This window comes from Miscanthus floridulus, chromosome 3 (genome assembly GCF_019320115.1).
Source record: "Miscanthus floridulus cultivar M001 chromosome 3, ASM1932011v1, whole genome shotgun sequence".
In the NCBI taxonomy this organism is placed as follows: Eukaryota; Viridiplantae; Streptophyta; class Magnoliopsida; order Poales; family Poaceae; genus Miscanthus; species Miscanthus floridulus.
This window is the reverse complement of record NC_089582.1, coordinates 134,702,402-134,772,188: the sequence shown is the minus strand read 5'-3', so window position 1 is coordinate 134,772,188 and position 69,787 is coordinate 134,702,402. Positions and strand designations below refer to the sequence as shown.

The 69,787-nt window shown below is 47.2% G+C and overlaps 6 protein-coding genes across 7 annotated transcripts; 3 read left to right on the top strand and 3 right to left on the bottom strand.

Annotated features, from left to right (window-relative positions):
- Positions 1-25,996: 25,996 nt before the first annotated feature.
- Positions 25,997-27,781, top strand: LOC136547053 (protein CYSTEINE-RICH TRANSMEMBRANE MODULE 13-like). The gene is made up of 3 exons (XM_066539021.1): positions 25,997-26,206; positions 26,335-26,506; positions 27,452-27,781. Exons 1-3 carry the CDS (start codon positions 26,158-26,160, stop codon positions 27,495-27,497), a joined length of 267 nt encoding a protein of 88 aa, XP_066395118.1. The 5' UTR covers positions 25,997-26,157; the 3' UTR covers positions 27,498-27,781.
- Positions 27,782-30,042: 2,261 nt separating this feature from the next.
- On the bottom strand, positions 30,043-41,111 carry LOC136547052 (probable amino-acid acetyltransferase NAGS2, chloroplastic). The gene is made up of 10 exons (XM_066539020.1): positions 40,752-41,111; positions 40,040-40,127; positions 34,136-34,344; positions 33,662-33,813; positions 32,927-33,443; positions 31,877-31,974; positions 31,425-31,536; positions 31,149-31,308; positions 30,751-30,823; positions 30,043-30,596 (listed from the first exon to the last, which is right to left on the bottom strand). Exons 1-10 carry the CDS (start codon positions 41,052-41,054, stop codon positions 30,443-30,445), a joined length of 1,866 nt encoding a protein of 621 aa, XP_066395117.1. The 5' UTR covers positions 41,055-41,111; the 3' UTR covers positions 30,043-30,442.
- A 3,905-nt stretch (positions 41,112-45,016) lies between these two features.
- LOC136547051 (uncharacterized) lies at positions 45,017-46,696 on the top strand. The gene has a single exon (XM_066539018.1). The coding sequence runs from the start codon at positions 45,642-45,644 to the stop codon at positions 46,608-46,610; it is 969 nt and encodes a 322-aa protein (XP_066395115.1). The 5' UTR covers positions 45,017-45,641; the 3' UTR covers positions 46,611-46,696.
- A 249-nt stretch (positions 46,697-46,945) lies between these two features.
- LOC136542519 (NADH dehydrogenase [ubiquinone] iron-sulfur protein 4, mitochondrial-like) lies at positions 46,946-54,276 on the bottom strand. The gene is made up of 5 exons (XM_066535001.1): positions 53,980-54,276; positions 52,640-52,728; positions 51,493-51,622; positions 50,463-50,492; positions 46,946-47,309 (listed from the first exon to the last, which is right to left on the bottom strand). Exons 1-5 carry the CDS (start codon positions 54,142-54,144, stop codon positions 47,250-47,252), a joined length of 474 nt encoding a protein of 157 aa, XP_066391098.1. The 5' UTR covers positions 54,145-54,276; the 3' UTR covers positions 46,946-47,249.
- A 2,290-nt stretch (positions 54,277-56,566) lies between these two features.
- LOC136547050 (uncharacterized) lies at positions 56,567-57,752 on the top strand. The gene has a single exon (XM_066539017.1). The coding sequence runs from the start codon at positions 56,736-56,738 to the stop codon at positions 57,558-57,560; it is 825 nt and encodes a 274-aa protein (XP_066395114.1). The 5' UTR covers positions 56,567-56,735; the 3' UTR covers positions 57,561-57,752.
- A 622-nt stretch (positions 57,753-58,374) lies between these two features.
- Positions 58,375-61,726, bottom strand: LOC136547049 (uncharacterized). Of its 2 annotated transcripts, XM_066539015.1 has the most exons (5): positions 61,121-61,726; positions 60,894-61,038; positions 59,946-60,105; positions 58,990-59,169; positions 58,375-58,635 (listed from the first exon to the last, which is right to left on the bottom strand). In XM_066539015.1, the coding sequence occupies exons 1-5, from the start codon at positions 61,638-61,640 to the stop codon at positions 58,630-58,632; spliced, it is 1,011 nt and encodes a 336-aa protein (XP_066395112.1). In that variant the 5' UTR covers positions 61,641-61,726; the 3' UTR covers positions 58,375-58,629. The 2 variants fall into 2 exon arrangements, with proteins under 2 accessions (XP_066395112.1, XP_066395113.1); XM_066539016.1 differs by lacking the exon at positions 58,375-58,635 and having other exon boundaries at positions 59,007-59,165.
- Positions 61,727-69,787: the final 8,061 nt, after the last annotated feature.

The following is a 69,787-nucleotide window of genomic DNA, read 5'->3' as shown; positions in this document are numbered from 1 at the left end:
TCATGATATATACTTTATTCGGCACGTGAATCCCTGTATATATCATGACAACAGTGATTTAGAGTAACAGGTTAGATAATTAAAATATCGTTAGTAATATATTAGCGTTCAATAGAGCCCGTACTGACACCATGACAAAGAAGTTAAACATTGGAATAATTTTTTTTTGAGGGAGACATTGGAATAATTTTACTGGTATGGAATTTGGTGACATGGCTTCCTTTACCTCTTAATATTAAAAAAAATAAACAGATCGGCCATGTCTATAGCTGCTCTGACGAAGAACTACAAATTAGCATCAAAGAAAGGAGCCAAAATCCGGCAGGGATGGCACAAACCCCTAGAAGGAAAGGTGAAGTTGAACGTTGATGCATCCTTTGATGAGAGTAGAGGGTGCGAGAGTGTTGGGACTATCAGTAAGAAACAGTGTGGGGGCTGCTACAGCGGCGTCTCACAGCTATGTTCCTCATCTCGTAGATGTGCCGATGGCGGAGGCGTATGCCTTGAAAGAATGTCTGATTCTTGCGCAATTTATTGGATGCAATCGGCTTATCGTCCAATCGGAATGCATGGAGGTTGTCGAAACGATGAAGGATGGAGGTTTCTCGACAACGTCCGCTGCATCTTTGTATGGCGAATGCAAAATTATCTGGAGTGGTTTCCAGGAAATATCCATTGAGCATTGTAATAGGGATGCAAATCAGGGTGGCGCATGAATTAGCAAAAAGAGTCATGCAATCTAAGCAAAATTGTACTTGGGACGATGAGCCCTCTAGCTTTATTCTGAACTTTCTGATTAATGATGTAACCACTCTCAATGATTAATGAATAAAGCTTGATGATTTTGTCAAAAAAAAAAGTCGCCCTTAGTCACAACAGTGAAGCACTGATGACTCATTTTCTACGCTCAACGGCCATAGTCATGCCACTCAAACAGTCCAGCTCTCGTCGCAAACGAGCGGATTGGATACACAACACTCTTGTTCGTTCTGAATTTTACCATTCTTATGGGTCTATTTAATTATCTAACTTAGTTATCAATTCAAACTAAAAACTAGTCGTTTAAAGATTACCTGAATTTTACCACTCTTATGGGTCTATTTAATTGTCTAACCTAGTTATTAATTCAAACTAAAAATCAGTCATTTAAAGTTTACCTAAGTGAATTCTAGTTGGGTGATGTTTGGATCCCTAACTAAAACATTCCGTAATAAACAATTAGTCCCATTAGCTAGGTTTGCCCACCTAATGGATTATGTATGGACTGAAAAACTAGTCAACCTATTAGTTTGATGTTTGGACGGATTAGTACTATGCTTTAGCTACTACTCCCTCTAGTTCAAATTTTAAGTAAATCAGACTCTCTAATTTTGACAATTTTATTAAAAAAATACACAAACATCTACTACTCCCTCAGTTCCAAATTATAAGCCGTTTTGACTTTTTTTGGTTCATCCATTTTGCTGTGTATCTAGACACATTATTATATCCAGATGCATAGCAAAAATGCATATACCAAAAAAGTCAAAGCGACTTATAATTTGGTGGAAATGCTTCTTATAGGGCGTCCGTCCAGGATAGACGAACCCCGCACTCACCCACGCCCGCATCGCTCACTCCCTCTACTCCCGGGACGGATCCCGTCCTCGCCCGCGTCGTGCCCGGCGAGCCCAACACGCTAGGCGCTCGCTAGCTCATTCCCGGACTCACGCCTCTCATCGTGGCCATGCTCCATCCGCCTACCCTACCTTTGTCGAGGTCCGCTGCCACCGACGAGCTCCACACCAGTGACCTCCGCGCCACTACGTGGCTTCAAACTTTGTGCCGACATCGAGCTCTGTGTCGACAAGCCTCCATTCGTCCAAGTAGTAAGCAGATACTACGCTGAAAGCGCATGTTGCAATAGTATATTTCAAGTGTTTCAGATGTTTCTGAGGTTTGCTGCAAGTGTTGTATATCAATGTTGCAAAAGTAGATCGGGATGTTGTTGAAAGCCCTAGCTTGGTTTTGGATAATTGATGAAACATATGTACTAACATTTGTCATAAGTGTTGATTTGAGCAAGGTTGGTACATCCAAGTGATGGAGCAAGTAAGAGGTCCATGAAGATGAAGATGGAATGTGATTTGTGGTTGGCAATATAGAAGCAAGGGTGTTGAGAAAAGGAGTTAAAAGCGTTGGTCATAGGGTGACCGGACATGTCCGAGATAGGGACCAGACGCATCCGGTATGTCACCCAGGCTCGGGCAAGTGGAGCAGACAAGACCGGACATGTCCGGTATTGGGACCGGACGCGTCCAGTATTTGTCCCAGGCGTGATCAGCTGAGGCAGTGGTGACCGAACGCTGGGCTGCGTCCATTCACGTTCGATCTGACGCGTCCGGTCATGCTCTAGACCTCTCGGTGTTGATTTTCATCGTGACCAGACTCTGAGTGCTTCGAGTGACCTGACGCTGAGAGTCGCGTCCGGTCAGAGGTGATTGGCGCGTGGGGTTTCGGTGACCTGACGCAGGGGTGCATCCGATCGGCTATACCGGACGCGTCCAGTCGTTTCTGAAGAGGCTCTGGGATCGTTTTCAAGTAGTGCGTCCATTCGTTCACTAACATACTGCGCAGAAAGATCCATTGGGCGCCAACGGCTATAACCATTTGAACGAGACATGTGGCAGTCAGGCAGGGACCAGACGCAGCGACCGGAACGTCGCCATACCGGACATGTCCGGTCATCTCACAGACAACCCAGTGAGGGGCATAACGGTTGGATTTGTTTGAGGAGGTCTATAATAGACCTTGGACTGGCTTGGGCTTATCCCTCTTGGCACTTTGACATACTTGACATCCTTGTGAGCCCAAGCAAACTCCTCTCACTCATCTCCATTCATTGATTCATCATCATAGTGAGATTGGGAGTGATTCCTAGTGCATTTGCTTGAGTAATTACATCTAGTTGCACTTGAAGAATCGTTGTGGCTGTGGATTTCTTGTTACTCTTAGGTGTTTGCCGACACCTAGATGGCTTGGAGCAGCGGAGGAGCATTGGCATGAGTTGGTGATTGTTCATGGTCATCTCCTAGTGATTTGTGAGGGGTCTTGTACCTTCCTCGGCGGAGAGCCAAATGGTAACTCTAGTGGATTGCTTAGTGTCATTGAGCTACCTCACTTGTGGGTAGGTTCTTATGGCGCCAAGTGTTGGCTAGGTGTGTGATACCTATTAACTGCCCAAACCACCAAGTGTTGGTCGACACAACGGGGACTAGCATGCCGGCAAGCATGCGAACCTCGGAGAAAATTGGTGTGTTACTTGTCTCTTGGATTTCTCCCTGTGATTGATTTGGTATTCTTTGATTGGTTTATCTCCCTCTACATAGCGGTATAATCATCCTACTCGCTCTTACATTTACTTTCTAGTGTGGCTAAGCTCTTTAGTGTAATTAGTTTTGAGAGCTAGCATATCTTGTGTAGTTTGGTTAGTGAGGCTCTTTAGTTAGTCTTTAAGAGCTCACTAGCTTAGAGAGTAATGACATAGCATTTGATTGTGCCTAGAGATCATAGCAACTAGAATTGTTGGGATAGGTGGCTTGCAACCCTTGTAGAGCTAGAGCAAAATTGTATTTCACCTTTTAGGTTACTAACCACTTGCTCTAGTATATTTATAGAGACTTTTATAGGTTATTCACCCCCCTCTAGCCAGTTAGGACCTTTCAGTTGCACATGTTATAATGGCTATAAACATATGTTTCAAGTGTATGTTCCAGATGAATGCTGCACGTGTTTATCTGGATGTTGCAAAAGTAGATCTACATGTTGCATATACATGCATGTTGCAAGCATATGTTTCGAGTGTTTTCAGGTGTTTCATATGTATACTTACAAGTGTTTCATCTAGATGTTGTATATGTTTGCAATGGTTTTCAAATGTTTTTCAGGCATTTTCGTAAGTGTTTTAGATGCTTGTTTCAAGTTTTTCATATGTCTTCTTTTGTATGTTGTAACTATTGTATTTGGATGTTCCAAAAGTAGATCGGGTATTGCACATGGGATGCACGTGGGAAGCGGCCGGCGGCCCGGACGAACGACCGGAGGCAGCGTGGGCGACGTCCAGGGCAGTGCGGGACCACTATCCCTTGTAAGCCCGACGCGCTAGGCAGCTCATTTGCTCCCTGTGCTGGCAGCATCCGGACGCTAGCGCTCAGATCGGACGTCCGGGCGCTAGTAGGTCCGATAATTTGGAACACAGGGACACATTGAATATATTTTGATAATGTACTTATTTGATATTGATCTATAATTTGAAATGGGTGGAAGCCAGTGAGCGGTCGAACAAGACTACTATTGTATTGACAAGTGCCTGTGCTTAGAGTGATACGGGCATACGGCACTGAAGGTGATCGATGGGCAATGCGTCGTGCTTGGGCTTGGAGAAAAGGCTTGTTGTGCTATGCCGGCTAATGGTCCAATCGTGCCTAGTAGTTAAGAGAGGCGTAGAAGGGGGTTGAAAGGGGGCCTGGCACCACCAACATCCTAGCTTACCCAAACATTACATTCACTAATTAGCTAGTTGATGATGGTAGTTATTGCTTTGCTTGATTTCTCTTCCTTTGTAATAACCTCCAATAAATGTATATGTGTGATTTTGGATTAGTGTTCCTGTTATCTTCACGCTCTTCTTTGTTCCTATTGTTGATGTGTTTTTATTTGGTGGCCTATGAACTAGATTGGTTGAGTGGAGGGATAATATCATATATGATGTATAATTTGTTAAGCTGAGGGATTAGTGTTTGTTTCCGTAGTGTTTCTTTAACTTATGTTGCAATGTTTTATGAGCTTTTGCAATGCTAATACTAAGGCTATATCTTAAAACTCTAAAAACCACTATTTTCTCTAGTTTTTTAGCTTTCCTTTTATATCACAAAACAAACATTGATTTGGTTGTTATGTATGCTCTCGCCAAGTCAATGTAAATATGTGTAGTTTTCATATATAATTGTTGTTTCTGTTATTAGAATGACCCTACGTATGCCAAATCTAAGAAATTTCCCTATTTAGCATTGGAAAGATGACACAGTTTCTTATTTAGCATCAAAAGATAGAATTTTCTAATATAGCATTGGGTTTATTTTTGTTCCCTATATAGCCTTGTCGTTATATTTGACCTCTAACACCCATAACTGTAATATTTTGTTGCACAGATGTTTTTTACGGTACCATTTTCTTACATTCAACTTTTTTTGATAGTATATTTTTTTATCATAAATATTTTTTGGCAGTATAATTTTTTCTGCATAGATTATTTATGACAGTACAATTTTATGAACAGTGCCATACACACATTTTTTTGTATATGTGAACTTGGTGTACATTTGGTACTATAAAAAGAGTTCATTGTCCACAAAAATGTATTTTCATAAATAATCTGTGAAAAAATGTACCGCCAAAAAACATTCATGGTAAAAAAAAGTTGCACTGTCAAAAAACATTCTATGTAAGAAAATGGTACTGTCAAAAAATCTATGCAATAAAATATCACAGTTAACATGTAGATGGTGCTACGCATGAAACAAGGGTAAAGTGGTCTTTCCTTCACAGTTGATGGTCTTAGAAGCCACGTCTAACGGCAATGCTATATAGGGAACCAAAAAAATGAACCCAATGCTATATTGGGAAAAAATCATTTTTTTTTGCTAAATAAGGAGTTATATCATATTCCGATGCTAAGTAGGAAATTTTTCTCCCAAATCTTAGCTCGGTCCCTAGGAGTTATGGGCGCCCAAATTCCACCTCAAGTTCTTAATTTTCTCTAATTTTGTTATGCCAACTTTTTTATAGTTAATATATTGCTTCTGCCAACTTTTATAGTATTTTTAGATATAGTTTTGTTTTTCGTATATTTAGATGTATAGTAAACCAGTAATTCAGGATGGATTGAGCAGTAACTGTCACGTTATGACCATATAAAAAACTGTCACGTTATGACCAAGCTTATGGCAGACGTGCTGCCTTACACCACCAGTCCATCAAAGGAAACAAGAATCCGGTGACCACCACCCTAGGCAACACGCTGCTTTTTCACCCAACTCTCTCCTATGGCGGCTAACACGCAACGCAACACCGCCAAGCCAAACAAAAACCTAGGTCAACAACGGACGCGCAAGGTGATTAGCAAAACGACCCACCAACAGGGACCATCTAGACGTCGGGCCACCACCACGTTCATGACGCGGTTCACCGGAAGGCCACCCGGAGAAAGCACTAGGAAACATCCCCGTTTGCTTCCCTTGTATAAAGAGCCTTTTCGTTGTGTGCCATTATGAAAGTGCTCCATTCCTATATGTCACTAAAAATTCACACGGACTCTAGTGCCTTGACGCTAAACTCTTTTGTTTAACATGCCATTCCGTCTCCATTCTGTTTGGTTTTGACCATTTGGCAGCTCTTACATGTGGGACCAGGCAGAAAAAATGTGCATGTTGCCCTTTCAGTCATGGGCATATGTGGAGGCTGTGTTGACCGATATTGACCGGCATCTCTCTCAGTCTCTCACTCTCTCTCCTCGCTCGACTCCCTCAGTTTCCTAACCCTAGCGACAGAGAAACCCTAGCGGTGGCAGATCCGGCGACGAAGGTTGTAGCGGCGGCTGGGAGAGAAGACGACGAATCCCCTATGCTTGTGGCGGGCATGAGGTAGTGGAGCGTGGATTCAACCATGGATCTAGAGGATAGGTGTGGCATGGTAGGGAACAAGGGCGTGGGCGAGCGACCGAATTGTCTTCCGGACGGGTGAGTTCACTGCTTCCTCCCTTGGTTTCATGGTGCCCCGTGTTTGTAGTGTTGATTGGTATTTAGTGCCCTATGTTTGTGCCCCATGTTTGTAGTGTTGATTGCGTGCTCCTTGCTCATCTATAGGATGAACATAGAAAGTAGCTACAACTTAGAAATCCAGATTGTTGCTCCCAATTCTCGTGTGCGGTGGTTTTCGTTGAACAATGTGGTGGATGGTGACCGCACTAACTTCATAGACCTAGTTGCTAAAGTTGTCGATAAGTATCCTCATGACTATGGTGACATAGTGAGATTGTTTTATTTCTGCATGGATAGTAAAGTGAACATCCAAGTCTGCACTGACCAAGATTTGCTTGAAATGTTTACAAAACATAAGGCTTCCAAATGCTGCTTGTTGATTGTTGCATATCATAGCACAAGTAGTGAACCCCCTATGATTCCCGATTGGGATTCTGGTAGCACTATGAACTCTGTTGAACCCCATTCATCCCTTCAATTGCTTGTCCAAACTTAGCAGAACCAAGCCATGCCACACACATTCAATCTGCTGAACCTAAATACCTGGCTAACCCAAACCCAATGAATGAGCATGTGGGTGTTGATGAGGAAGGGTTATATATTGACCTTGGTCCCCAATATCCCCCACCTCCCCCCAATCCTTAGAGCCAAGGTGGGAGTAAAGAAAGGGAAGGTGAGAGTTTTGGTGCTGATGAATCCTCTGAGACAGACTCTGATGATGAATCCTCTAATGATAAAGTAGAAGACATAAATGATATGGTTAAATAAAGGGAGCCTGAACATATGCCTAATGTTGATTATGATAAGGACTCTCCTATGTCAGTAGGAACAGTGTATTCAGACATAGATGCTTTTAAGATTGCTTTAGCTACTCATTCTGTTAAACATGAGTTCAACTATGATATTGAGAAGAGTGATACAGGGAGGTATAGGGTGAACTGCTCATAGCAGAGTGAGGGCTGTAGGTGAAGACTTCATGCCACAACTCTAAGGGATGGGCACACTATGAAGGTAATGTGTTAGTACACTATTTTCATTGACTGCTCCCTATTTTTCTTGCATTGTGTGGCTTGTAATAAGTGCATTACTTGACTATTTTGCAGGTGAAAAGGAACCCTTATCCTCATGAGTGTTAGAGCACTAGGAGGCAAGGAATCTATGTAGGGGTAACATAGTTCTGGGTATGCAGTCAGGTGATTGATTGGCTGAAGGAAGATAGAACTCTGGGTGGAACAGAACTGCAAAGGAGGTTGAAGGATGCACACAAAATTATGGTGCCTTACAAGATAGTGTATAAAGGTAAAAATCTTGCCATGGATAAGATTTATGGGCCTTGGGACAAAAGTTTTGATAACCTGTATAGTCTTAAGGCACAGTTAGAAGAATCAAGTCCTAGATCATTTTTTGTCATTGGTAATCACACCATCAACAATAAGATCAAGTTCAATAGGCTATTCTTTGCACTGAAACCATGTGTTGATGGATTTCTTAGAGGCTGTAGACCATATCTTGTAGTAGATAGCACATTTTTAACAGGAAGGTTTAGGGGACAGTTGTGCATTGCTTGTGTAGTAGATAGGCACAACTAGATGTATCTAGTAGCTGTTAGTGTAATTGACTCAGAAACCAATGAGAATTGTGTGTGGTTTATGGAGAGATTGAAGGAAGCAATAGGCACCCTAGAGGGCCTGACATTCTACATAGATTGTGGCCAGACAGTCATGAATGGGGTTAGTGAAGTTTGTCCAAATGCTGAACATAGAGAGTGTATGTATCACTTAGTACATAATTTCAAGAAGAGGTATAGTGGAAAGGTATTTGATGATCACTTATGGGCTTCTTCATATTCATGGAGCCCTTACATGTTTGAGAAGCACTATCAAGCAATGGCTGCAGCCAAACCTGAGGCAATGAAGTATCTACAAGAAACTCACAAGAAACTTTGGACCAGGAGCTAGTACATGACATTGTCAAAGGTTGATTGTGACTAATAATTTAGCTGAGGCATTCAATAATTGGATCAAGCCTGAGAAGGTAAAGCACCTAGATGACTTGCTGTACACTATAAGACAGAAGATTTTGATCAAATGGAACCATAGGAAGAAGGTAGCCAAGAAGTTGGAAGGAAAGATTCTGCCTCACATCCAGCAGAAAGCTAAGGGAAGATAGTTACAACATATACATTGAAGTGATTACAGCCTCCCCTGATGGTGTGGCAGAATTATGTGCTAAGGGAGGTAGTGAGTTTAGGTTTGTGGATAGCCTACTTGATAGAACCTCTTCCTGTAGGGTTTGGCAGGGGTCAGGAATCCCATGCAAGCATGCAATAGCCTACATTATTTCAATTCCTAGTGAAAAACTAGAAGACCATGTGGATGATTACTTCTCTATCAACAAATTCAGAGCTGCATATGAGGGTTCCATCCCTTGTATTCCTGACAAGAGCATGTGGCCCAAAGCTACTCATGGCCTTTTCATGCACCCTCCCTGTCTTAGGTCCACAGGAGGTAGAAGGAAGAATAGGATGAAATTGTCACTTGAGGGAGGCAGCATCAAGAAGAGGACAAAGAAACATGAGTGCCCCATCTACCATGAGTTAGAGCATCACCGGTACACTTGTAAGAATGGGTGTCCAGAAGATATAGCTACAATGGAGGCTAAAAGGTAAACTATGTAACTAAATTACTTTATAGATACATGTACAGTTCAATAACTTAGTTAACTAATGTAACTTTTCCTATGCAGGGGTCTTCCAAAGAAAAGGCTAAAAAAAGCAGTAAGCTGTAACATAGAGACTAGCATTGTAGTTGCTACTCCATCCTAGATGGTGTTCCCATATAATGAGGCAGTGGTCAATGCTACACACAAAAAAGGAAGACGAAATCTTCTTCTTCTTCTTCTAGTGCCAAGAAGAGCAAGGGGGCAGCTACCACTACTACTTCAAGCTTAGGTCCAAACAATGTGTCTAATAGGTATGTTTACCAGCTCTTTAATTGATCACAACACTTCTATTATGACTGCTAATGCTAATGCACACTCTGTCTTTTTGCCACAAGGTCTGCAACTGGTTCTAATGAACCAGTTCCAATCTAAACTGTGCACCTGGCCTCTTTTCATGAAGACTCTATTACAATAGAGATAGAGCCACTAGAGACTGTGTTGCCCCAGGCTTCACCAAGGAGGAAGATAGGGACCAAGAAGAAGCTTACACCAAAGAAGCTCCAAGTTGCAGCAGCCATCCCATCCAGCCCAGCCAGCCTTGCTTCAAATACCAGAAGCAAGAAGAAGATCTAGCTACAGTGAAAGGTGTATGTTCAATGTTATTTTGGTGATGTGGTTCTGAAAAACACCTGCTATGTGATGGCATGACTGTTTTTTTGCTCTGTGATGAAAGTTCTGTGATGACATGACAGTTGTCGGTGTTTCAAATAAGCACCAGCAAGTAAATTTATAGTAATGCGTGTTAGGCCTGGATGGTGCACTAAAGGACATAAGATTTATACTGGTTCGGGCTGAATATCCCTACGTCCTGTCTGTTGCTGCTCGTGTTATTAGCACCAAAAATGGTTCGTAGTAGGGGGTACAAATAGTCGAGAGAGGGACTGGTCCCAAGTCTCTGATGGAAGGGTCGAAAGGATGTCAAGAGCCTAATAATAGCTTGATTGTGTGTGATGTGTGTTGTTCGTCAAGAGTCGGTAGGCTCCGACCGAAAGGGTCGCGATCAGAACTTGGTAGTCCTGTGGTTGGGAGCGTCGATGTCGATCTAGTGAATCTAGGCTTCCAGAAATTGATCCCCCCTTTGGGGGAGGGAGCGCATCCCCTTTTATAGATGAAGATGATGGCTTTATAGGTGAGAGGGGGAGAGTGCAGATATTTCTAAGTCTTGCTGCCTACGGTGATGAAAACTGGATAATGGTTGAAGCCCCCTAATACTGTCGATGTCGCTGTAGGATGTTGGATGTGCATGGGAGGTCGAGCTATCTTCTTCAAGAAGGATGACACCGGTACCTGCAAGATACTTCTTGATGCCTAGTGTCATGTGAGGAGCCATGCTACGTTCAACCGGTATGGCAAATCCTGGAGCCCATACCGCGATCGATGTCCAGAGACACACGAGGGGCTTATCATATGGGAGTTTCTAGCAGCCCCTATAATACTTTGTGTCAGGGTGGCTGCAGAGCACTGCTTCGTGCAAGGTAAGGTCCCTGGTACAGTGGTGTTGACTTGTGAGCCATGCCTTGCCTTTCTCCACACGCCTTCTGGTTCTTTCTGAGCGGGCGTCCTCGGTCGAATGGCTCCAGTCGACCCTCAGTGCGTCGGTCGGAGAAGAGTGGTGAGCATGCTTCTCGTGAGCCTTGGATGCGGGGTCGAAGTCGTGGGGTTGGAGCAGGAAGTAGTGCTATGGGCAAAGCCTTTTGATCAGAGGGGGCGTCCAGAGGCTGAAGCGAATACTCCGATCTGGTGGACCCTAGGGGCCACGAAGCGAGTGCCGCTCCCTTGGGATCATATCGTGGTGATAGCATATCCTTCATTTGTGGAGGACACGAGTCTTTTTTTGGACTGTAGTGGTTGTCGTATGTCTATGTCGGGTTCCATGCCTGAGAGCTGAAGGCGGCGCCCACAACTCTGTAGGGCGAAGAGCATGTGCCCACAACACTATTCAGGCTCTGCTACGCCTAAAAGGGTCTAAAGCATCCATCTTGTCGTTCCCTAGTAGTACTTTTCCTGTCGAGGCGCAGGGTATGGACTCTGGTATAGTGGTTTTGACTTATGAGCCATGCCTTGCCTTTCTCCACATGTCTTCTGGTTCCCTCCGAACAGGGAGCCCCTAGTCGGATGGCTCCAGTCGGCCCTTAGAGCGTCGGTCAGAGAAGAGCGGTGAGCAGGCTTCCCGTGAGCCCTGGTCACGGGGTCAGAGTCGCGGGGTCGGAGTCGCTGAGTCAGAGTAGGAAGCAGTGCTGTGGGCATCCCTCGGGCGAGACCGAGCCTGTCCCTCAGGGGTCGGGTGAGGCGGAGTCAATCCCTAAGCTCTCGGGCGATGCAGAGACTAGCCCTTAGCCCTCGGGCGAGGTGGAGCTAGCCTAAAGGTGTCGGGCGAGGCAGAACCAAACTCCCGTCGTTCGGGCAAGGAACGTAGCGGCAACCTTATCCATCCAGAAGTTTTTAACGTTCGATGGTTATTAGTTCCACCTCCTTGGGTACCCCGGTATTAGGTCCCCGACAGTAGCCCCCGAGCCCCCGGGTGATTCGGGTAGAGTCGTCCAGGGGATGTATTCGATTTCATCGAAGTCAATTCGCTAGAGGGTGCGTGCGAGCGCACCCGATTGGTGTAGCCCCCGAGCCCCCGGGTGATTTGAGTAGAGTCGCCCGAGGGGTAGTATCAGACCCTCCGCGGTTAAGGCAGTAAGACTTGGTTTTTTGTCAACTGGAAATTTTTAAAGGAAACATGGTATTCCGTTCGCGGGAATTTTATTCAAAACTGGCCTGGCCGAAACCCAACTGCGGATCAAGGCCCTGGTGACGCTTGCGTCCTTGAGTTCTGGCTTCTCGTGGGCCTATCCTTCATTGGGGCGGCCATTGAGTTGGTTTGGGCCGACCCCCGGTCGTTATGGGTCCAGACGGATCAGAGAAGAGATTTTTCTGGTCTACGTCCCCTCTGTGGGAAAAGAGTCTGGTCGCTTCGGGAAGGCGAACCGTCCAGCATGATTTTGGTGGGAGAGGATAGGGATCACGGGCACGTGTCCCGCGACGTGATGCGGCGGTGTGCGTGGCAGGCTCAGAGATCGAGGCGGACGACTGCCCTTCTTGCATCCGTTGCCCCTATAAAACCACAGGGTTCGCCCCCAGGGTTTCGCATTTTGCCTCCTCGCCTTCGCGTCCTCAGCCTCCGCCACCAATCGACTGCGCCTCTTGCACTCATACTGCCTCTACCATCAAACTCGCTGCTGCCTTATTCCCTGTGCTACTCCCATTGTCGTAATGGACCCAGGGTACAAATCCAACATCTCCCTTCGGCGCCTAGAGGGCCTCATCCGCCGAGGCCTCCTTTGCCTGTTGACTACCGCCGAGGAGTGGCGACTGCCCGGTGAGGAGGAGATCGCCAGGCTCTGAAAGGAGTGAGATGAGCTGCTGTAGAAGAATGTTACGGCTAGTGAGCGGGCTGGCGAGCTCCTGGCGGAGCTACAGATGGAGCGGGACCTCAAGCTGAAGGCTGAGGAGAGGTCCGCGACGTTGTAGGAGAAAGCGAACCAGGATGCCATGGTGGTCGATCAGGCCACCCGAGAGCGCGACAAAGCGCGTTGGGAGGCCGAGGCATGCCAAGCAGATCTTGGAGTCGAGGTGGCCCGATGGCTGGATGCCGAGGAAGTTTCTGCTGGTCTACGCGTCGATCTCGCCAAGGCGCGGGGGCTTCAAGTCGAAGGTGATGAGTATGATCGCCTGTCTTCCATTGTCCTAGCAGTCCGTGACGACCTGCGGGTGACACAAGAGGAGGGGGCTGGTTCCCTCATGGTCCATGCTGCTGGTATCACGACGCACATGGGCCAGCTTGAGGAGAGCGCCTTTTGCCTCGGGATCACCCAGGCCTTCACTATCGCCCATTCCCATTATGCTCAGGAGATCAACCTGGGGGTGATGAGCCAAGGCTTCGCGCCTGTCTATGAAGACACTGAGCTAGATGAGATGGAGAAGGTGGTGGCTCCCCTTACGCGGAACCTAGCGGACAAGCTGAAAGAAGAGGTTCTCCCTTCGCGGAAGTATTTAGTGGAATTGGTTTGATAAATACTTATTCGTAACATGTGAACAAGTGTCAGTATTTTTGTGTCCTAGAAACGGTTTCATATTTTTTGTTTCGTTTGTTTAATCTTACCTTCTTCTCTTTTTTGTGATGAAAAGATTTTGACAATCGATCCTTCCATTTGTTAAGACCGTAGGGCCCGAAGTTTTGTGGAGGAAATTTTAAGTGTGCCGGTGAGCAAAATTACCGTAGCTGTCGGGACGTGGGCTCACACGGGTGACTCGGGTTCGATCCCTGGCAACGACGCCATCTTGCCAGTCTGTTCCCCCGAATCTTGCCGCCAGTCTTGATGCGAGGAGATCTAATGTAATGTTTTTTCGAAAAAGGAAAGGAGGTACCCATACCTTTATCAGCCCTCGAGTGAGATCTGACCCCTTACGGTTGCTGGGGTCGGATGTTACTGGAGATCGGAGCGAGGGAGGTGAACTTATGTTTGTATTTGCTTGTACCTCTTACCTGGGACTTTGATGATCGCTATGTGACCGTGCGCTATGAGCTCGCTAATGGGGATGTTTGGACGGAATCCAATCTCGTTTGCTTCACGGCGGGATCGGCGAAGCCCTCGGTGGGCGTTCCGTTACTCCTTTACCTACCTTCCAATAGATTCCCCTCAATGGGGTTTCTATGGGCTCGGCTGGTGGCTGGATTGAACAAGAAGGTTGAGATGACCCTACTCGCCTTAATGCGGGTCAGTCAAAGGCCATTGAGGCTCATCTGTGTTTTCTCCCCTAGCTCTTGTTTGACGCGAGGTGGCCCCGGACCCTTCACTAGTCAGCCATCAAACCTTGGTCTCTCAATCTTGGATTGAGTGGCTCGAGCCCTCGAGCCCTTTTTAGGGTCTGCTAGGGGTCGGCCGTGTTTTCGCGCGCTACCCCGTCCTCGGTTTCCACGACTGGAGGGGCTGAGTTGATGACACTTGCCTCAATGCCTCGAGTGTCACGCTCAATGAGCTCGCTAACGGGTATGTTCGTGTGGAATCTGGATCCATCATTCGCTGACAAGGTCGGCAGAGCCCTCATGTGGCATTCCACTACTTCTGAACTCACCTCCCGACAGATGCTTGAGCCATTCGCTGGGCTCAGGTGGCCCGTTAGCCTCTTCTCAACGGAGATTCTGTGGGTCTGGCTCGAGGTTAGAATCGAATGAGAAAGGTCGAGATGTCCCTGTCTGCTTCTGAACGGGGTCGGGCAAGGTCGCTGGGGCTCATTTTGGTTTTTCTCCCCTAGCTCTGTTTGACATGAGGCAGCCTCGAGCCCTTCGCGGGCCGGCCTTCAAACCCCGGTCAGGCGCCGCTCATATTAAATGAGGCGGCTACCACTTCGTGATGTGACACGAAGCGTTGAGATGCAAGGGTTTGCATATGCAATGTTTGAATGCATGAATTTAACATATAGTTTAATCAAGATGAAAGCGGGGGTCGGTAATGTTACCTTGGTGGTATGAGCCATGGGAAGTTCCTACCAGACGTATCCAAGCCAAGTTCGGGTCCGATGTTTTCGATGAGGCCGGCGTAACCAACATAAGTACCACTACTTTTGTTTTTGCGATTGATTTTTAAGCGATCTGCCAGCCTTCCCCCCGAAGGGGGGCTCTATAGGTGGACCCCTCCAAACTCCTTTCAGGAAGGCGGGAGCCAAGGATAGTAGTGTGAGGAATTATGAACGTGATTATGCTGGTGAACAAAAAGACTCCATAGCCGACGGAGCGTAGGGTCTGGTGGTTCGTCTAGTTGTACTTATCGTTTTATTCTCACACGCCATGCTTTTGGTTCTGCAAACATAAGGAGGGGTCGGGCTAAGAGGGTGTTTAAACAAACATGCGCCCTTGGCAGCCCCCGAGCGATGTCCGTGCCCCTGCCGTTGCCGGGGTCGGAGGCCCAGTAAAGAATTTAATACTCAAAGTAAGTAAACAGGGGTACTTATCTTTCAATTGGTCATTCATTCGTTGTTTTGCCTGGGCCACCCGATCGACCCAGGAGGCCCGTTGGACTCCCCCTAGAGGGAGGTTCCATCATTGGGTTGTTCCATGGGCCTTTCACCTTTCCTCCACTACTGTGCCCCTTCTTTAAATAGGGAGGGGGAGAGGAGTTCTCGCCTCATTCCTAGCCAGCCTCTGAGCCGCCACCATTTCTCCTTCCTTTCCACCGAATGCGGTGGTTCCTGAGTAAGAGAGGGCGATGCGAGGGAGAGAATAACTCATAGGTCTGCTTGTGAATCTAGAGTGCGATGTCGAGCTAGAGGTCGTCCCATGTAGATGAGACAGTGCGAGCCGCCCTTGCTGTGGGTGCACCACCGCCACAAATGGAGGAGGGGCACTGCAGGGTGCCGAGCATCGTCGACCTTGCTGTCGTTCGTTGTGGCCTTCCTTTAGCGGGAAGCGCCTCCTGTCCCAACGCTGTTGTCGGGGTTGGAGCTAATGATGATGGCATAGTCCCTGAATGCCCCGGCGGAGGGGTACCGCATTCGCCGGCGAGGTGCTCGACGTTGCAGATGACGGTGCCTTCGAAGATCAAATGACGCGGTGGGATGTTGCTGATGGAGATCTTAGCGCGGTGGCCGTAGTAGACGAACTGGCCCGTGTACATGCCCGGACGTTGCCGATGGAGAGCTTGGTGCGGCGGCCGCAGTAGTACATGTAGTAAAACTACAAATACTTCTTGATGCCATATGGGAGTTTCTAGCGGCCCCTTGCCTTTCTCCGCACGTCTTCTGGTTCCTTCCAAATGGGGAGCCCTTGGTCGGATGGCTCTAGTCGGCCCTTAGTGCACCGGTCAGAGAAGAGCGATGAGCAGGCTTCTCGCGAGCCCCGGTCGTGGGGTCGGAGTCACGGGGTCGGAGCAGGAAGCAGTGTTTTAGGCCAAGACTTCTGATTGGAGAGACTGCTTGGAGACGGTTGGTGCCTGAAGCGAGTGCTCCGGTCGGAGAGGTGGGCCAAAGAAGCTGATGAGCGGGGCGCCTGTTCTTACGGGCAGACCTTTCGGTCGATGACTGGACTACCCTTCCGGTCATCATTTTGTATGTGGTTAATTTGTGAAAAAATGAACAAATTTTCATCTTTTGTTACGGCAAATAGCTTTTCAGCTCCCTCTTCTTGGAGAAGAGGTTTCGGTGCCCTCCAACTCTTCCCGTGGCCCAAGTTGTAAGAAACTAGGAGTGCAGGTGAATTAACTCTGATCACGCTAGTGAGCAAAGAGGTTGTAGCCACTAGGGCGTAGGTCTCCCGTAGTCCTACCAGTTGTACTTAGAATTTGTTCTTGGAATCTTAGTCCTTAGGATTTGTTTACAAGAAGAACGGAAAACTTAGATAAAGTTTTCAAAGATAATACAGGAAGTGTTTGCAGAATGTGCTTGTATTATTTGTATCAGCCCTCGAGTGAGGTCTGGCCCCTAGCGATTTGCAGGGGTTGGATGTCACTAAAGATCGAGGATTCGTAAGGACAAAAACTGATAAGAAAAAACATGCATTTATTTAAGGGTAAAAACGACGTAGCTGCTCAATGTCCCAGGCGTTGGTGAAGACCTCGTCGTTGATGGTTTTCAACTTGTAGGCGCCTAGGCGGAGTACTTCCGCGATGACGTATGACCCCTCCTAGGGTGGGGAGAGCTTGTGGTGGTCTTTGTTGCTCTGGACGAGGCAGAGGACAAGGTCCCCGATGTTGAAGGCTCGGCCCCACACCCATCGACTATGGTACCGTCGCAACGCCTGCTGGTACTTGGCCGAACAGAGGAGGGCGACGTTGCGGGCTTCGTCTAGTTGGTCTATGGCATCTTGGTGGGACGCCTCGGCCCCCTATTCGTCGTATGCTCTAATTCTTGGCACTCCATAGTCGAGGTCTGTTGGGAGAACGGCCTCGAAACCATAAACTATGAAGAAAGGTGTATAGCCGGTGGCCCGGCTAGGAGTTGTCCTTAGGCTCTAGAGCACCGCTGGGAGCTCGACGACCCAGCATGCGCCAAACTTGTTCAATCGGTTGAAGATCCTGGGCTTGAGGCCCTACAGGAGCATGCCATTTGCGCGCTCAACCTGCCCGTTCGTTCAGGGGTGCGCGACGGCCGCCCAATCGATCCGGATGTGCTGTTCATCGTAGAATCGAATGAATTTCCTACCGTGAACTAAGTGCCATTATTTATGATGATGGAGTTTGGTACTCCGAAGCAGTGGATGATGTCGAGGAAGAACGACACAGCCTGTTCAGATTTGATCATGGAGATCGGTCAAGCTTCGATCCATTTTGTAAACTTGTCTATGGTGACAAGCAGGTGGGTGAAGCCCTCGGGCGCCTTTTTGAGTGGCCCAACCAGGTTGAGCCCCCAGACCGTGAAGGGCCATGTGATGGGGATCATCTAGAGCGTCTAGGCCGGGAGGTGAGTCTGCCGAGCATAGTACTAACACCCTTCGTAGGTGCGTACAATTTGCTCGGCGTCGGCTACTATGGTGGGCTAGTAGAAGCCCTATCGGAATGCGTTTCCAACCAATGTCCTTGGCGCAGCATGGTGACCATAGACTCCACCATGGATATCGCTCAGTAGAAGTTTTCCCTATTCACTAGGGACACAGAGCTATAGGATCCCGGTGTGACTCTGTTTGTAGAGTTTGCCTTCTATAAGAATGAAGGACTTGGCACGACGTGTGAGCCATCGGGCTTCCGTCTTGTCTGCCGATAGTGTGTCGCAGAGGAGGTAGTCAAGGTAGAGCGTTCTCCAGTCATTGGGAGGGTCGGACTCTACTGCTGGGTCCCCTTCAAGCTCCATGACCTCAGGGTCGAGCGGAGCAGTCGGCGGGTCGGCCCCTAGGGTTAGATCAGACGGGCCATCGTTGGCTCATTCCGACCCCTCATAGCACATAGAGGGCTTGTGTTGATCGCTGGCGAAGACACCCGTGGGCATGGGTTCTCGGCCGAATGCTACTTTTGTGAGCGCGTCGGCTGCTTCATTGAGGCGCCTTAGGATGTGATTGAGTTCGAGGCCGTCGAATCTGTCCTCCAGCCGTCGGACTTCTTGGTGGTATGCCTCCATCTTGGCGTCGTGGCAGCTCAACTCCTTCATGACCTAGTTGATGACCAGCTAGGAGTCGCCCCTGACGTCGAGGCATCAGATGCCCAGCTCAATGTTGATTCGTAGGCCGTTGATGAGCGCTTCATATTCGGCGATATTGTTTGATGAGGGGAAATGGAGCCGAACCATGTACCTCATGTGGACCCCGAGGGGAGATACGAAGACTAGTCCCGCATCGGCGCCCTTTTTCATCAGCAATCTATCGAAGTACATTGTCCAGTACTCTTGATCGATGACTGCTGGTGGCATCTGGACCTCAGTCCACTCCGCGATGAAGTCAGCCAGCACCTAGGATTTGATCGTTGTTCGGGGGGCATAAGTAATGCCCTGATCCATCAGCTCGAGTGCCCACTTTGCGGTTCTTCCTATGGCGTCCTGGCTATGAACGACCTCGCCGAGGGGGAATGACATCATGACTATCACAAGGTGTGACTCGAAGTAGTGGCGTAGCTTCCTCTCGGTGATGAGGACGATGTAGAGGAGTTTTTGGATTTGGGAGTAGCAGGTTTTGGAGTCAGATAATACCTCGCTGATAAAATATATAGGGCGCTGCACCTTGAAGGCATGTCCCTCTTCTTCCCGCTCTACTACCAAGGCAGCGCTAACCACTTGCGTGGTGGCCACAATATATAGGAGGAGGGATTCTCCATTGCTTGGAGGGACCAGGACCGGGGGTTTAGTTAGAAATTGCTTAACCATGTCAAGCACCTCCTGGGCCTCAGCTGTCCACTCGAAGCGGTCGAACTTCTTCAGGAGTCGATAAAGGGGGAGTCCTCATTCGCCGAGGCGCGAAATGAATCAGCTGAGGGTGGCAAGGCACCCCATGATCCGCTGAACCCCCTTTATGTTTTGGATCGGGCCCATCCTTGTGATGGCTGAGATCTTCTCTGGGTTGGCTTCGATGCCATGCTCGGAGACAACGAAGCCAAGCAGCATGCCCCTCGGGACCCCGAAAACACATTTTTCGGGATTGAGTTTGATGCTGTTTGCCCGGAGTTTCACAAAGGTTCGTTCGAGGTCGGCGACAAGGTGGTCAACCTGTTTGGACTTAACTACGATATCGTCGACATAGGTCTCAATGGTCTACCCGATGAGGTCCTCGAAGCAGTTGAGCATACAGCACTAGTAAGTTGCCCCAGCGTTCTTCAGACCGAACGACATTAAAATGTAGCAGAACGATGCAAAGAGGGTGATAAAAGATGTCGCGAGCTGGTCGGACTCTTTCATCGCGATCTGATGGTAGCCGGAGTATGTATCAAGGAAGCAGAGGGTTTCGCACCCTAAGGTGGAATCAACTATTTGGTCTATGCATGTCAAAGGAAATGGGTCCTTTGGGTATGCCTTGTTGAGGCCCATGTAGTCGACACACATCCTCTATTTCTCGCTCTTCTTTCGTACAAGAATGGGATTTGCTAGCCACTCTGGGTGGTATACTTCCCTAATGAACCCAGCAGCCAATAGTTTTGCTATCTCTTCATCGATAGCCCTGCGCTTTTCCTCGTCGAAGCGGCACAGGCGTTGCTTCAATGACTTGGAGCCTAGGTGGATTTTCAAGGTATGCTCGGCGACCTCCCTTAAGATGCCTGGCATATCCAAGGGTTTCCACGCAAAGATATCTTTGTTATCGCGAAGGAAGTCGACGAGCGCACTTTCCTATTCAGAGGAGAGCGCGGTCCCAATGCTGACTTTTTTGCCCTCGGAGCTGCTGGGGTCCATGAGGACCTCCTTGGACCCTTTAGCCGATTTGAACAATCCAGATGACCTCTTTGCGTCGGGTGCTTCTTCAACGACCTCCTCCCTAAGGGTGGCAAGCTCTTCGGAGGCGACGACTGCTGAGGCATGGCCGCAACATTCGACTTCGCACTCGTAGGCGCGACGGAAGGAGGTGTCAACGGTGATGACCCCACGGGGGCCTAACATCTTCAGCTTGAGGTATGTATAGTTAGGGACGACCATGAACTTCACGTAGCATGGACGTCCGAGGATGGCGTGGAAAGTTCTGGGGAACCCTACCACATCGAAAGTAAGGGTCTCAGTCCTATAATTAGACTGATCCCCGAAAGTGACGGGCAGATCGATCTGCCCCAGCGGTATGGCTTGCCTACCAGGCACGACGCCATGGAAAGGTGCTCGGATGGGGCAGAGGTTTGTTCGGTCGATGCCCATCTTGTCGAGCGTCTTGGCGTACATGATGTTGAGGCCGCTGCCTCCATCCATCAGTACTTTTGTGAGCCGCTTTGGGCCGACGATCAGGTCAACGACAAGCAGGTACCTTCCCGGGTGTGGGACGGCATCCGGATGGTTGGTCCGGTCGAAGGTTATGGTGGATTCTGACCACCAAAGGAAGGCAGGCGTGGCCGGTCCGGCCGTATAGACCTCGCGGCGTGCGACCTTCTAGCAGCGCTTGGAGTTGTAGGCCGCTAATCCTCTGAAGATCATGAGGGCGCTGTTTGGCGTTGGGAAGGTGTCGTCCTTCTCCTCTACGTCGTCTGTGGTGGGACAAGTATTTGCGCATGAGGCCGCAATCCTTGTATAGATGCTTGGCTAGGAAAGCATGGTTTGGGCATGGCCCCTCGAGCATTTTTTCAAAGTGGTTTGGAGTGCCCTCTGTGGGCTTCCGGCCACCTTTACGATCGGCAGCGGCCACGAGCGAGTTGTTGTGCCGTTGCTTCTTATTCTTTCTTTTGGTGAGACGGTGAGGCGCCTTCGCCGGCGTCCTCGTCCCGCCTCGCCTTGTCATCGGGGTGGTCGAAGATGGCTCCAATCACCTCCTCTCCTGAGGCGTGGCTGGTGGCGATGTCCAGGAGTTCCTTGGTAGTTCATGGGCCCCTTCGCCCCAGCTTGTGAACCAAAGACTCATAGGTTGTCCTAGATAGGAAAGCTCCTATCACGTCGGCGTTGGCGATGTTAGGAAGCTCGTTGCACTGCCGGGAGAAGCGCCGGATGTACCCATGGAGGGTTTCACCAGCCTTTTGATGGCAGTTCTTGAGGTCCTATGGGTTTTTGGGGCGTTTGTACGTGCCCTGGAAGTTCCCCACAAAGATCTCTGTCAGATCCGCCCAACTTTGGATGGCGTTGGACTGTAGGTGCTTCAACCATGCTCACGCCGAATCAGCCAAGAACAGTGGGAGATTGTGAATAATGAAATCGTCATCACTCGCACCATCGGCTTAACATGCAAGCCGATAGTCTTTGAGCCAAAGCCCGGGGTTTGTTTCCCTAGAATATTTAGGGATGTTGGTTGGTGGTCGGTACCTTGGTGGGAATGCAACGTTGAGGATATGTCGGCCGAAGGCCTGAGGGCCTGGCAGGCCAGGGCTCGGGCTTCGGTCTTCGCCGCTGTCATAGCGTCCACTGCATTGAGGATGGTAGCCATGGTAGGCTGCCTCTCCTGCATCGCCGTGGGTGCATCTGTGGGCGTTGATGGTGCTGCGCACGTCGCGGTTGTGCCCGAGACGTTGATGTACCGGGACAGCGGAGTGCTGCTTGCCGCCTGGCGGTGTCTGGTGAACGGACGCGTCCTTGGCAGGGCGTACCGAGGGCGTGCGCTGGCTAGCATCGGGCTCGCGTCACCGAGACAACGAGCTTTCCACCTACTGTGCCGCCGCACATTCGAGCAACGTGCGAATCTCTCGGTGGGCCCGGCAATCCTCGGACGTCGCGGCCTCCGGAAGGCCGTGCAGCAAGGCCATCGCAGCGACGATGTTTTGACTTGCCCGAGCAAAGTGAGGGAGAGTCCCATCATCGATGAGGATCCTCTGGTGCACATCATGGGCCGTGGCGCGTGTGTGCCCACCGTCTCCGCAACGCTTGATTTCCTCATTGATCTTTCGGTACTCCTAGACAAGTTGTTGTCCGGCGTCATCAATCTCCAGCTTTCACGCCTTTAGCTGCTCCATCCTTATGTGAGATGGAGCCGCCGCCTCCCCCTTGGTCCTAGTGTCAGGGTTGCCCGTTGGGGTTGCCTCCTCTCTGAGATGCTTTGGACGTGCCCCTCGAGGGTTTGCGTCATGAAGCATTCCCGGGAAGGGTGATGGCTCCCCCTGCTGGAGTCAGAGCTAGAGGACGACTCTGGTTCCTCCAAGAGGAGCCCGTGGAGTGTCTCTAGATCATGTTCAATTGCCCCCATGAACTCGCTGTCCGTAGGCGGCTGAACCATGCGGAGTGCCAGATGGTGGCCAGTGGTTGTCACAGTGTTGCGGAGGCCGAACGGCAACGCCATCGAGGCGCGTCGTGTGGAGCATTCTGGAGAGAGGGTGATGTGGCGCGGGGCCTCCCTGGATGACTGGGGGCCAAGGGAGACGTCGGGCTGGCCCTCAAGCCTCCGGTAGCTAAAGTTGACAGGAGGGAGAGACTGGATGGCCGCATGGGTTAGCTCTCCTCCTAGTGTGATGATGAAATCCAAGTCACCGAAACGCACGTGTGCGCCTAGGACCCAGCTGATTGCGTGGTTAGCCATCCGAGGCCTGTTTTGGAACGCGCAAAGGCCCCTACCTGGCGTGCCAACTGTTGGTGTTTTGAATAAGCACTGGCAAGTAAATTTATAGTAATGCGCGTTAGGCCCAGATAGTGCGCTAAAGGACACAAGATTTATACTAGTTCAGGCTGAATGTCCCTACGTCCAGTCTGTTGCTGCTCGTGCTATTAGCACCGAAAATGGTTCATAGTAGGGGGGTACAAATGGCCGAGAGAGGGACTAGTCCCAAGTCTCTGATGAAAGGGTCAAAAGGATGTCAAGAGCCTAATAGCAGCTTGACTGTGTGTGATGTGTGTTGTTCGTCAAGAGTCGGTCGGCTCCGACCGAAAGGGTCACGGTCGGAACTTGGCGGTCCTATGGTTGGGAGCGTTGATGTCGATCTAGTGAGTCTGGGCTTCCAGAAATCGATCCCTCCTTTGGGGGAGGGAGCGCATCCCCTTTTATAGATGAAGGGGATGGCTTTACAGGTGAGAGGGGGAGAGTACAGATATTTCTAAGTCTTGCTGCCTACAGTGATGAAAACTGGATAATGGTTGAAGCCCCCCAATACTATCGATGTCGCTGTAGGATGTCGGATGTGCACGGAAGGTCGAGCTATCTTCTTTAGGAAGGATGACACCGGTACCTGCAAGATACTTTTTGATGCCTAGTGGCATGTGAGGAGCCGTGCTATGTTCACCCGGTATGGTAAATCCTGAAGCCCATACTGCGATCGATGTCCAGAGACACGCGGGGGCTTATCATATGGGAGTTTCTAGCGGCCCCTACAATACTTTGTGTCAGGGTGGCTATAGAGCACTGCTTCATGCAGGGTATGGTCCCTGGTACAGTGGTGTTGACTTGTGAGCCATGCCTTGCCTTTCTCCGCACGCCTTCTGGTTCTTTCTGAGTGGATGTCCCGGTCGGATGGCTCCAGTCGGCCCTCAGTGCGCCGGTCGGAGAAGAGTGGTGAGCAGGCTTCCCGTGAGCCCCGGTCGTGGGGTCGGAGTCGCGGGGTCAGAGCAGGAAGCAGTGCTGTGGGCAAAGCCTTTTGATCGGAGGGGCGTCCGGAGGCTGGAGCGAATACTCCGATCTGGTGGACCCGAGGAGCCATGAAGCGGGTGCCGCTCCCTTGGGATCATATCGTGGTGATAGCATATCCGTCATTTGTGGAGGACGTGAGTCTTTTTCTGGACCATAGTGGTTGTCATATGTCTACGTCGGGTTCCGTGCCCGAGGGCTGAAGGCGGCGCCCACAACTCTATAGGACGAAGAGCACGCGCCCACAACACTATTTAGGCTCTGCTACGCCTGGAAGGGTCTAAAGCATCTATCCCATCGTTCCCTAGCAGTACTTTTCCTGTCGGGGCGCAGGGTATGGACTCTGGTATAGTGGTTTTGACTTATGAGCCATGCCTTGCCTTTCTCTGCACGTCTTCTGGTTCCCTCCGAACGGGGAGCCTCCGGTCGGATGGCTCCAGTCGGCCCTCAGTACGCCGGTCAGAGAAGAGCAGTGAGCAAGCTTTCCGTGAGCCCCGGTCGCGGGGTCGGAGTTACGGGGTCGGAGTCGCGGGGTCGGAGTAGGAAGCAGTGCTGTGGGCGTCCCTCGGGCGAGACCGAGCTCATCCCTCGGGGGTCGGACGAGGCGGAGTCAATCCCTAAGCTCTCAGGCGAGGTGGAGACTAGCCCTTAGCCCTCAGGCGAGGTGGAGCTGGCCCAAAGGCGTCGGGCGAGGCGGAACCAAACTCCCGTCATTCGGGCAAGGAACGTAGCGGCGCCCTTGTCCGTCCAGAAGTTTTTAATGTTCGATGGTTATTAGTTCCACCTTGGATACCCCGGTATTAGATCCCCGGCAACAGTACTTAGCTGTAGATGAAAACCAGCAACTTAGCTGCTATGTGATGAATGTTGATGCCATGAAACCTTTGTGATGAAAAACAATAATGTAGCTGTTGTTATGTGATGAACACCAATTATGTGATGAATGTTAGTTTATTGTTGTAGTACTCTAATTGTTGTTACATTGTTCTCATATGTTGTTGTATTCTGGACAAATGAATAATCTTTATATTCATCATTCAATATTGATTCATTCATCCATCCATCCATACATCCATTCATCCATGACTACTCACACACACATAGGCACCTACTTCTTCAAAATAGCATACAAAGTAAGAAATATACAAACATAGACCATCTTTTCAATCCACCTAAGTTGCTGTAGAACCCTATTGTCAATCATATTCTCCACTTGTGCAACTCTAGTAGCCCTGGGAACCTTCCTGGATGATGACCAGAGGAGCTACAATAGGGAAACCACCAGGTGGTGCCACTGCTTGCAGGGGAACTGTCTATAGTGGAGCAGGGGTTGTAGGTGTCTGCACTTCAGTATCCTCCATTTCATCCTCCCACTGATAATACTGACAGCCTCAAATCTAAAACCCAAAGCATCAACACATTGTCACCAAACAAGAAAAAAAGAAATAGGCAAATGAAAAAAATAAGCAGAGAAGAAAACACAAACTGCAAAATAGGAGCACTTGTGAAAGACACGGTTGTTGTTCTTCCTAGTCATCGAGATGAACCGATTGACAAGCATATGACAGTTGGGGGCAAATCACCACTTACCATACCACCATAGCTGCTAGAAGCTTAAGACATGGCTGTGGCAGGAGAGAGGTGAAGGAGATAGAGCTCAAGTTGGATGAGTGGAAATAGATAGGGCTGAGGACCTATATATACGTTGGCGCCAACACCATAGCCTTTGCCGTCAAAACGCTCAGTCTAAGGTTAGTCTGAGAATGACATAGAAGCAAACCAACTAGGCTTCGCCTTTACTCACCGTTAGGAGGAAAACTGAATGGAATAACACGGGTTGCACACAAAAGTTTAGCGTCGTGCCACTCGAAGGGAAAAGGCTCCTGTATAAAACCACCTGACCCGAAGGACCCGTCCATCGTCCATCCATATTCCCGTGACACCCGAACCCACGAGAGCTTCCCTGACCGGCTGACCCTCGCCCCGTCTCCGATCGCAAGGAAGAAGAGGAAGATGAGCTACTACGGCCAGCAGCCCCCCGTCGGCGTCCCGCCGCAGCAAGGTGCGGCGCTGGCTCTTCCCGTCTTCGATCTATCTGCTTTATTATCATCCAAACCTTCGCTTACTTTCCGTGATTGGAGTATGGAATAAGGCTAATTATCTTTGGCGTGTGGATCTTGATTTCTCCAGGCTACCCGGGGAAGGACGGCTACCCGCCAGCGGGGTACCCGCCGGCCGGCTACCCCCCGCCGGCGCAGGGCTACCCGCCGCAGGGCTACCCGCAGCAGGGCTACCCGCCGCAGTACGCGCAGCCGCCTCCACAGCAGCAGCAGAGCAGCGGGCCTTCCTTCATGGAGGGATGGTACGTTCTTACTCCTCCTCCCCGTCTCCTCCACTTTTGTCCTGCGCAGCCGTCATGGCTTGGCTCATAATACGTTGCTAGATTGGAGTGCCATAGAAATTTCCTCACTGTATTAGATCAAAAGTAAGGGCTACTTTAGAGGGTAGGCAGCTTCGTTCGGGTCACCGGCCAGATCCGTCCGGGTCCGGCGCCGGTGCCGCCGGCGGTGGCCGTGGCAGGTGGCGGCCGTGTCGGTGCGCACGTTTGCCGCTATGGGTGGGGGCCTTGACTTGACGCGTGAACCACTCTTGGAAAAGGGAGCCGCCGCCCCTCGTGGGTCGTGGCCTTGCCGTGGCGACGTGTCGGTTGCCACAAGCAAGGTATCCTAGACCGTCTGATCTGAAACTGGCGGTCCGGGTTGCTACGCCCGGATGATTTAGCTTATAAGCCGTACTTTTTCAGACAACGAACGGTACAACAAATCAGGCAACTATGCTTTGGCTTATCAAGCGAACGAACAGGACACCGGCCTCGGCGGCTGCCGTTTCACATGCGTTTTGGCTGTGCTCGCCACTGATGGTGGAGGGAGCTATCCAACTGTTGGGTTGCTGTCGTGTGAAAGCCCCGAGACTTTCAGATTCCATCGGGGCGAGGTCACCTGAGATAATATTTGTTATCTCCTTTTTGGTTTGGTTGAATGGATAATATACTTACCTTAACGCTCTAATACCAATGAGATAGATGATGCTTGATGCTCTAGCACTCACTGTAGTTGTACTTACATAAACACAAATGGAAATTGGAATATTGCAATGCATGGCTGGGCATTTGGAAGAAGCAAGCATGTTTAAGCTCATCATAGTGATCTTTACTACATTTTAATAACGCATATTCTAGAACGGGCATATATTCTCCCATCTTTGGTTTGGCATTTAGGCTTTATCTAATGGTCCACTGCTTGAACAGCTTGGCTGCCCTCTGCTGCTGCTGCCTCCTGGACGCCTGCTTCTGAGAGGGCGATCCGACGGATTCAACACGACTGCAAGTGAAACTACTACTAGATTATGGAAGAGCTGGATCTGAACTGAGCTTGAAATGCTAGCGTGCTTCTATTCTAGCTCTGTGCTGCATTATCGCCCTCTTTTTTCTCTCTGTTATGAGACTACTAGTACTCTGTCGATGTCGATTGGATCAGACTAGGCTGGTGTGTATTCTGTGGATGTTCCGTGTTCCTGGTGGAATTCAGCCCTGGGATTATTGTATTTTCTGTCACTTGGATTGGTTCCTTTGCTGTTACTCTGTTGCTGAGCACGTTTTGCATACTTAGAAAAAAGTAGTATATCTGCGCGTTAGCCGCCGGGTCTCGCTCGCTCGCGATGTTTGACTGGCGCAATTTATTCGGATCGAGTTATTTGACCTGGCATTTTGGATAGTGCCTTGTTAGAAAAATCACAACTTCTCTAGATGCAACCTGGGTCGCTTTTCCGTGCTTGACTTCGGGGTCAACATCAGTTGTTGCGTGCAGGGCGTGAGCCGTCCAGGTCCAGCCGTCAAGCGTTGCGATGTCTTGGCATCTGCTGGAGTCTCGACTCTGGACCGTTGGACACGTTCATTCAGTATAACAGTGACCACGTCTTGTTGTAGACAGAGAGAACAGTCCGTTGGACGCGTTCAGTAACCGTGACCATTGGCAACTCATGAGTTTGGCACAGGCTTGCACAATGTTTTGTTGCGAGTTTTGAACTGCAAAAAGGGAGGGGAGGGATCATGACTGCAAAATGAAAAGCATTGGATATAGGATCATTATTTTTCTAAACAAAAAAATAGGATAGACGATGTATTGGTAGGCGCTTTAAAATCACCCAACTGCACACGGCACCTTTAATCACTTCAAGCAATGCTATGCCCTTGTCGTTCCTCGTTCTTTTGCTTCGTATAGATATCCATCGTCTTTCGCTTTTGTGTCGCTAAAAATTAGTGGACGAAACTCTGTAACACGGACCTTCTTTCGCTTTTGTGTCGCTAAAAATTACTCTGTAACACGGACCTTCTTGGGTGTCTGTTGTGGACGAGTCTTGACGTTCAAGACTCTGCAAGTCTGCACCTTCACGTCTCCGTCCAAAGAACTCGTACAACCTAGATGAATCAGAGCTACAAACCAACCCATCGAAAGAACTCGTACAGAGTAGATGAATCAGGGCTACTCGTACAAACCAAGCGAGTTTTTTTCTTGGCACGGAACGTGATAATCGTTTGGCAGCAGCTGCAGCAGCCTTACCTGCCTTCGTCAGTGATGACTGATGAGGCCCCGGTGCACAGCAGCACGACGCAACGCACCAGTAGGATTCATCCGTGGATGCGATTGGTCTCCAACCGCCTGCCGGCTGCCGAGTGCTAGCTCGGAAACACCGCAGCGCCACAGCCTGACACATTGCAGGTACAGTCAATCTCACGCTCCACAGCCTCCATTCACACAACAGGCCAGGCCAAGGCCAACTGCACATCACCCCCACCTTAGCAAAGCTCTTGTCCTCTTCAGCAAGAACCCGAGAGCTACATGCGTCTTTCTTTCTTCCATGATAAGAGTTAAAGAGTGCAGCTTGGGTAAGCACTCATCGTCTGGCAGGTGGCAGCTCACCCGTATGGCCGTATACTTATCAGGATGCTACACTAGTGCAACAAACTCGTTTCCCAGAACAACAAAATGGTGCTAGAAACTGTGACCCTCAGATCTGAACCCGAGACCTTCTTTGGTGCATCGTGTGGACACCGTATTCCAGCACTTGATGTTGATTTCTAGTATTTCTACAGCTGCAGCATGCAGGTCTCCATCGGAGAGAAGAGAAACCCTTTGCAGACGGATCGGGCCATGTTTGCGCTTTGCCTCATGACGATGTGATGCAGCGCAATGCACACCTTCTACTCGGTGTTGTGGTTGGGCAAGTTAAAGAACCTCACCTAAGTTCTGAAATCTGCAGTCAATATGATTCCTAATTTGCTTCTGTCACCTTCTGCATTCTGGCGCTGCATCATGTGGCTGGTTCACTCACTCTCATGGAATGGAACCTTCGTCCATGAATTCCATCGGCACCAAACTTCACTTGCCGATTCTTCGCCCCATAACAAGGCCATAAGTACCTGACGCAGAACACACTAAATCTGCAGCATTTGCAGTCCATATACCAATATCTACATCTCATCCCACGGAAAGAAAAAAAAAAGGCGCTGATCTCAGCGAAAGAATAAAGCCTCGCCGATGATATGATATCACCATCACACGCTACTGATGTTCTCTTTGATTTGCTCTTTGTACGGGAAAAATAAGTAGAAAGGCCTTGCCTTTGATTTCAGCAGAACAAAGTCATTATCAGAATAAGTAATTCCACTTTTGAAGCTTAATAATTAAAGAAAACCAAACTCTAGGTTGGCAGCAAAACCAGAAAACCTGTCAGTCCAGCTGGCGGATAACAAACCCGCATCTTTTTTCCAGACCCACACACAAGAAAAGAAAAGGCAACTTATCTTTTATTCTTTCCTGATGCACACAATGAGTGATCAACCAGAGATGATATTATACGAGCACTTCATATTTCTTTGTTTGCATCAAGTGATCAAGGATACTTTGACATATATGGATACAATAGAACCAATGGTTTCACTAGTTCTTTTTTCTCTCAATAAAAGTGGAAAAGGTAAGTTCTGACTGCATGCCTCTATTTGGTATTGCTTGTTAATAGGGTTTACATATAATTCAATCAGCTATTTGTTCTCTGCCTTGATTCTATTGGCGAAACAAACTTCCTTCACATACTTAAACAAGGATAATCATCTCTCAAATACAGTGACAGTAAAACGGTGTTTTGTTTCTTTGTGAAGTTATGCCTTTGGGCAAGCGCAAAATTGCTGTAATCTTAGCTGGTATCTTCTTAAGTGGCACCAAGCTCCGTGCGTGCTGAGTCATCTGATGACAAAATTGTTGCCGTTAACCCCGGCAGGCTTTGGCTGCAGCTGCTTTATATAATACTTGGATCCACGGGACAAATTGATACGTTTTCTCCTCTGCTCGGGGATAGATTCAATTGAGCACTCTGAAAAGCCACGCCGCACAAACCTGCGACAGTTCAAAATTAAGCACAAGGTAGAAGCAAGCATACAGAAAACTGAAAATCAGAGCATTGCTACTATTTGCACATAGTAATGAGTCAAGAGAAGAACAAAGGTAAATACTATTTGCACATAGTAATGAAGATAACAAAGGTAAATACCAGTCTGCAGTCCGTGTAGTAAGCAAGAATAATTTCTCGAGACCAAGGGATAATGCCACCTTCTCGACGTAATCTGAAGAATGACAACCACCATTAAGTAACAAAAATGGACTTCTTAGCCTGTTCTAGTAAAAATGCCACAAGACTGAAACTCCTTTAAAATGGGTGAAAGGATACGCTAACTGAAAAAACAGAGACCCCCACTTTAACACCACATTAGTGATAGGTGGACTGTTATCTTGTTATAATATTTAGGGATTGTGTGCGCATGTGAGAAAGCACACACAGGAACATGTGCACATGTGTTGGAGAAATAGTTGTGGCAACCTGGCAGAGGGTTGCAATATAACCAATGAAGAGAGAACAGATTCTGATTATCCATGTAGCAAAGAACATACCAAGTAACTTGTCCCCCTGACCTCTTCCTCGACATTCTTCAGATACAGCAATTGCAGCGACTTCACCAGATTTTTCCTCGGGAAATGGAAATAGAGCAGCACAAGCGATGATTGAACCATCTCTTTCAACAACATAGAATGATTCTAACGCTTCAAGAAGCTGAAGAGAATAGAAAAGAAACATCCATTATAGCAGTAGCAACAACAAAATTAAAACACAGCGCAAGGAAGATACAAAAGAATGTTAGAATCGAAAGTATTTATCCACTAACTCACCTCTGCATCTGTTCTCCGCACCAAAACACCAGAATCCTCGAGCGGACGAATAATTTTTCTTATGCCAGGAAGATCTTCCGCTGTAGCCATCCTTGTTCCTTCATAAACATCTCTGAAAACATTTGTTAGGGATTAGGGAACTCCCATGACAGATTGTGGATGCTAAATTTCCAAAGGCGCTTATTTCTTCGAAATTTTCATGGCAAACATTTGCTACACAAGCACAAATTTCAGCCAAGAATATCTCCATACTCGACACATACTAAGGCATTTCATTACTCATATGAAAATGTTTCTTTTAGTAATAAGGACTACAAAAACGAATTATACTACATATCTAGGATATAGCATCCATGTTGATAAAAGATAATACAGGCACTGGATTATTGAAATGAACAATAAAACAACAAATTTGAACAAAAAAAGTTGATAAAAGAAGAGCTTCAAAATACCTAGCTATCATTGTTCCTGCTCCATCTCTCGTAAACAATTCTAATAGCAGTGATCCATCTACAGATCCATCTATAATATGAACTCTTTGAACGCCGCCCTGACATTTGGAAGGGACAAATAGATAGTCAAGCCTAACAAATAGAGGCTTTAACCAAATTGTAAGCTTAAACATTCCAACGCAATATAGTAGCTGTTCACAGAACAAATACTGCTTTAATTGTGGAAAGAGAAAAATGCAAAGATCACAGCGCATGTTTCCTCCCGGCTCCCGCAAACTAAGCTCAACCTCTAATCTCCAGGTGAACTTCATAGCTACATGCTCCACTGTACTACAACATGCTGCTGCTATGCAAACAGCCAGTAAGTTGAGAAGCTGTGTGAATTCCAGCCTTCCATCCTTCCACTTCGCAATATTTTCCACCACAATGGACGAACCAAATTTCATTACCCAAGAGCAACGAAATTCCCATAGTACGTACGTAACCAGAGCCAACCAAGCTACCAGTTGTACTGAACTCCCAGTTGTCCACTTTGCAATATATTAATTCTCTATTTCCACCAAGTTCATATATCAATCCCCTATCCACTTATATCCCACAATGCAAACAGCCAGTAAGTTGAGAAGCCACGTCAATTCCAGCCCTCCACCCTTCCCATTTTGCAATATATTAACTCTATTCTCCACCAAGTTCATATCTCAATCCCTATCCCATTCCCATCCTCTTATCCCACGATGCAAACAGCCAGTAAGTTGAGAAGCTGCATGCATATAACATACTACAACATGCTGCCTTCCTTACGAAAACACTTAAGGAAGCACAGCATCAACCATGCATGCAGATCCCATATACGAAGCGCATGATCACTATACATTAATCAAGAACACTAATTGTAGGTAGGAAATTCAGAAGACAATTTTACTGCTTTGTACAGGATAACTTTTAAAAGGTGAATGTGCATACTAAGGCGCTATATAGAAAAGTATTAGTCTTCAGTCAGGGCCACAGAATTTATAACAGAATAAAGAGTATCGTGGGCAAAACACTTACATGGCACACATATGCTGCCGCAGCCAACTCAGAAAGATAGCCATTTGATCTGCTTAACCGCTCTTCACCACCAATAGCAAACCCTTGCTCACCAGAATAAAAACCATTTCCATTGTTAAAACCCAATCCGTTTTGAAAAGAAGCAGCATTTGATCTGCTTAACCATTCTTCACCACCAATAGCAAACCCTTGCTCACCAGAATAAATACTGTTTCCATTGTTAAAACCCAATCCGTTTTGAAAAGAAGCAGCATACCCATTTATATGAGCCTTGGCACTCAATGATGGTCCGTTGTCCCCTTTATGCAGAGAATTGATGCCTTCCTCATCCACAACCTTGACATAACTTGCAGCGATATCACTTTGCTTAGCACGCTTTCTAATCAACAAATCTGCCTCCTCAATAGACATGAAATGAATGACTCGTCCATGCTCATCAAATATCTGTCCATCTACAATGCTGATAAGTTTATCTGCCTCCATGGCTAAAGCACATGCAGTAGCAACCTCGTAGGTGCTGAATTATAGCAAACAAGACAAAACAATTTTGTTTAGTATGCTAGCTGCAATATACGCAACGGAGCAGGTTTTATGAAATTAATTGCAAGATAGGACATCTGCACATGTCATTCATATGATATTATGCTTGACTTGGTGGTAAGAATAGAACTACAAAAAAAATTTGTACAATCATACCAAAAAACATATAAAATAATAATAATTAAGAAAGCATACTTGCAATTTAACACTTCTCCTGATGAAGAGTATCCCATGTTGCTGACAACAACTATGCTATTACTATCAAGCCTTTCTCTTATCTGCGAAACATCAATTTTCGTAACTTCGCCAGTGAATCCATAGTCAATACCATTAACCACTCCTCTTCTCTGCCAAAGAAATACATATATTCAGTATTGCCATTGCGCAGTCGAGTAAAGTTCAGCAGAACTAATAAATAGCAAAAACAAAGCAAGGAAATGAACACAAATAATAAACATGCTCCTATTTGTGGAGCATCCGGTTTCACTATGGATTGTATGATTTTATTATGATGCAACGAAAAGTTAGGAAAGAAAAATAGTGTTTTATCTTTCTTATGAAGAGCCATTTACAAACATTGGAATTCGCAAAGAATATGCTACAAAATAATTATATAATAACTACATGGAAGCCAGATATTCAAAAGCTCAGCTACTAATAGATATTCACCTTAGCACCAAGGAAGTTGCCACTTGCAATGTTATCCACAAGACCATGCCAACGTCCAATAACACCATGCCTACGGAGATTTAACATTGGAGGACCAGGAGAAAGTTTAGCTTCTATCGTCAACCGTATCCTACCAGCTGCATCCATTGCAGCATCTTTCGCATCTTTATCAGTAATTCTGTACTGACCAACATACTTGGCCTTCTTCCCTACACAAAATTTAATAAGCTAAACACATGCTTTACAGGAAGTAAGAGATATATAGATGCAGTAAGAATCATCAAACCAATAGATGTTAGCAAAAGGACAGAACAGTGTAGAAAAAAGTAACTCTGCGTGCAATCAAAAGCAACTGAAGGCGTAACAAAGCTTCAGATTGTGACTGATGTACTTCACCAAATTCTAATTATAGCCAAGATAGTCTGCAAGCATATTAAATATATTGTCCTGGAGCTCTGAGGGCCAAATGGCTAAGAAAATTATATGCCACAGCAGCTAAACAATTCTCTAAGCTTCTTATAATAGTTTTTATATGATTAGTAGCCATCCTATATGTGTAGCTGTAAGCCCTGCTTCCCAGGCACATTTAGTGCTTTTAAGTTTTTAGCTAATCTATGTCATTAAGTCCTTGGGTAGCTCAAGAGGTGTGCGGGTACCCAGGCAGGTTTCTTGTCTAGTAAAAGCTCTAGTGAGCTGTATGTAATCAATGCAGTCCTTATCTTATATATATATATATTGCAATGCAGTCATCTGGGTGACTAAGCCCTGGCTGATTATTGCTCTGTTACCTCCAACAATTGGTATCAGAGAATAGGTTAGACACCTTCTCACCCTCTCATCTTCTCCATGACGTCAACCTCCTCTGAGCGCCGGGCTAGGAAGACCAAGGGAGCCACTGAGGGCGAGCTGGGCGACCCCTCTGGCAGGGCTGCGCGCCTGAAGGCAGCAGAGGAGGCGGCGGCGCTGGCTGTCGAGGCGGCACAGCAGGCTGCAGCAGCCGCGGAGGCGGCGGCCAGGACAGCGCAGGAGCTGCGGGCGGAGATAGCAGCAGAGAAGGGAGATGAGGAGGAGGAGGAGGAAGAAGAAGAGGAGGACCGGAGGAACCGGCGACCACGGACTCCGCCACGGGACAGGCGCCGTTCGCAGTCACCACTGCGTGACCGAAGGCGTCGTGGCGGTGGTCGCTATGAGTCGCCGCATGGCAGGGTGGTCTACCGCGATTCCGGCAGCGGCACATCATGGCCAATGCTGGACAAGACCAATTATTATGAGTGGAGCCAGACGATGAAGCTCAGGATGCAGGCGCGCGACCTCTGGGAAGCTGTCGAAGGAGGCCCAGTGCAGTTTCGCGACGACAGGCGAGCTCTGGAGGTGATCGTCGCTGCTGTGCCCAAGGAGTTGGGGCTCCCGCTCCTCGACAAGGCGACGGCAAAAGAGGCATGGGATGCCATCGCTGCAACTCGTATCGGTGTGGACAGGGTCCGCCGAGCGACGTTGCAGCGACTGCGTCGGGAGTGGGAGAACATTGACGTCAAGCCTGGCGAGCCGGTGGAGGATTTTGCCCTGCGGCTGTCAACTCTGCACCAGCAGCTGGTGCTTCATGGAGACAGGGACATCGATGAGGCGCGTGTCGTGGAAAAGTTTCTGCGCACGGTGCCAACCAAGTACGCGCAGATCGTCGTCGCCATTGAGCAGTTCCTCGACTTCGAGGCGCTCACGCTTGAAGAGGTGACAGGAAGGCTCAAGGCGGTGGATGACCGTGAAGCGCAAGCTGTGACAGAGCCGGTGTTCATCAACGGCAAGCTGCTGTACACTGAGGAGCAGTGGCGTGCGCGTTTGAGGAAGGAGAAGAAAAGGCGCAGAAGAAGCTGGCAGTTCTGGTTTCAAGAACCAGCGCGGCGGTGGCGGAGGACGCAGCCGCGGAGGTGGACGCGGACGGGGCAGAGGTGCTGGCCGTGGCAGCGGACGTGGAGAAGGAAATGGCGCCGGCCGTGTTGGCCCCAACACGTGCCTCAACTGCCATCAGGAAGGGCATTGGGCGCGTGAATGTCCCCAGCCGCGCCGTGATGGAACAGAGCGCGGCGGCGGGGGAGGAAATCGTGGTGGACGCGGTGGCGGAAACCGTGGAGGAGGCCGTGGCGGCGGTAACCAAGCTGGGCAGCAAGGAGGACATGAAGGGCGTGCCCAGTTTGCTGAGTGTGAGGAAGATGCAGCTCTGTTTCTGTCTCACGGCTTCATTGAGATGGAACAGAGCACGCCGGAGCTCAACTATACAGCACAGCGCGTTGAGTTCTTTGAGCCACGTGCGCGTGCTTATCTGGGAGCAGATGATGAAGAGATGGCTGGCGGCTGGTACCTTGATTCAGGCGCAACACACCACATGACTGGGCAGCGTGACCTGTTTTCAGACCTGAACACGGACGTTCAAGGCACGGTTCGGTTCGGGGACGCGTCCAAGGTGGAAATCAAGGGCGTTGGATCAATTGTTTTTGAAGCAAAGACTGGTGAGCATCGTGTTCTTCATGGAGTTTATTTCATTCCGGCATTGAAGAACTCGATCATGAGCCTCGGTCAACTTGATGAGAATGGCTCAAAGGTGGTGATTGATGATGGAGTACTGCGGATTTGGGAACGCAGCAGCGGCCGCCTACTGGCCAAGGTGAGGCGTGGCGCGAACCGGCTGTATGTACTGCATATGAAGACAGCACAGCCAGTGTGTCTTGCTGCGCGCAGGGATGAGGAGGCGTGGAAATGGCATGAGCGTTTTGGGCATCTGAATTTTGAGGCCCTGCGGAAGGCTTGGCAAGGAGGAAATGGCAAGAGGGATGCCAAAGATCGATCATGTTGAGCAAGTGTGTGACACTTGTGTCACCACCAAACAGAGGAGGCGATCATTTCCTGCTGCAGCAACATATCGTGCTCAGGATCACCTTGAATTGGTGCATGGTGATCTCTGTGGGCCAGTTACACCAGCAACTTCGGCAGGTAATCGCTATATTCTGCTGCTTGTAGATGATGCCACACGATTCATGTGGGCAGTGCTGCTGTCATCTAAGGATGCTGCAGCAGATGCTATCATAAAGGTGAAGGCTGCTGCAGAGGTGGAGAGTGGGCGTAAACTGAAAAGTTCTGCGCACAGATAATGGAGGAGAGTTTACTGTTGCAGAATTTGCTGCTTATTGTGCCAATGAAGGAGTCAAAAGGCATTACAGTGCTCCTCATTCACCACAGCAGAATGGCGTGGTGGAGCGTAGAAATCAAACCGTGGTGGCCATGGCACGTGCCTTACTCAAGCAGCGCCAGATGCCAGCCAAGTTTTGGGGGGAGGCAGTGATGACTGCTGTGCATATTCTGAATCGGTCACCAACCAAGGCTCTAGGTGATGTCACTCCCTATGAAGCATGGCATGGCCGAGCACCCACTGTTGGCCATCTGAAGGTGTTTGGTTGTGTGGCATATACTCGCCGTTTGTCTCAGCTCAGGAAACTTGATGATCGTGGTGAAGCTGGAGTATTTATTGGCTATGCTGAAGGAGCCAAAGCCTATCGAGTTTTTGATCCAGCATCTCAGCGTGTACGTGTCAGCCGAGATGTGGTTTTTGATGAAGGAAGAGGTTGGGATTGGACATCACCAGCAGCAGGTACGTCTGGGGCAGCTGGTAGTGATTTTGTGGTGGAATTTCCTTGGGAGGAAGAAGTCCCTGGAGCTGGAGGTTCAGTGCAGTCACACTCATCTCCTCAGCCCCATTCTGCCTCACCTGAAGCTTTTCCAGCAGCAGAATCGGTGCTTGATGCAGGAGAAGAGGTGTCTGAGACATCCAGAACGCCTTCACCACCACCAGCTCCAGCCAGCCCACAAGTGGAGCACGTGACTCCCTTGGAAGATGATGAGGAACGGCTGGACACTTATCACAACGACGAGCAGCTGCGCTATCGTACCATAGATGGCATATTGGGCGGGGAACAGGAAGTTCCGCCGCCGGCGCAGCGCTTGTTCGCAGAGCTCCACCTCACCCACTCTGGGGAACCCATTTCTTATGCAGAGGCAAAAGATGATCCTGCATGGCAGGCAGCAATGAAAGAGGAGCTGCGCGCTGTTGAGCGAAATGGCACCTGGGAGCTTGTGTCTCCCCGAGCTGGCCATCGGCCAATTTCTCTAAAATGGGTCTACAAGCTGAAGAAAGATGAGAAAGGAGATGTGATCAAGCACAAGGCTCGGCTTGTTGCTCGTGGGTTTGTGCAGCAAGAGGGTGTTGATTATGAGGATGTGTTCGCTCCTGTTGCGCGCATAGAATCAGTGAGACTGTTGCTTGCTCTAGCTGCCCAGGAAGGATGGACTGTTCATCATATGGATGTCAAGTCAGCTTTTCTAAATGGAGAGCTCAAGGAAGAAGTATATGTCCAGCAGCCACCTGGGTTTGCTATTCCTGGGGAAGAAAGCAAGGTATATCGCCTGCACAAAGCTTTGTATGGGCTGAAGCAGGCACCCAGGGCGTGGAACGCTAAGTTGGACTCTACTCTGAAGGAAATGGGGTTCAAACAGAGCAAACATGAAGCAGCAATTTATAGGAAAGGTTCAGAGGGCTCAGTGTTGCTGGTTGGGGTCTATGTTGATGATCTGATTATCACTGGAGCAGTCAAAGATGAAGTAAAGGCTTTCAAGGAAAGGATGAAATCCACCTTTGAGATGAGTGACTTGGGTTTGCTCAGCTTCTACCTTGGCATTGAAGTACAGCAAGGCAAGAATGGGATCACCATGAGGCAGACTCACTATGCCAAGAAAATCCTAGAACTGGGAGGCATGTCTGATTGCAATCCAGCAGCTACACCAATGGAAGAGCGCCTGAAGCTCAGCAAGCATAGCACTGCCAAGGAGGTGGATCCAACTCAGTATAGGAGGCTGGTTGGAAGCTTGAGATACCTGGTTCATACCAGGCCTGATTTGGCTTTCTCAGTGGGCTATGTGAGCAGATTCTTGGAGAAACCGACCACTGAGCACCAGCAAGCAGTCAAGAGGGTGCTGAGGTACTTGGCTGGAACATTGGACTATGGTCTGCAGTTCAAAAGAGCCCCAAATTCTGCTAGGTTTGTGGGCTACTGTGATTCAGACCTAGCCGGTGATATTGACTCCAGCAAAAGCACAACAGGTTGTTTGTTCTTCTTTGGCAACAGCTTGGTCAGCTGGCAATCTATCAAGCAGAGGGTGGTGGCTTTGTCTAGTTGTGAGGCTGAATATATGGCTATGACTTCAGCAGCAACACAAGCCCTGTGGCTGTCAAGATTGTTGGCTGATCTGTTGGGAAGAAAGGTGGAGACTGTGGAACTGAGGGTTGACAACAAGTCTGCAATTGCACTTGCTAAGAACCCTGTCTTCCATGACAGGAGCAAACATATCAGAGTTAAGCAACATTTTATCAGGGATTGTATTGAAGAAGGCAGCATCAGGACTGAGTACATCCCTACAGCTGATCAATTGGCAGACATTCTCACTAAGGCTTTGGGCAAGGCCAAGCTTGAAGATATGAGAAGCAGAATTGGCATCAAGCAGATCAAGAAGGGTTGAAGCAGGACTTAGGGGGAGAACTGTAGTTGTAAGCCCTGCTTCCCAGGCACATTTAGTGCTTTTAAGTTTTTAGCTAATCTATGTCATTAAGTCCTTGGGTAGCTCAAGAGGTGTGCGGGTACCCAGGCAGGTTTCTTGTCTAGTAAAAGCTCTAGTGAGCTGTATGTAATCAATGCAGTCCTTATCTTATATATATATATATTGCAATGCAGTCATCTGGGTGACTAAGCCCTGGCTGATTATTGCTCTGTTACCTCCAACAATATGCTGGTTTGTTTTAAAATCTGGTAGATTTTTATGAGCACAGGCAGGTGCCCCATGAGGGTGTTGCACAGAACTGACCTCTTTCTGACAATAGCTTATCAATTTGAACATGTGTTCCTGGAACAAGAACAAATTTAATCCCTAGACCATGGAGAAGTGATATGTCCTGCATATTTTTGTTAAAAAAAGAAAGTGTGGTTAGGAACAAGGAATCCATGACAACATAAATTTTTTATGACAATAAAAGAAGATAAATCTGTGGCAAAACACTACAGGCTCATCCTTAGAATAAGATTAACACAGAACTAATACCTAACAGAAAACTGATGCTGGCTACCCCCTTGTTCCTTAGTAATGCTGTTTTTTTCTTATTATATATATGGTCTACAATACAATTTTGCTGCCAAACAAAGAAACACAGCTATAGCCTCAACCTACAATTGTCATCCCAGTCAGGAACTCAGCATCCTCAAATTGTCAACCCGATGGTGATGCTCAATTCTCATCCCAATCATTTAAGTCAACTGTGTGGTCCAGCCCGCTGATCGAAATGGATTATAATCTACCAACATAATTTTTTGATGTAAATGATTCAATTATTTCGGTCGGATCATTTTTGCAGAGAAAAACAAAAGCTAAGCTGGCCAATTAGTACAAAGCAGCTAAATCGAATTCAACGCTCAACCCAAAAATACACAGCAGGACGTCAAATGTACTATTCCTCTGAAGAAATCATCAGATGAATCCAAAATGCTCAAAAATACAACATCACAAGCAACCATTCCAATACCTGCAGAACGCGGTCGAAGTGCGGCCCGGACACGACCTCGCTGGAGATGACGACCACGAAGGTGCTCCCACGGTGGCCCCGGATGTACGGCCACGCCTCCCGGAAGAACCCCACAAACTCCTCCCCGGGGACCACGGCGCCGGCGCCGGAGCTACCAGCCCCGCAGCACCGGACGCCGCGGCCCCGCCAGCGGCGCGTAACGGCTACCCGCCACCGCGAGGATGAGAGGACATTTGCGGAGGCTAGGACCTTGGGCCGCAAGGCCTCGCCCGCGAGGCGGACCACGACCGTCGAGGTGGCCATAAAGAAGCTTCCAACCCTAGGCAGGAGGCTGTAGCCAGTGTAGCCTGTAGGGAACGGTTCTCGGGTCCTGTTTTAGCAGCCTCGGACCTTCTGATGAAATAGAACTTTGATAAAAACCAACCACAAAATCTATAACTTTTATTCATAGGTACAACTCCAAATCCAAAACAGTATAAGTGATTGTAGCTACTCTGTAATCTTTTTGATTGCTAATTACTCTCACGAGTCTTGCATGAAACCGTATTAGTTTAGTTGATATTTATGACTTCCACCTTTTATTTATATATGAGTCCCCTCTAAAGCACTCTACGAGTAGAATTCTATACGCAATCCTAATAGAATTAGAAGTGCTAGTAGTAAATCTCTCTTAATCCTTTTTTTGCGAAAAAAAAATCTCTCTTAATCCTAATCAAATAGAATTTGAGTAACGATCGTGGGAGAACACGTCGTATGGTTTTGCAGCAACAACGCCGTTGTTTAGGGAAGCCGGTTCGCGCGACGAGGATCGGATCGGGGTTTGGGCTTTTTCGTGAAGCCACAAAGACCAAAAACTAAGTATTAGGCCGGACTAGGCCCAGTCCATTTTGCCCTCGAGGGGACGAGCTCGATTTCCGCAGTTTCGCTGTCGCTTTGTACTTATAGGGCCCAAATGCGGTGACCTTTGTTTTCTTCTTGAGCTAAGCAGCAGAAATTAGTCAGTCACAGACTCACGGTTGAATCGAGACGCAGCGAATGGTTCCCACAAAGTCACAGCTAGAAAAAACCGTTTCTCTCAAGAGAAAAAGGTGATCCAAGTCCATGTGGAGTATACTCCTATACAGCTATACTGTATATATACTACAAACACGTCGTTACGGAAAGATCGTCTACAAAACAAAACATCCAGTGTCGATCACTGGTGCCCATGAAGCATGAACGAACTGCAGCAGCAAAGGCTCGCATTAACTGTAGCATGGCTCCTCGCCAACAGCTGTAGCGCAGCGCGCACAGGCGGCAGAAGCACCGGATCATCACCTGTTCGCTTCGTCGTTAACGTTGTTTCGTTGTGAGAGACGCTATATCATATCTGATAAGTATGACCGCTGCATTGCTAGCTCCAGCACAGGCGTGTCCGGCGGTCTGGCGTCGTCGCAGCCCTCGCGACGCGCGCCGGGTCCTCTCTCTGAGACCCCTGACCCCTGACCCCGCCACGCTCGGGCCGGCCGCCCCCACTCGCCGGGGCAGGGAGCGCCTGCGCGCGCGGCATGCGTCGACCACGCACCCGCGCCCGCCAATGGCAGCGCGGCCACTCGTCGCACCCCCTTCCTGTCCGCTCGCCACGGCGCGCAGCGCATGCCGCGCATGCAGCAGAAAACGATTACTAGCATCCAAAAGGCAGGCTAGCTCTCGGTTCCCGGGCGGGGAGACGGAGAGACGACGAGGCGACGCGCCCCGGCCCGGTTGGTCTCGTGCGGCTGGCTACCAAAAAGCTAGGCCCGTGGTCGCTTTGGAATGGCAAAACTTTTGTCGCTCATCTTTTGCTGTAAAATTTTTGTCATTTAAATTTTTGATATTTGGTGTTTAGATGCATAATAAAACTTTAGTCACGTAGATACAGCACGCGCCTCTAAGATATTTTTTGCCTAATTTTTGACCTCTGGGGTCTCAAATGCCAAAAGTTTTGCAGCCTAAGTTTTGTTGTTTTTACCTATAATGTTTAGATCTATTTTGCCAAAAGATAGAATAAAACACCAAAAGTTTTGATCAAAATAGAAAACTTAATAGGCCCTTAGTAGCTAAAGTGACTAAAATTTAGTAGCTAAATTTTAGCAGGGATAACAAACGGGCCCTAGAAAGGGTGACTAGCCAACAGTGACCGGTTTTTTACGCCAATAGTAATAATACATGTCCCTAAATATTTGTTATTTTTGTTTTTTGAGAAACAATTTTGACTAAATATATATTAAAAATATTAATATTTATGGTATATAATTAGCATCATTAGAAGGATCTCTGAATCTAATTTTTTAATAAATTTATTTAAAAATATAAATATTATATGTATTTTCTACGAATCCAGTTAAACTTGTGCCACGCACACAAACGTTGACGGTTATCTAGGACTCAGTGAGTACGTATCATGTATGGTACAGTACTGGCTTATTTATATCTGTAGATTTCGACTGAAAAGCTAGGATAGGTAGTACGCCCGATTCCTGAGAAATTAAACACAGTAAATTTGAGCTTGACTAGAGGACGGAACGGAAGACGCATGCATTGGACGACGTACGCAAGCGTCCCGTCCCATCCAAGTCTGGCTATTATCTCTAGCCCTGTTGCACGCCACGTGCTCAACAGCTCAAAGACTGTTCGTCACCAACGTTTAATTCACGATAGAATTCTGTATTTGGCACCGAAACAAATCATTCTTTTGTATTTGGCACTAAAAATTTTGAACTTTTTTTATCTAGCATCAACTTAAAAATTTCTTCCGTATATGACACTTCCGTCCATTTGATGCACTAATGGTGTCAAGTGCCACCTAAAATGACATATATGCCCTTCTATGTACCAACAACATATAGTGCCTGATGGAAAAAAAATAAATGAATATAATGTCAAATAAGAAAAGCACAAATATCACAAATATACTTGTGAATGAAACATAGCATTTTGCTAATTGAAGAGTGGCAATAATAATCAATAAATTTGATGCACAAGCTTCACAAATCTGACCACATTGTCAACGTACTTAAAAAAAAAACAAAAAAAAATGTAAACACACGAATTCCTGCTGCTACTACGGTGCTTGCGAAATTCAGCATATTGGTTGTTTAACTGATCACTGACATATTTGTGCTACTCCTTCAATATGCGCTTAGGCAATTCTGAAAATTTCAATTTCTTTGGTAAACTCGATTGGGTCAATGTCGTGTGATTTTTATGATAAGGTGGTCTGATTCTTTGTTCCAGAGGGCGAAGTCGGATATTTCTTTCCATTATATATGTCGGACAATTGTAAGTAGTAGCACACCCGGAGGTGAGCTACAATTCTTTTTTATCCGCTGCAGAAACTACTGTTACAGATAAAAGTATAGAGCCAGATCCACTATTGTTTACCTTTCAAAAAAAAAAAAATCAATAATGTGTTCATGTACAATTTACGTAACTGAACTGACGAACCATTTGGTGACACTGCTATTGGTTACAAAGTACTAACCTATTAATCTCTGGTGTTGACCTCCCTACAGAAAGCTAGGTGATCTCTTGAATCAATCCAGATGGAGGCATGGAATTCTCTTTTCTGCTGACACAATGTTGAAGGAGTGGGTCAATGTCACCCGCAGTGACTTTGGTAACCTATAAGCTCTGCTCATATTGTGAGGTTTTCTTGGATGTTCAGGAACGAGCTGCAGATGTTCCCGCCAAGATTTGTGGGAACACAGGTGTTTACATTTTTTTTTTAAGTACGCCGACAATGTGGTCAGATTTGTAAAGTTTGTGCATCAAATTTATTGATTATTATTGTCACTCTTCAATTATCAAAATGATATGTTTCATTCACAAGTATATTTGTGATATTTATGTTTTTCTTATTTGACATTATGTCCATTTATTTATTTTTCTATCTGGCACTATATGTTACTGGTACATAGAAGGGCATATATGTTATTTTAGGTGGCACTCGACACCGTTAGTGCATCAAATGAACGGAAGTGCTATATACGGAAGGAATTTTCAAGTTGATGCTAGATAAGGAAGTTTAAAATTTTCAATGTCAAATACAAAAGAGTGATTTGTTTCAGTGCCAAATACAGACTTCTCCCTTAATTCATCGACGAGATGACGCATTTGTCATTGCAGCTAGATCTAACAGATTTCTCTCAAGTTTATACGAGCGGTGACCAACAGCACGTGCAGACACGTTAACGTAGTGCAAGCATGTTCATGTAATCATGTTTGTGGTTAACAATCCGGTGGAAGTTCTCAAAAACACAAGAGAGTAAAGTGCTTACACTTGCTTGTGTAGGAGTATATACGCCGCTGGTTGGTGGGCAATGCCGCAATCCTGGCCAATGAAACCTAGCAACGCCCACTCGCCACGCCCCATGAATGGCCCCCGCACGGCAGCAAGCCAGCCAGTGCCCGCGCGCGCGTCCCAGCCAGCGGAACGCGCCGCGGGGAACGAGGACGAGGCGCCCGAGGCAGCGCGGCATGGCGAAGGCGATCGAGGGGCAACGCAAGCGGAAGCGGCCAAGCGACCCGCATGCAGTGCAGCCCCCTCGCCCTCGTCCCAGGCTCTCTCCCGCTGGAATCCACCCAACCCGCCCTTCCTCTCCAAAGCACGCGCCCCGCGACTCGGCTCCGCCTACGTGTCGGCAGCGTCCCCGCCGGTCGCCCACGTACCCCGCCGCGCTCTCCCACGTGCCCCTCCCTCTGCGCGCGTCCGATTGGCCGCCCCGTCCTTCTTAAGCCGCGCCTGCCCCGTCCGGGCCCCCAACGCCGTGCTCTCCGTCGTCGTCTCCGCCCCAGAGTGATCGACTCCACTGACCACTGGCCCCCGAGCCTCAGCTCGCGAGTCCGCCGGCACTGGCAGCGCGCCTCGCCATGGCCATGGTGCAGCAGGCGGACACGGCCGTCAAGGCCAACGAGATCCTGGCGCGGTTCCGGCCCATCGCGCCCAAGCCCACACTGGCGGCGGCGGCGGCGTCGCCGGTGGCGCAGGCCGCGGCCGAGGGCGTCGTGGCCGCCAACCGCGTGCTGTGCCATCTGCAGAGCAGGCCGTGCCGCGCGCGGAAACGCGGCCGCCCCACCGTCGTGCCGGTGTCGCCGCCCAAGTCGGGCTCTGGCGCGCAGTCGCCCGCCAAGCGGAAGAGAGCGGCGACGCCGTACCCGCCTCTCCGGTGCGCGGCGGCCACGGGCGCGCATGCGTCCGCGGACGTCCAGGTCAGTGCGCGCCTCCCTCCGCCGTCGCTCCCGCCGGCGAGTGCGGGCGCCGACGACCTCGCAAAGGTGGCGGCGGAGGGGAGGGACGTCCCCGTGGAGCGCGACCTGCTGCGGAAGCTGCTGGAGCCCAAGGTCATCTCGCCGCGGGCGGTGCGCCCCGTGTGCTCTGCCATCCACGTCGGGTGCATCCACCGCACCGGCGCGACCTGCACCGACGCCGTCTCGAAGACGGCGGTTCAGGTGGAGGTGGAGCTGGAGGTCGACGCGCTCCCGGCGGTGGTCTCCGACTCCAGCAACCGCGTCCGGCTCGTGAACGACGCGTACAAGGAGATGGTGGGGCAGCCCGAGTGCCCGTGGCTCGACGCCTTGGCTGCCACGTCGAGGAGGATCAGCGGGGAGGTGGCGCTGGTGGTAGCCGACCAGTCCTCCCTGCCGGAGACGTACGGGGCGTTCACATGCACGGCAAAGATCGAGTGGGAGGACGACGGGAAGCTCACCTCCATCGCTGTACCCTGCGACGTCAGCCGGCTGCACTGCGAGTCCAGAGACTACCTCTTCACCTGGAGGTTCCGTACCGCCGACGCCGACGCATCCGTTGGCCACAGCTCCGAGGAGATTAAAGAGAGTTAGGGAAGCTTGCTTGAGCTGCATCCAGTGTACACTGCAATGAAATCAAGTGCGTAGGCGAAGCTGCTAGCTGCATGTTTAGAACCGATCAGTTTCCTCTTTCGCGAAGTCCATAGGATGTAGACCCAGTTCCGAAATCTGGAGTAAATATAAGATGTCGACTGGAGAATGCAAAGGAAATATAACCTGTACTTTCATGAAACTGACCTACTACCTGATTTTTCTCATTTCATAACTATGGGTTGCCCATGAACACACGGACATGCAAGAGTGGTCGTGCGTACGTAGCAGACTGGCAGCTCATGTGTGATATAGCCAAAAGCAAGTAGGCATCATCATTCAACTCAGAAATGGCATGATTTTTCAGATACCAGCCAAGCAAGCACACAGGATTGAAATACAACAATGCCATCCACGATCAAACGTTTCGGAAGGATACTATTTTGTTTGATTGCAGATCATGCCTATTGCAAGTTTGATAGATGCATATTCTAGCTCGTACTTTCACAACGGACACCGTTGAAAGCAAAGGCGGTCCAGGAGGAAAACAACATGGTCCCAATGTCAGGCTCACAAGGTCTAGAGCTCAGGAGGAAAACAACATGGTCCCAATGTCAGGCTCACAGACTAGAGCTCTTGGGCTCATGCTTGCTCCGCCTTCGGGGGGCCTCTCCACTTGAAGTTCTCAGCGTAAGCCTTAGGCTGCATGGTTAAAAAACAATCCGGTTATCACAACCAAGCCTATGTATTTTCAGCAACGCCGATCAGTGATCAGAACGAAAAATATCAATTCAAACATAAACACAATTATTCTATTAGCACAAAACATGGCATATGTGAGCCATATCTCACATGTGACAGACACCAAATGATGCAATTGGCTAGACAGTAATGCAAGTTATCACCTTCGAATGAAGCATAGCGACAGAAAGGTAAATCATTTCTGAAGTTCATGCAATATAAATAGATACACTACTTTGAAATGTCCCAAAGCAAGCTTATGGCAGCAACTGTATTGCTTTAAACTAGCAATTGCTTCTATAACATTAAGGTAAAGTACAGCTCGGTCCTGGCAGCCGTACCAAAAGTTAAAGTCCAGTCAAGCAAAGACTACCGGTAATGAGCCAGTTCCATCGCCTGGTTGGACCTGTACCCGGACGGTCACTACAACCCAATAGCATGCACGATGCATCAAATAATTGGATCAGACTTGTACAGTGCCAGGCAAGTACAGAAATAGCTAAGGATAAGGAGGTGGATTATTGGCCTTACTGTTTAGCTTTCAGAACATTCCACAAGCATGCAAATTTTTAACTTCGATACTATATCACCTGTATGCCCGTATCTGTTCCTTACTGTTTATCAAATAATTGTGTTTTGATGTAGTAATGCACTTGCTGCTTGTAATTCTAATTCTGGCATAACATAATACTCCCTCCATTCCTTAATATAAGCCATATAGTTTTTAGCACCAATATTAACGCACGGCTTGGGGAAGGATGTGAGACCGAGGAAAAAAAGGAAAATCAGGCCATCTTCTCTCTCCCAATCAGATTGCTTCCTAAATCTAAGGGATTGGTTGGGGCATGTGCTATGTACGGTGGGAAGGTTTCCAAACTAATTGGCGTGGGAGCTGATACGTAACTATATTTTGGAATTTTCTTTAAAAATCTATATGGCTTATATTAAGGAACGGAGGGAGTAGTGAACAACACATACCTCAAATGCTAAAGCAAAATCGCTGGTCTCAGGGATAACAAACCTAATTCTTTGCAGGTATATGTCTTACATGTAAGAATGCATGCACCGTGAGAAAACTGCCAAAACAGCAGTCACATTGCATCAACAGAAACATCGATTCAACCTACGAAGTATATGGCAGCTAGCACCTAGCAGCCTGTCCTTATCCACATCCCGCTAACGAAAGATAGGGTTCAAGAGTCAACCAGGATGGTAAAACTCCGCCAACTGTTCCATAGTTCACACATTCATATTCATCGTATCTACAGCATTAACGCCAAATTTGGCTTTTTCTTCCCAACCTCTGACTTCTCAGTTATAAAAAAAATGTTGAAGGACTCGAACAACTTTCTTAAAAGGGGACATACAGTGGCCATGCAACATGTGAACATCAAGAAATCGGACAAATGCTACCATCAGCAGCAGGTTACCCATTTCAAGTGCCCATTACCTCTTTCCTTTCAATCAAACCTCTTTTTTTTAACTAGACCAGGAGCACTGGCATATCATGTAAGACTCATATGGACAACTATACTGACCGCACGCTCAAATATAGGTGAGACTGCCCGAGAAATCTCAAAACACATCTAACGAGCACACGCACGCACACCCTACTGACACACACGCTCAGTTCCCTCAGGGTAAAATCCCCGGTGCAACACCCAGCTGATCCCAAGACTGGGAATCGAACTCGACAGGTGGCCTCCACAACGCGAGGAGCCACCACTGCGCTGTGAGCGCATTTGCTCGCAATCCAACCTTTACAATTCCTTTTCCTCCCTTCTGCCCTTCTCCATGCTGGTGTTACCCATGATGGTCAATCCCTCCCTCACCCCAAGGTAAGGTAATCCCCACCTCAACCAGAATGAGCTCACGCACACACAAGCACCCACACAAGTCAGACCCGAACTCCTACCTCCTCTACTATTCGAACCGTCGTCTTAATAATCCACAGCACAACTCCCTCACTAGGTTGAACACCACCCCCCTCACACTGCCTCTGCCACACATTATACAAGCATCGCATAATCTTTATCCACACAATCAGCACTAAGGTACACTGTAGCATTTAACATGTTTATGTCAAAGATGGATACTATTGTATTTATCATGTACAAACATGCTAAGACATGCCAAGTTGCACACAGAAAAATAAGGCCGTTTACTTGTGAAATGCTTTTAAATTTAGTTCAGGTAATAAGATGTGTAGTAGATAGATTGCAATAAATAGAGTTCAAAAAAGGCTTCTAAACCAAAAAGATACTTCTAAGGTAGAAATCTTGTATGAAGAAAGACTAAAATTTTGTCAATATTTTGCAGCTGAATTTTCATAATCTGACTGATTTTTCACCGTACAGTCCACCCATGCAAATTAAGTATTCATCTATAGAACAGAAACTTGGATCTCAGTTGTTCCAGGCTTCCAGCACTCAATGGTTCACTATCTTGCATATTACATATATACAAAGAATACATTTACAGCAAGGTGTCATGTGGAAAGAGAATATATCTTGGAAACAAGATTGCATACCATTTCATTAAAGCATCATTAATATATCTGGAAAAACTTTATGGATCTTGTCCCTAACAAGCAGGGACGAAGCTAGGAAAAAATTTAGGAGGGGCTAAACAACGGCAATTAGCAAGAAAAGAGATTCAGCAAATCTTAGCCCCTCCTACCTATACATCTACAGCTGAAATTTCAGACGACGGCTCTACGGGGCTTCGCTTGCTCGCGAGCGGTAGGGGGGGCTGGAGCCCCCCTAGCCCCACCGCTGGCTCCGTGCCTGCTAACAAGTGTCTTTCACTTCACAGTTCTTACTTGAAACTTAAATTACTTCCTATGACTTGGCATTGCACTAAAACATGCACACAACACATACACTGAGGAAATAGTATATTCTACCGCCACAATGGCATTTGTAATTCAGATAGAATATATAGCTGTGAGGGTTTGTACTGCACTGGGAAAAGAAACAGATGCACTGTTGACAATATACAGCTGTATAAGATAAACTTTGCAAGAAGATGACAAGACAACTTTGTAGGATCTAAATACATGGTAAAAGAAAAGCATTAACAAGTCAACAAGGATATGTAGGGAGACATACATACCTTCAGAAGAGGTGTATGGCGTTTCCGAACCTACAAAAAAAGAGGCAATGTAAGTATAGTCCTGCATTTTTAAGAAACCTTAGAGGCTCATTTCAAATCATTGGATACTTCAACAGTAGCCCAAAAGAATATATCTAGAAAAAAATACAATGAAAATATGGCTTCAATTTAGTTCAGAAATAAAACGAAACACTATATGCATTCAACAAGAAAGCTACAAGCGCCAGTAGAATTGGAAATCAACAGTAGGTTTTGTAGAGTGATCTACCGGTTATCAATAGCAGTATAGCACTTGTGTTGAATAATAGCCCCATAGGGGCAATACCACAATAGATCGGAGTACACAGAAAGAACTCTAGTAACATATACATAAGGGTACTTCTAACACTACCACCAGGTATAGTGCAATACTACATCAAACGAAGTTATAGTGGTTGCAACTTGAAAAGATAGAACTTAAAGCAAGCAGCACAAGTACAAACTGGAAGCAAATAATTTGCATCGAAAAGCATTTCACGATTAGCTTGAGAAAAAAAGTAGGCAGTAAGACATTTTAGACAAAGTAGAGCACTACACCCTCACACTAGATATTGTCATCAACCTCATGTTTTCCACTAGTTGACAAAAATCAGTATGAAAATGCTATCGAGGGACTAGTATGTGACAGTAGAGCAATAACTATTATTTGGAAATTAACATTACTAAAAAAACTCATTATAACTGAAAAAAAACTATATATAGTGCGCATCTTGAAGTCTATGTTCATTTCTACCTCAATAGATGAACCACAAACAGATCTAGTTTGTCTACCATCACTGCTGTGTTAGACAACTAAGCATCAATACCCTATAATTGCTTCCTCAAAAATTAACTTTATAAAGATAAAAGGAGGAGTAAAAAGACCCCAGCCACATGTTAAAAAGAGTGCCATTCAAGCTTGCTTCAATCTTTCCAAATAGGCCTGAAGTAGCAATTGCAAATAGAGCATCTAATTTTCGTGTGATATCTACATGGAAAAAATGAAACCCACCACATAATTCCATCCATGTTTTTCAGCAAACGCCTTTGCTGACTCCGCACTGTCGAACGTAAGTCCTGCTTCACCGACATTAGCATATGGGTCCCCAGTAGATGTCCATCCCATCAACGGGTTCTCCCACCTAGCATGGATTCAAATGACAACCAATTTGTCAGAGGATGTCGGGGAGGGGGGATTTAGGGCCTGCTTGGTTGGCTTCCAAAATTTGCCATGCCAAAGAATTGGCAAGCTAAAAGTTGGGCAAAAAAATTGCCATAGATTTGGCAAGCCAAATGTGAGAGTTTGACAAGTTTTGGTAGAAAACCAAATACTAGCCAAAATCATGGCTTGCCAAATCTTTGGCATGGCAAATTTTGGAAGCAAACCAATCAGGCCTTTATTTACGAGAAAACGATAAAACAAACTGCAGCAGTTGTCTAATTACTTACTTCATTTGCAGTCAAATAATTTAATAAGCTCTGATGCAATCTGAGAACCCCATACAAACATGCATGACATATGGTCTACGTCCAAAAAATGAAAATAAGGAGAAATGACCACACTGGTCCAGCATCTGGTGTACTGGCCAAGGGGCATTTTGCATTCACACCATTTTATAGAATTATAACCCTACAACAAGCTGCTACACAACAGAAGAACCCATCATTACATCAGACGGATGGTAAAGTCATAATGCAGTTTCCAAGGGTGTGAGTAGTGCAAACCAAAATTATGGCACTTAAACCCCACCCAACCCACCCCCCCCCCCCCCCCCCCCCCCCAAAAAAAAAAACAATAATAAACAATACGAGTATTGGCAGATCTAAATTGTATGATGTTACTGAAGTTCCAGTAACAAATAAGAATAATAGGAGAGTTTAAGAGAAAGCTAAGACTCTACAAAAGCATTGAAAATCGCAATGCATACTCAAGTATTAATCTCTGGGTATATACTCCCATTCCATCTTAAGACCATGTAATTTTGTAGTGACATTAAGTGATTGGAGAAAGGCACTTCAGCAGTGCATCAACAATTGGAAGTTGGTAACATGTAACTGTAAGATAAATCTATTAAGGTAGCCAATCTGACAGCAACAAAGCCTTAGGGATAAGATTCAGGGAGGCAAAATAGGATAAAAAAGCAGAACAGGAAGCATACTTTTGGGTTGACAAAAAGTTAATTTTCCACCTCCCGACTTTGCCTGAACCTTGCTGGGATGCAGTCCTAGCTGGTGAATAAATTAAAACCTGACAATTCACAAGGATAAGCTGACCAGTTGTGAAGAAGAAACTGAAACATTCCCATTGGCTGAGATGCATAAATTACAATAACAAAAACCAGAATATATCAGCAGTGAACATATCTGTTATAATTGACCCTCTTCATCTCAAAACATAGTTAGTGTCCTACTTATAAAACCAGACAATACTGCCAGTTCAACCAAAAAAGGAAAATGGAATCCATGCTTAGTATGGTCCAGTGTGTTAAGTGTTAACTAATAATTTTCCAATTAAAACTGGGAAAATGATAATTTAGTTCCTTCTGGAGTGGGTGAGAGGTTTTAGACTGCCGACCTACGACCTGCACTCCACATGTCACAGGATGCAAAAGAACAGGGACATGCATGCTTTTGTCGCTTGAGTGACTTGGCTATATGTGAAGTTGTGAACCTTTAGGCTTTAGTTATGCACAAACATTTAACCCGCAGTAAGTATGGGCATATAGCTACTTGGAACCAACAATAGGACCAATGAAATGGGAACCATTGATTCAGTTATCTGGGTCTCAAGCTTGTGTGATGGGACAATACAACAATAAAGATTGGAAAGTTTAGTATTTAAGCCAATCGAGCAAAAATGGTGGTATATATTAAAAGCTTCAAACATAACAGTGCTACTTTTCTATAAGATACAATAGACCAATGGGCAATGGCACACCAAACAATAGTGTTCATGAGGTGAAGCTTCTTCCTATAAGATCCAAATCTGATTCTGATATTTTATCTCAACATTGATTTCACAAAGCTCACATATGTTGCATCTAAGTGTAACTAACCCTGCACGCATCTATCCTGCTGAAAATTAGACAACTAACATCCACCCAACATAATCTAGGCTCTGAAGATGCTCAGTTTCCTGACCCGGACCTGCCATTTTCATCACAAATACTTCTAGAAGCAAGCATAAACGTGCCCATTCCTGTCACAGAAGACCCTCTTGGAGAGGAATCGAACTGGGTCGCTAACTCGACATGGGGGAAACCCACATCTTACACAGATTCTTCTAGTTCACAGCTTGACCTTCAGACCAATCGATAACAAAACAACGATTTAGCATCTGTATCCCACCCCATACTCCAACCACAACCGACACAACGATCCAGTCCCAGCGTCCCCGTATTGACTCCAGAACGAACATCTCTCAAGACGCCCGCATGGATCCACACCAGCTACCATTTCCCAGCTAAAAACAAGAGAGGGAAGAGATGCACCGCGTTACCTTACGGCGGAGGTGCTCCTCAGGGATGCCGGAGACCATCCCGATCTCCCCGGGCTTGATCTCAACGAGGGCATCGGAGGCCTCCGCGGAGAGCATCCGCGCCGGCGCCGGCGTGAGAAGTGCGCGGCCAAGGGAGGGGAGGCTCCGCCGGAGCGGGGCGGCCATCTCGTCGGAGCCGTACACCGGAGAGGAGGCTGAGGGAGGAGGAGGAGGAGCTTGTGAGCGTAGGCGGCCTGCTAATCTGCGGCTGAACGAGAGAATATGACGGAGCGCATCCTTCTGCTTGGGACGTCAGCCCAGAATTGTCGAGTACTTGGCCCATACAGTACACTGCATTAGGCCTTTTAGGCATGTGCTTCTCTTTCTTCTCAGTAAAAAGAGCAATGGATCTTTTGTAGGCCGGTCTCTGGCTAATTAGGCCAGCGAGGAAGAGTTTGTATGATTGTATCATGCATGGTATATACTCCATTCAGTCACAAATAAATTATGCTTCGGTGACCCAGTCTTCAAAATACAAATTTTACTAGTATCATCTTTTGTTACAATATGTGATGGAACACCTAGCAAAAGCTATTATGACATTAATTTTCGACAGATCATTTCCAAGTATCCAAACTCAGTACATAAACTGTTTAGAATACTTCTGCGCATTGTAATTCTTTGCTGCAACGCAGTGTCTGAACTAGTCGATCAAAAAACGAAAAGAAAAGAAAAATAAACAAAGGCAAGCAGAAAGACTTTGCATGGTGGCATATATACTAGCATGCGTGAAGAAAGCGACAGCAACCTTTCTTCAGTACATAAACTGTTTAGAATACTTATCTGCATTATGCATCTATCAACTCTTCACTACTAATAAGTGCTGACTACGACACAGTCCGTCCAGAAGGTTTAGAATAATCAGCTGCCCTGACCCTGAGCCTGAAGTGCAAGAAACAGGAACCTCAAGCTAATCGGTCCGTAGCAATCGGTCGGCTATCAGAGTCCATTAATCAATGGAAGCACAGCCTCATGATAATTGAGATTCTCAGACACAGCTGATGTAAGCAGATGGTGACAATCAGTGAATTTTCTCTACGTGTTGCATCCTTGCACACGCTGATCCTTAGCCGCCACATCATTCTTCAGTAACTGACACTTGACCGCGCTTTCGTGCTAGGTTTCCGACTGTTCTTCTTCAGACAGAGTATATACTAATCTCTCATCTTCATCCTATACACGTACTGGTCAGTCAGAACATGACAGAATTCGTTAACCTAACCACAACGGAAATCCAAACTACCTTATGTCAGCTCAGGAACTCTGGTTTGCCTATTCTCCCCCTTGTTTTCGTTTGACCTGACGCCAAATGTAATAGTATATGATACATACCGGGAGACTGCATGGAAGAGTCGCAGCCTTTGATCCGTTCAAGTTCAAGCACGCATCTGTTTACCTTTACGAGCCGTGATGATTAAATTGCAGTCTCCATATATAAACAAACCTGGGCTCCTTCAGAGTCCACGCCTTTGGCCAGCAATCAAACCTGGCTAGCTGCAGGTCAACAGCCCCATCGCGAGGGATGCAGTGCAGACGAGGACATCATAATCTTGCACAGAAAGTTAGGTGTGTAATCACTAATCACTGGCACGCACCGATGGAGACCGTGAAAACGACGCTCAACTCTCGTGCCGCTCGTGAAATAAACCAGCGCGCAGTAGTGGCCGTTTCAGCTGTGTGTTAGACTTTGGATGATGGAATTAAATGCAAGATAGGGACTTAATTACTGTACAAGCGCATTTAACTAAACATATAGATCATATCATGGCGACTTGCTCCTTTACCAGAGAGATATGGTTCTTGGTGCTCAGGGCCCTGGAAATCCAATTGCCTCAGGCCGCAGTCACCACCTTGGGCTGGTGGCGACGAATTCGGGCAGCAGCACCCGGTGAGCGAAGGAAAGGTCTCGACACGCTCTTCGCCCTCGTGTCCTGGCAGCTGTGGAAGGAACGCAACGCGCGGTGTTTCAGAAGCTTGACAGCTTCCATCGCCGAGACGCTCCACATGATCAAGATCGAAGCTAATCGTTGGATCGAAGCGGGAGCTCAGGGCCTACGTTGCCTGGCACAAAGATGACAGCTGCCTCTCTTCTAATCAAAACTTCGATGTGCTTAATTACAATGTAGTCACCAAATAATTGTCACTGCCGTCTACGGCATTCTTGTAACATAAACATTCCTTCTTCTAATGCAAAGATACGCACTCTCGTGCGCATTCGCGAAAAAAAAACTAAACATATAGAATAACACATTCTCACCTTAACTATGTAATGTATTTTGGTGGTGAAGCATCGAATCGGTTGGATGAGTTGGACGGGTAGCAAATTAAAATTAGCAACAAGCTAGTGCACAAGAAACGTCGTACGTCAGCTCGAGCGTGGTATGCTCTTGGAAAATTCCTGCATTTGGTAATGAAACACACGGACTATTCACCGAGTCAAACGTGGCAAACAAGACAGGGGAAATGGATTGAATAGTTGCTTCGCCCCTCCACGCTTGACCAAGCGCGAACTGCCCTGCGCGGCTGCGCCATCCTCTCTTGTCCTGGTCGTCCCACCCAGAGTCCAGAGACCGGACGAACGACTCAGCACGGATGGATGGCGAGGCCGATGCGTGACGAAAAGCCACAAGCAGCTCAGGCTTGCAGTGTTGCTCCAACGTCCAGGGCTCTATAAGAAGTCTTGGTCGTCCCCGACACGGGGGGAAGTCGCAAACGGTATGCGAGAAATGATGTTCTGCGGCGCGGGCAGCTTCAAGGACGTCGACAAGGAGGAGGGCGCGGCCGGCGCCGGGAAGCCGGCCGCCAAGGCGAAGACGAAGGCGGGAGGCAAGGCGAAGCAGGGGAGGAACAACAACCCCTACGCGTCGCGGGGGCTGGACAAGTTCTCCGTCGTGCTGTCCGAGCTGGAGGCCAAGCGGGAGAAGATCCTGCGGCGCGTCGGCTCGGACGTGGACGCCGACCATCTCATGGTCCGGTTCGTGCAGTCGGAGAAAAAAGGGTGGGTGCCCATCGTCGTCAAGCTCCCGCACGAGGAGGAGCAGCAGGCCGGCGCCGGCGCCAAGAAGAGGCAGGGCAAGCCGGCCTCGCAGTCGTCCACGCCGCCCACGGAGCCTGCCAGCCCCAAGGAAGACCCCGTGGCGGTGCAAGCGAAGGCAACCGTGCAGCCGGCGAAGAAGAGTAAGGCCGGCGGCGTGCGGCGGTCCTGGGCGTGGGGAAGGAAGATGATGAGTCCGTGCCATTACTGGCCGCTGGCCATGACGCTGCTGCTGCTGTGCCTCGTGGTGTTCGGGAGGGTGTTCGCCATCTGCTGCACCTCCATTTGGTGGTACCTCTTGCCGATCTTGAGCGGGGAGGAAGCCCTGGGCGCCGGGAGATCACCAGCGACGACGGCGACGAAGCCACGCAAGGATGTCGTTGGCTTCAAGGCCGGCGACAAGATAGTGGTGGCGCCGCCTCCTTCGCATGGCAAGAGGAGCAGCAGCGCTGGCGGCGCTCAGGAGATGATTTCACCGAGAAGCCATGCACATCGAAAGAAGGGGTAACTTTGCAGGATGTCTTGTGCTGTAGTTTGTAAATTTTGTGTAGTTGGGTAGCCAGAAAGATCAGATTTTCGTGGTTATCTTTCCTCCCTTTGTTAGAGTTGATTTTACTCCTCTTTTCGTGCCTGTAAAAATGTACATCAGCAGCCCCTTTTGTGTGTGGCTACCCCCAAAAGTGCTTATAAAGCATCGATAATTCGGATATAACTCCTGATACTTGTATCATGGGTATCTCGCAAAGTTCGTAGCCTGTCGAGGACAATTTATCTCCTGATACTGGTATCATATAATGACAATTTATCTGTGTCGTGGACATATGGTCCTTTCTCCCACTCATTCGCATGCGGTTTTACCGACCCATCCGAGAAGTGAGCTTGTTCTAGATGCTTGGAAATATACCGGCTGGTTGACATTCTAGACGAGAAGATTCAATGCAGGTCGATGCATGATCACGTGCCACATCGACACCGTGACTGCACACAAACGTTTTTAACGCCAATGCCAAATTGCAAAATCCACCTATCACAGGCAGGGATGCACATCCCCTTCCATTGAATTGTCATTCTCGACCTTAGCCTTGATCCTCTACACAGAAAAAAGCTTATCCAAACCAGAAAGAGTATTGTTTTGGTCTCTAGAAAGACCCACCAGCACGGATGTACGGCTGTACCCGATCTATCGTCAAAGCTTGGCACGTGTAGGCTTACCCGTCCCTATGCTCATTTCTGAAATCATTCATTACTCTGAAGTCTGAACTCAGATGCCATTGTGACTGATCAATGAGCATGGGTTCAGGCACTGATGCTCAATATGCTAAGAATTATTTGCAAAGAAAAAACAGTTTTGTTTAGTGGTGCACTCTGGCCTCAGGGTATCAACAAGTATAAAACTGATACTAATAATAACTACCAATTAGTAACTATCAGAATGGATTTTTCTGTTCGGTTAATTGTGAACAAAGGAGAAATATTATAACTTGAAATCTGAGAATGAAACAATACATTGGTACAACGCAACTGTTTTCCCTCTCCAAAGGGCAAAGAAATCTCGGTCATACCATGGGCTTGCGTCATCAATCCTGAGTCACAACAAAGGGGAAAAAAGGTTAGAAACTTTGAGTGCATATAGACAATTAGACAGAAGGGAACTTTGAGTGCATATACACAGAAGGACATAGTTGCACGTGGAACACAATGAAATTGGTAAGATATAAAATCCACAATAATGGCTAGCATCTGAATATACCGACCAAGAATTTGAAATGAAACAATGTTACAGAAAATTAACAAAAACAGGCAGTATTTCACTAGAACCATGAAAAGTTGATCCACAAAAAAATGGCAGCTACCATTCACATGAATAATTTTCTGAAGAAGGCTGCCCACACCACATAGAACAGTAGACAATAAGAAACCTTGATATGGTAACTTACCCTGAATCTCTTCCTATAATCTGACTCAATTCGTGAAGTGTGATGTTTCCTCCGACCATGAACCGACACTAATGAATCCCTCTCCCCTAAATTGTTACGGGCTGGCTCATATTGAGCAATGCGAAAGAAACCTTCACGGTCCCAAGTCACGTCATAGTCTACTTTCAACCGTGATCCTTCCTTCAGAAACAAAATGAAGTTAGATCTCATTATGTTTCCAAAATGATAGAATACAAACAATCCCTAGATGTCATCAGCCAATTCTGAAAGGAAAAGGTATTGCAAATGTGTCTCATTAAGTGTATAAAAAAAGAGAAGTTATCATTTCAAATGTGTGTTAAGGTGGAACAAATGATGCTTCTTGAAAAGGCTGTCTCAGTTACCTTACCACTCAATAGAGACATGCAAGGAAATGAGCAATTCCTAACAATTGTTGCAACTGTCAATTATCATACCAATACTTCGAACTTAAGGTTACAATATGTACAAGCATTTCGAGCTGCTTCGGATTTTGTTGTCCTTTACTAATTTATGATATGTGTACTCAAATTAGTGCACACTACTACAATTCATTAGGTTTTCAGTACATGCACTGCAAACTTAGGCACTTTCAAGATCCTGAAATGGTTCTCCACAGGGTTTCCCAGACAAGAGAGTGGAAAGCAAGCCATAAATGTTACATAAAGTAACAAAGATTGATAATATCTAGAACTATTTGAGATGTTTATGTGATTATGTTGCGCATGAGCACTTGAGTAGGGCAAATGATATGGAACGCCCATACAATAGCACTGCGGGTAGACAATTCAATCCTTATGGAATGAATTATGAATCAACTTAGGTGCCATAAATATAGAGATGAAGCAAATGTCTCTGATTTCACATGTTGCTTCATTATGTGTTCTAATAAGAATGAAGCGTTGAAAAATGATACATAACTGAAAAAGAAATCTTACCTTCTCTAAAGAGCGTCCACATAATGCCTTCATTGCATCGTCGAAGTCATCATAGTTCTCAAATTGCACCCAAACTTTGCAATTAAGTCCAGATATGAGCTCCTTATTGGCTCCATCTCCTTTTGCTTCTATCTCATCATCATTGGCAATCTTTAGGTTCCTGAAATTTGGATGGAAGAATGTTGCAAGGAAGTACTAATTTTAAAAGTATACTAATTAACTGAGATTTTTTTCATCATATTATTTTGAAGGCCAGTCAGGTAAAAACTAGATGAATACAGATACCAATGAAAAAAATGAAATTGAAGGATCTCTGCCTCACCACTTCTGTGAAGCCAATTCACAGGAAATCATTTTTGCAAACTTGTCAGTTTATTGAAAAGTGGTATACTAATCATGGTGTGTTTTTGGATTTCCTTTTTCTAGTTATGATTCAGAATATTCTACACATGAATTACAATTAGTCAATTACAATCACCACTAGTACCTATTTACTAATTTATGTAAGAAAGTATCATATTACCAAAGTACAGAAAACAATAGAGAAAAATGGACTAATACAAACACAAAATGAGGAAGGTAACTCCAAAACTGTGATACAGGTTTTTGCCTATGCACATCAATTCAGTAACACCCATGCACTTTTCAGGATAACATGAGGGTTAGGTACGTGAGAATAAATATTGTTGTACAAGTAAAACAAGAGTCCGCCGACACAAACAAAATTGAATCACTGAATCCAACAATGATGTGTTAGGTTTCTATAAAATTCCAAATGTTGGTCATGCCCAGTTAGTTTAGAAGTCTTTAGGCTTTTGCTGTTTCCATTTCTTGTAGTACTAATTCATTTGGGATGCAGCCCACTGATGCAAAAGCACTAACTAGATAATCAGCAAAAGATACATAGTGGACTATGAGCCAAACAAACTCGAGAACACCAAAGCTCACCCTATTTTACCAAGCGCTGAGAAAATAGTGTGGGTGACCAGCGTGGAAGGTTTGGATGATACTCTTGTCTCTGCAAACCATCTGGAAGGCACGCCACGGACAATAATGGTGTCTGGCCTTTTTGCTATCTTTCGCACAGGATTCCCTGATACCAGCAAATGTCAATCCCGACTCCACCTAAGCCGGCAATGCAATCAAGAAAACACGATACAGGAACCAGTTCATACTGCTATTAAGTAGCTCGGAGGAGTAGAAATCCTCCCATGTCTTCTTCATAGTTCTGAAGTCGTCGGACGACGGGATCTCAACGGTCATCCGGAACTTCACCCCCTCGAGGTTGAGCTCGATGCCTTCGAGCTTCTGGACCAGGGTGCTCCGCCACTCGAAGTACTTCTCCTCCTCCTGCTCCCGGGTCATCTCCTCGGCCTCGCCGTCGCCCTCGCGGGGGCGGAGGAAGGAGAGGTCGCGGACGTGGAGGACCCCAGAGGCTACGGGCTCCTCGCGGCGGCGTTTCTGGAGGTCAGGGAGGCGGCTCACGGAGAGGTCAGAGTCGGGGAGGAGCGGGAGGGAGAGAGGCGGGTCGCGAAGGAAGGCAAGGAGGGCGGACTGGAGCTGCCACTCGTCGAGGGGCCGGACGGTGAGGTCGGCGCGGAAGAAGGTGAGCAGAAGCTTGAGGCGCGGCGAGAGGGAGAGCCCGCTCGGGAGGGGAAGTGGCTCCGTCGGCCGGAGAGCCGCGGCAGCGGACATGGTGGCGTGGTGGGTCGCGGCGGCGGCTGGCAGCCTGGGTTTGGGTGCGGCGGCCAGCTGACGGGTAGACGGGGAGGAAGGAGGACTTAGACCGGAGAAGTCGGAGCGGATGGCTAGATCTAAAATCAACGCTCGCGATCATCGTTCAGTTTTACAATTTGAAATTAACACAAATATGATCCAATCCAATTGTTCTATGTTCAAACCGGTTTAGCGCAATGGTTTGAACAACACAAATATGATCCAATCCCTAGTCTACTTCCTTGCAAGTTCAAAGATAAGTAGACTTCCTTGCAAGTTCACAGAATAAGCTTATCCATGTACCGTCAATTCCTGTTGGTATGGTTCTCCTTTGTGGCTAAAATTCCGCAAATCTGGGGCTGGATCCACTTCGATTCATGAATGATTTGTGTGCAAGTCAATAATCCAATGGAATATTTGGTATTCCAAGTTCCAAGGCATCATTGTACATAAACATAAGCGGAAATGCTTAGGTTTTCACCATGTAGAACTTATGACAACTTTCATATAAATCTAGAAATGCAAGACTTGATTTGCTCACTTTTGGCAATAGCTCTGTGCAATGAAAAAGCAAACAAAAACAGTCCCCACTGAAAGGATCAAGAAGCTCAAGAGAGGGGTAAATTGGGTTAATTCTAAATTTCTTTGCAATAATTAAATCATATGGTTAGCCCAATTAACCCCTTTTACCTAGAAAGTGTTTCTAATTGTTCTACCGCATAAAAGACTTGCAACCTAAGTTCCAATCCTACTCTAGCATGACAATTTTATGAATGTAAAGACAAGAATTGAATTGCTCAAAATAAATGCTCAAAGTAAATAGAGAAGGAGGAACGCGGCGATGTTTTGCCGATGTACCGGATAGTCGTCACTCCACACAAGTCCTCGTTGGAGCACCCACGCAAGGGTGTAGCTCTCCCTTGATCCGCGCAAGGATCAAGTACTCTCTACGGGTTGATTCTTCGACACTCCATCGCGGTGAATCACCCACAACCGCTCACAACTTAAAGTTGGGTCATCCACAAGCTCTCCGGATGATCACCAAACTCCCAATCACCACCAAGCCGTCTAGGTGATGGCGATCACCAAGAGTAACAAGCACGAACTATCACTTGACCACGACAAGCCTAATGAGAAGGGTGGATGCACACTTTACTACTCTTGCTTCACTAATGAGGGCTCTCTTTGGGATTCTCAAATCTCAATCACCTCACTAGCAGCCTGTTCGTTTGGCTGTGGCTTGTCGTAAACGATCGTAAATTTTCAGCCATAACAGTATTTTCTCTCATACAAACCATCCAGCAGTACTTCTTCACGAACCAGCAACGATATGAACCAGCCAACCGAACAGGCTGTAGGACCTTGCTCTTCTTGGCACTCTCAAACGTATTTCTCAGCTGTTGGAACAAGCAAAAGTACCTCCATACACGAGTGGAGGTTGTATTTATAACACCGGCTGAAAAACGAACCGTTATGTGCCTCTGCGGGATGATCGGACGCTCCGGTCATGTTGACCGGACACTCCGGTCAGTACACCCGAACTTCAGTGGTTAAGTGTTGACCGGACGCTGGACCCCAAGCGTCCAGTCACTTGCTGAGCAGCGTTCGGTCAGTAGCCGGAACCTGATCATCGTGCGGTCAGCATTGACCGGACGCGTCCGATCATGATTCTCTCTCTCTGGGACCTTACTGGAGTCGACCGGACGCTGGCCCTCAGCGTCCGGTCACTTCCAGACGCTTTCATCTTGGTCAAATGAACTGATCGGACCTTGAGCCAGCGTCCGGTCACACCGGAGCCAGCGTACGATCAGTATTTGACCCTCTATTCACTTCCAACTCTTGATCATATGTAAATAAAGTTTGCTCCATTGGATCAAAGGGCTGTTATGGAGCTACCTAGTGCTAGTTTTAACAAGTGTGCACCACACCTAACTCACTAGACTCACCTAGGTCAAGCTACCCGTTCATACCCGGCCAAAGGAAAAACAAAGTCATAAACTACTCTAAGTGTCTCTCCAACTTTAATCGACACTTAGAACTAGTCCATCCTTAACATTGATGTCCATCCTTTGAAAACCGAAACGATTTTCATCGTAGGGGCATGACAACCATAATTGTCCAATCGATCTCTATTACCGTGACCTAACTTAATTGCATCTGCAAAATACACGTTAGTCACAGTAATCACGTATTGTCATTAATCACCGAAACCCAACTAGAGACCTAAATGCTTTCGCCCACGGGCCACGGAAAAAACCTTACAGCTTCATGCTCTGCTGAAACAACCTGTCATCGATTAATCATGCTAGTCCGCCTCACCTTTCCCAGAACAGGATCTGGAAGAGAAACATGCTGGTGCTCAAGAAACAATTAAACATGAACAGGTGATCCATGACCGAATCATATAAGTCATATAACAATATCAGAGCCTACAACCATGAGGGCAGTGCAGTGGTAGTGGCGTACAGGCTGATGCGGTTCACAAATCACCACAGACATGACAGAACTTAGCAGAAATGATTACAGAACTTGATGCAGAAGTGACAGAACTGTTGGCAGAAATGATTACACAACTTGACACGGAAGAGGCACGATATGCACTATCTAAACTCCACAGAAGAATGGATCATTGCACATGAAGTCAGATGCCACTGTGAAATTCCAAACACGGCCTTCCTGTTCACCAAGCCGGGAAATCATATACCCGAGTTTGCTGCTTCCACATGCCCATCTTGCATTATCTAGGGCTTTCATTTTGGCTGCCAGTTCTTCTGGTTCAGACGCCTTTGGAGTCCCATCACAAGAACCATTGACTCCAATACCTTGGCATTTTCAGCAATATACATAAGGAAAGCAAACTCATTGTCATCCCCATGAAACACCCGGAGCATCAGTCTCTTGAGGTGTGACTGGACACACTTGATGGGACCAGCTTCTTCCCAAAACTTGACGTTCAGGCCACCAGTGGGCTCAGCAGGTTTTTCCGACTGAAATTCAAGTTCGCGAACAGAAACAGATCAGTCATTATATGCAACAACAATGTAGTGCTACAAAGTGGCTAGTGACAACAACGAAAATGCAATTACAGCAAAAGTTCGCGAACAGTTCACATTCTCTCCTACTTAAAAAATACGAGAGCAACTCGCGCCCCTTCGTCCGCACGTTGCCCTCAGCCCCACACCCATTTCATCTGTTGCTCACCCTCCATCCATCGATCCAGGGGTCAGTCGCTCCCCAATCAGCGCCTGGGAGGCCGGGACATCGATCCACACCTGCTTGTGCCCCCCAATCAGCAGCTTGATCCGCCACAAACTCTCTCCGGGTTCACCGCCGAGAGGACGCCCGCCTCAGACAGGATCCTCAACGACGTAAGTGCGGGTGACAGACAGTGGATAAAGTGGATAAGCGGCGGTGGTGTACAACCAAGATACAATGTAAGCACCCATTCCGAAACCTCCGCTCGTCTCGTGCTCTCCCGTCTTACTCCACTAAAGCTATACAGGAAGTGAAATAGGCAGCAGGAACAGCAGCACCTTCTCGCTCACGTGCGGACGGCCCTATGCCAAGGCGCTCTCGCATATCTTCTGGGTCCTCCATGCTAGGTGTTTGTTGGAATGCTTCTGTGACTGCCATATCACATTAATGCCAACTAAAACTTGGAATGGGATAAATTTTTGGTTTGTAGACTTTGCTACATCAGCTCTCAGGCCTAGATTTCAAATATGTTCAAAATATTACCCACTTGTAGGTGTGCAGAAACTAAGAAAAAAGAACACCACACCAACAACAACAACAACAAAGCATTTAAGTCTCAAACAAGTTAGGGTAGACTAGAGTTGAAACACAGCGGAAGCAATCAAGGTTCAGACACGTGAATAATTATTTTCTAGGCACTCTTATCTAAAGCTAAGTCTTTGGGTATATTATATCATTTTAAGTCTCCTTTTATTGCCTCTACCCAAATCAACTTCGGTCTTTCTCTGCCTCTCTTCACGTTACTATCCTGGCTTAAGATTTCACTACGCACCGGTGCCTCTGGAGGTCTCCGTTGGACATGTCCAAACCATCTCAACCAGTGTTGGACAAGCTTTTCTTCAATTGGTGCTACCCCTAATCTATCACGTATATTATCGTTCCGAACTCAATCCCTTCTTGTATGACCGTAAATCCAACGCAACATACGCATTTCCGCGACACTTATCTGTTGAACATGTCGTCTTTTCGTAGGCCAACATTCTGCACCATACAACATAGCAGGGCTAATTGTCGTCCTATAAAACTTGTCTTTTAGCTTCTGTGGTATCCTTTTGTCACATAGGACACCAGATGCTAGGCGCCACTTCATCCACCTTGCTTTGATTCTATGGCTAACATTTTCATCAATATCCCCGTCTCTCTGTAGCATTAATCCTAAATATTGAAAGGTATCCTTCCTAGTCACTACTTGACCTTCCAAACTAATATCTTCCTCCTCCCGAGTAGTAGTGCCGAAGTCACATCTCATATACTCAGTTTTAGTTCTATTGAGTCTAAAATCTTTGGACTCCAAAGTCTCCCGCCATAACTCTAATTTCTGATTCACTCATGTCCAACTTTCATCAACTAGCACTACATCATCCATGAAAAGCATACACCAAGGGATGTCCCCTTGTATGTCCCTTGTAACCTCATCCATCACTAAGGCAAACAGATAAGGGCTCAAAGCTGACCCTTGATGTAGTCCTATCCTAATCGGGAAGTCATCCGTGTCTCCATCACTTGTTCGAACACTAGTCACAACATTGTTGTACATGTCCTTAATGAGCCCGACGTACTTCGTTGGGACTTTATGTTTGTCCAAAGCCCACCACATAACATTCCTTGGTATTTTATCATAAGCCTTCTCCAAGTCAATAAAAACCATATGTAGATCGTTCTTCTCCCTATACCGCTCCATAACTTGTCTTATTAAAAAAATAGTTTCCATGGTTGACCTTCCGAGCATGAAACCAAAATGGTTTATAGAGACCCGCGTTATTGCTCTCAAGCGATGTTCTATAACTCTCTCCCATAGCTTCATAGTATAGCTCATCAACTTAATTCTCCAGTAATTAGTACAACTTTGAATATCCCCTTTATTCTTGTAGATCGGTACCAATATACTTCTCCACTCATTAGGCATCTTATTCGATCGAAAAATATGGTTAAACAGCTTGGTTAGCTATACTATAGCTATGTCCCCAAGGCATCTCCACACCTCGATTGGGATACCATCTGGTCCCATTGCTTTACCTTCTTTTATTCTTTTCAATGTCTCTCTAACCTTAGATTTTTAGATTATCCGTACAAAGCGTCTATTGGTGTCATCAAAAGAGTCATCTAACTGAAAGATTATGTTCGTATTCTCACCATTGAACAATTTGTCAAAATACTCTTACCATCGATGTCGAATCTTATTCTCCTTCACCAAAAGATGCTCCCTTTTATGCTTAGTGCACTTAACTTGGTTGAAGTCCCTTGTCTCTCTCACAAACCCTAGTCATCCTATAAATGTCCTTCTCTCCTTCCTTCATACTCAAATATTAGTAAAGATCCTCGTATGCTCTACCCTTTGCCACACTTATAGCTCGCTTTGTAGTCTTCTTTGCCACCTTGTACTTCTCTATGTTGTCCACACTCCTGTCATGGTACAAGCGTATATAGCATTCTTTCTTCTCCTTAATAGCCCTTTAGACTTCCTCGTTCCACCACCAAGTATCTTTAGCCTCACCTCTACTTTCTTTGGTTACTCCACACACCTCTGAGACCACCTTCTGAATGTTGGTTGTCATCTTCTCCCACATGTTGTTTATGTCCTCTTCTTCCTTCCAAGAGCCCTCTTTGATAACTCTTTTCCTGAATATCTCTGACGTCTCCCCTTTTAGTTTTCACAACTTTGTTCTTTCAATCTTAGCTTGTTTATCCTTACAGGCACACACCTGAAAACGAAAGTATGCCACCAAAAGCTTATGTTGAGAAACAATACACTCCCTTGGTATCACCTTGCAACCCAAGCATACTCGTTTGTCCTTTTTTCTTGCGAGGACAAAGTCAATATAGCTAGAGTGTTGTCCGCTACTGAAGGTCATTAGATGATATTCTCTTTTTTCTAAAGAAAGTGTTGGCTATCATCAGGTCAAAAGCTACCGCGAAGTCTAGAACTTCCTCCCTCTCTTGATTCCTACTACCATACCCAAAACCTCTATGAACTACCTCGAAACCTGCGCTTGTAGTATCTACATGCCCATTAAGATCTCCCTTCTATAAAAAGCTTCTCACTACTAGGTACAGCTCTAATCAGGCCATCTAAGTCTTTCTAGAACTGTCTCTTAGCACTCTTGTCGAGGCCTACTTGGGGGACATACGCACTAATTACATTCAAGACCATATCACCAAGCGCAAACCTGTATTGTCCACCTCCTTCGCCTTCTCACTCCCACCACACTATTCTTGGTAGCTCAGTCAGCGGACACAAGCACTGCAAAGCATTTAACGTTTATATTCTTCTACCAAGCGCAAAATAAACCATATGATCAGATTTTATATTAGCAAAATATCTCTGGTCAAGCTGCTAGTACAGCCCCTGAGCATTAAAATACCAACAACCTATTGTTAGATTGATCTCTAATCTTAAACTGAGCCCAATGGCCCAGTTGGACCTTTGATCAGCGCCCTGATCGGGGGCGCCTAGCCCACTATGGCTGAAGAACCCTAGTCGCACTGCGCAAAAATAGAGGTGGGGGTCGGTGGCTCTAGACACAAGGTTGGCCTGACCTAAGCTCCCCACCGACAAACCCTAAACCCGATCTAGTGAGGGATGCAGCCAGTGATGGGAAGCACCTCCACAACTGCACTGTGCCACCATCGGTCTTCACCGCCGATCGCCACTGCTCATCACCGACACCATCTTCACCGACCGTCGTTGCCCTCACGCAGACACCGACGCAACGCCCATGGCAGATGCCTCTGGATCGAAGGCCTACAACGGTCGGTAACCTAGCACTACTACTCCCTCTAATCTCTGTCTAGTTCATATACTAGGACATGCTATCTATTTACAAGATGTACCCGGCTAGATCCATGACCATGTGATTAGAAAAGATCAACAATGGTATCGGAACCTCGTTTTCTAGGGTTTTTAGATCTAGAACGGATGAATGACAAGAAACAGATTAGATCCGTTCGGATCTGAGAAGAGAAGAGGATCACCGAACCCTAACCCTAATTGAGTGAAGAAACGAGTAAGACAGAGGGCTCAGGTTTTAGAAAAGAACTCAAATCTGAGCCCAAACCCATGAAGAACAGCACGGGAAAGACAAAAAGTGAAACCCTAACCTGAAACCTAATCAAACCTTAACCCTAATCACAATCGGTGAAACCCAAGAAGAGAAACAAGATCCAGAAGGGGAAGAAGGGGAAGGGAAAGAGGCTTACCTTATCGTTGCCGTCACCGCCATCGTGCGGGAAGCACTGCTTCGCCGATGCACGAAAAGAAAACACCGCTGCCGCTCAGGCACAACCTCCACGAGCGTGGTAGGGCACCACCGCCAGGCTGCTCGACAATGACGCGCTCACCCATTGGGGAGCGCGCACGCCAGCGAGGGGGCCGGCGACAGTGCCACCATGGCTCGGCTCTCTGTGCTCACTATGACTCGGTGCGCTGTGGGGCTGAGTGAGTGAGAGAGGGAAGGAGAAAGAAAGAATGGCACTAGGGTTTTGGGTTAGGGTGACGCGACACTGTTTTGTTCGATCGACGCGCGCGTGGCCGTCCGATTAAGATGAGCGGCCGAGATCACCATTCATATTCTCAATAGAGTACCAAGTAAGTCAGTGCCCAAAACACCATATGAGTTGTGGATAGAAAGAGTACCCTCACTAAACCACTTACATGCGTGGAGGAGTCCTATTGAGGCTAAAGTATTTAACTCAAACATTAGGAAGATAGATCCCAAAACAGTAAGTTGCTATTTTATTGGCTACCCAGAAAAGTCAAAATATTTTTGTTTCTACTATCCAAACAGACATACAAAGTTTATGAAAACAAGACACGATGTCTTCCTAGAGGATGAAATGATGAGGGGGAGCATGGTAGCTCGAGAAATTGACCT

What these genes read in the sequence shown, in the direction of transcription:
- LOC136547053 (XM_066539021.1), top strand. Translation starts at nt 26,158, where the DNA reads ATGAGCTACTACGGCCAGCAGCCCCCCGTCGGCGTCCCGCCGCAGCAA. An exon ending in CGGCGTCCCGCCGCAGCAAG is followed by an intron (nt 26,207 to 26,334) that starts GTGCGGCGCTGG and finishes TGATTTCTCCAG; the next exon opens with GCTACCCGGGGAAGGACGGC. An exon ending in CCTTCCTTCATGGAGGGATG is followed by an intron (nt 26,507 to 27,451) that starts GTACGTTCTTAC and finishes CTGCTTGAACAG; the next exon opens with CTTGGCTGCCCTCTGCTGCT.
- LOC136547052 (XM_066539020.1), bottom strand. Translation starts at nt 41,054, where the DNA reads ATGGCCACCTCGACGGTCGTGGTCCGCCTCGCGGGCGAGGCCTTGCGG. An exon ending in ACTTCGACCGCGTTCTGCAG is followed by an intron (nt 40,128 to 40,751) that starts GTATTGGAATGG and finishes AAAAATATGCAG; the next exon opens with GACATATCACTTCTCCATGG. An exon ending in TAAGCTATTGTCAGAAAGAG is followed by an intron (nt 34,345 to 40,039) that starts GTCAGTTCTGTG and finishes AATTTTGTGTAG; the next exon opens with GGAAGAAGGCCAAGTATGTT.
- LOC136547051 (XM_066539018.1), top strand. Translation starts at nt 45,642, where the DNA reads ATGGCCATGGTGCAGCAGGCGGACACGGCCGTCAAGGCCAACGAGATC.
- LOC136542519 (XM_066535001.1), bottom strand. Translation starts at nt 54,144, where the DNA reads ATGGCCGCCCCGCTCCGGCGGAGCCTCCCCTCCCTTGGCCGCGCACTT. An exon ending in AGGAGCACCTCCGCCGTAAG is followed by an intron (nt 52,729 to 53,979) that starts GTAACGCGGTGC and finishes GTGAATTGTCAG; the next exon opens with GTTTTAATTTATTCACCAGC. An exon ending in GCCATACACCTCTTCTGAAG is followed by an intron (nt 47,310 to 50,462) that starts GTATGTATGTCT and finishes TTAACCATGCAG; the next exon opens with CCTAAGGCTTACGCTGAGAA.
- LOC136547050 (XM_066539017.1), top strand. Translation starts at nt 56,736, where the DNA reads ATGCGAGAAATGATGTTCTGCGGCGCGGGCAGCTTCAAGGACGTCGAC.
- LOC136547049 (XM_066539015.1), bottom strand. Translation starts at nt 61,640, where the DNA reads ATGTCCGCTGCCGCGGCTCTCCGGCCGACGGAGCCACTTCCCCTCCCG. An exon ending in TCAGCGCTTGGTAAAATAGG is followed by an intron (nt 60,106 to 60,893) that starts GTGAGCTTTGGT and finishes TCCAAATTTCAG; the next exon opens with GAACCTAAAGATTGCCAATG. An exon ending in GTGGACGCTCTTTAGAGAAG is followed by an intron (nt 59,170 to 59,945) that starts GTAAGATTTCTT and finishes TTGTTTCTGAAG; the next exon opens with GAAGGATCACGGTTGAAAGT.